General features: G+C 36.6%; 5 protein-coding genes and 1 long non-coding RNA gene across 9 annotated transcripts in view; 2 read left to right on the top strand and 4 right to left on the bottom strand.

Moving 5' to 3' along the window:
* LOC113347489 (sulfate transporter 1.3-like) overlaps nt 1-3,027 on the bottom strand; it is a 6,984-nt gene extending 3,957 nt beyond the window's left edge. Inside the window, exons 1-2 of one of the 2 annotated variants that reach the window (XM_026591151.1) lie at nt 2,850-3,027; nt 1-101 (exon numbers count right to left, since the gene is read on the bottom strand). The exon at nt 1-101 is cut by the window's left edge and continues 258 nt beyond it. In XM_026591151.1, coding sequence (XP_026446936.1) covers nt 1-48 — 48 coding nt within the window. In that variant the 5' untranslated portion in view covers nt 49-101; nt 2,850-3,027. Of the gene's footprint in view, nt 102-445; nt 502-2,849 lie in introns of those variants that run through there. The other variant, XM_026591152.1, reaches the window with a different exon arrangement.
* Nucleotides 3,028-28,276: 25,249 nt separating this feature from the next.
* Nucleotides 28,277-30,246, top strand: LOC113353171. Of its 2 annotated transcripts, XR_003361119.1 has the most exons (6): nt 28,277-28,456; nt 28,589-28,615; nt 28,704-28,997; nt 29,167-29,253; nt 29,674-29,798; nt 30,002-30,246. It is a non-coding gene; the product is annotated as an uncharacterized LOC113353171 (long non-coding RNA). The 2 variants fall into 2 exon arrangements; XR_003361120.1 differs by lacking the exon at nt 28,589-28,615.
* A 3,114-nt stretch (nt 30,247-33,360) lies between these two features.
* On the top strand, nt 33,361-38,110 carry LOC113347484 (low affinity sulfate transporter 3-like). Its single transcript, XM_026591145.1, has 12 exons — nt 33,361-34,517; nt 34,608-34,656; nt 34,754-34,961; nt 35,043-35,217; nt 35,306-35,371; nt 35,468-35,698; nt 35,921-36,047; nt 36,128-36,414; nt 37,092-37,285; nt 37,374-37,480; nt 37,591-37,667; nt 37,751-38,110. Exons 1-12 carry the CDS (start codon nt 34,164-34,166, stop codon nt 37,901-37,903), a joined length of 2,028 nt encoding a protein of 675 aa, XP_026446930.1. The 5' UTR covers nt 33,361-34,163; the 3' UTR covers nt 37,904-38,110.
* Nucleotides 38,111-38,323: 213 nt separating this feature from the next.
* Nucleotides 38,324-40,001, bottom strand: LOC113347488 (protein NEN4-like). Its single transcript, XM_026591150.1, has 5 exons — nt 39,539-40,001; nt 39,312-39,358; nt 39,124-39,187; nt 38,796-38,972; nt 38,324-38,708 (listed from the first exon to the last, which is right to left on the bottom strand). Exons 1-5 carry the CDS (start codon nt 39,977-39,979, stop codon nt 38,613-38,615), a joined length of 825 nt encoding a protein of 274 aa, XP_026446935.1. The 5' UTR covers nt 39,980-40,001; the 3' UTR covers nt 38,324-38,612.
* A 527-nt stretch (nt 40,002-40,528) lies between these two features.
* LOC113347486 (bifunctional aspartate aminotransferase and glutamate/aspartate-prephenate aminotransferase-like) lies at nt 40,529-44,681 on the bottom strand. Of its 2 annotated transcripts, XM_026591147.1 has the most exons (11): nt 44,269-44,681; nt 44,009-44,172; nt 43,950-43,963; nt 43,749-43,842; nt 42,653-42,756; nt 42,128-42,376; nt 41,934-42,047; nt 41,749-41,832; nt 41,294-41,464; nt 41,100-41,213; nt 40,529-40,853 (listed from the first exon to the last, which is right to left on the bottom strand). In XM_026591147.1, exons 1-11 carry the CDS (start codon nt 44,403-44,405, stop codon nt 40,713-40,715), a joined length of 1,386 nt encoding a protein of 461 aa, XP_026446932.1. In that variant the 5' UTR covers nt 44,406-44,681; the 3' UTR covers nt 40,529-40,712. The 2 variants fall into 2 exon arrangements, with proteins under 2 accessions (XP_026446932.1, XP_026446931.1); XM_026591146.1 differs by having other exon boundaries at nt 43,950-44,172; nt 44,269-44,680.
* An 801-nt stretch (nt 44,682-45,482) lies between these two features.
* Nucleotides 45,483-48,306, bottom strand: LOC113347487 (trafficking protein particle complex subunit 12-like). The gene is made up of 2 exons (XM_026591148.1): nt 47,126-48,306; nt 45,483-45,901 (listed from the first exon to the last, which is right to left on the bottom strand). Exon 1 carries the CDS (start codon nt 48,255-48,257, stop codon nt 47,127-47,129), a length of 1,131 nt encoding a protein of 376 aa, XP_026446933.1. The 5' UTR covers nt 48,258-48,306; the 3' UTR covers nt 45,483-45,901; nt 47,126.
* Between the last annotated feature and the right edge of the window lie 23,430 nt (nt 48,307-71,736).

Below are 71,736 nucleotides of genomic sequence, written 5' to 3'. Positions count from 1 at the left end.
CTTATCCGTCTCTGCTGATTTTTCTTCTTTCTCATTTGTGAAACCCATTGGAAACAAAATCTATTTATGCTATACAGTACTGACTGATGTATATATCTTTCCTGCAATTCAGCAAAGCAAATCTTTATCAGTTCAATATATAGGTTCAGAGTTTAGTACGTATCTGACTCATTTCCTTTCTTGAAGGACAGCACTGGATACTACATATCTGAATTGAATTGTGTAGAGAGGCTAGATTATCGAGTTCAAAAGAGTAGAGGAGATCCTAAAACAGATTAGAGCAGGATTTGAATCATAAACGGAGTTCATTGTCATTGATTTTCTTGACAATGCCGAACTTAGAAAGCATTGCCACTAAAGTTTAACTGCATGAATTTAACTATGTATTTTATCTTCAACGTGAATAGCCAACAGCCTAAAGACATGCCAACATTTATGGACTCACAACTAAAAAGTATATGCTGGCAGGCACAGTAATCCTTCCCATCTTTTTTCTTTTCCCATCCACACTTCAAAGAGAATCAAATGGAAAGTTTCTTATCAGATTATTAATAATAAAAAAAAAAGTTTCCTATACTACTAGTGATGTTGCTAAAAACTATGACATGCTTCTCAAAAAAAGATAATTAAATAATAATTATTACGATGGAATTCTTAAAAGAGTGATTGGTTGCACATTAAGAAAGACTTTTATAAACAAAAGTCAAAAGTTAACACCTTGTTAAGTAAAAAAAAAATGTTATTGGAATTAACTTCAAAGCAAACGTATCCAAACATCATCTAAGAGGATTTTTTAGTAGTTGTTAAAAGTGTTATTTTCTATTATACCCAGAAATCTAGATTTTTAATTAGACAAAATTCATTTCCAATAATTAAAGCGGTGAAGGTGGACAAAGTCTAACACCATGTTTGTTTACTCATGACTCATCCGAGTCGTCTGGATCTGAGTCGTCTGAATATGAATGAAATCACCTGACCCGGGTCAGATCTGACTCAACTGATTCAAAAATATGTGAGTCAGTGATTTGGTCCCATGAATCAGGGATATTTTGTTACCTGATTCAAACGGGTCCGAGTCAGGGGTTAGGTCTGAGTCAGAGGTCGAGTCAGATCTGACTCAAAATAAAAAAAAAACAAACGGCTTGACATCTGACTCACGACGAGGCAGGGGTTGACTCCGATCCAGATTCCGGGTCAGATGGAAAGAAACACGGTGTAAGAGAAAGTTTTAACTAGATTTTGAGTTTGAAATCCATAAATATTTGCACACCATCATTTTAAAAAAAAATATTATAATTCTTAATTTTATATAAAATTGAATTGTATGATATTTTTTATATATCATTGTCTGAAAATCGTAAACTCATATAAGTAATTTGTAACTACTGGAGCTGACTTCTACACATGAGGACTTGTTTTTACCTAGTGAGGAAACCATCCTAAAGAAGTGTGCAACAATAACTTGCATAAAAGATTTTTTAGACGCACTATTTGAGATGGTATAAAGTATAAACGCATCTACTTATTATCTGGTTCTTTTTCTTCTTCTCCGTTTGTAAGTCGCTCCCTTCAACAGACTCATCCCACTCGACTTGCCTTTGATAAGTCGAGTATAAGTGCCTATTTTATCCGATAGCTCTAGTAGGGGATAAATTTTGCTAACCCAAAGGTTCAAATTAGTTATATTTTACCAGAGTCGAAATGAATTCAATATATAGCGTTTATCTACTATTAGAAAAACCACATTGTTTCAACTATCCATATCTCAGTTGATTTGATGTTTTTAGGTGTTCTTGACAAAGAAGACTTTGATTTTACTTATTTCAAGATTTTTACCACCTTGTAAATTAACTTTCAACTGGGCTGCTTAAAAAAATTAATAATCAGATAAAATATAAGAATTAATACTTGATTGGATTTCCTCCTGAACTTCTTGCAATCATATTGTAACACGAAATCATTAATCTTCACTATTGTTGTAATCGTTTCTTTACGAGTTAGATGTTTCATGATATAATTGGCATCCTCAAGTCCCTCTTTGTAATGTTTTATTATTGTGTACTTTAGTTTCACTTGAAAAATCTTAACTTAAAATGAAAATTCTTCAACACATATCGATAATACAATAAGTACTATGCTAAATGATAAAAAAGAAAAAATTGACTTTTGACTTTGATATTATTCGAGGTTCTACCGCGTTAAGTATTTTTATTTTGAGCATAAATGAGTCACTTTGCTCAATTATATCAGAGGTATAGGCTTTTATTCGATTTTAACACATCTGAAATCTTTATTTAAAAACATACATGCAATTTTACTCACTTATAAGTTATCTTATCAGCTTACCGATGTGGTAATATTAAAATATATTTGGTATTTTATTTTGATAATGTGAGTGTTAATGGACTCCAATCTTATCAATAAAAAAAGTGTTGTGATTCCATGTGACACTCTCGTCAATGCATGTTTCACTCTTTCCCACTCACACTTACATAAGAGTGTGTGTGTGTGAGTAATTTTTGCCTTCGAAAATGCTAAGATCTTGTTTTCTTGGTAAAGATATCGGACGTTCATATTTATGACATGAATTCAAAAAAATTATGATAACTACCAGACCTCTATGGAATTTAAAAGAGCTTGATTACTTTTACATAATCACAGTCAACAAACTAATAAAATGAAAACATAAACACACCCCTAATCCATTCCATTTTGATCATATGATTGACAAAGAAAATATTACCATCTCATGTAAATTTAGAAAAGAAAAAATAGGGCATTCTTTCATCATGCAGGAAAACGATTAGCTTGCATGAAATCAAAAAATAATAAACTAAATTATCACTCACCTTTTTCTAAGCAACCTTTTTTTATCTCTTCATAAAATGACTTTGTACAAGAACATCAACACAATCTTTCGTTGAATGTTTATTGAATTCTATAGAAGATAATTTTCTATCGATTTTGGTTTCTGAAGCACAGGGTATTTGTTTTAAGAAAGAAAAAAAATTGACTTGCTGGAAAATATATAAGAACACCGAAAAGAGAAAAAGTGTATTCTCCACACTTATTGCTTTATTTTTTCCAAGAATAACAATTAATACATAATTAATTAAAACCATTTCTAGTCTAGGTTCATTCAATCCAAATTTGTTTTCAACGAAAGACTTAGCTAAGAAATTTGTGGGAAAAAGATGTTTAGTTTCAAACCCAACTAATAATAGAGTTTCAATTTTCTAAAATTTTGATAATCAGTTTTTTTCTTCTTCAGTTGAATAGATAATACTTATACCTGGCTATATTTAGTTATTTTTTGCTCGATAAAGATAAGTTATTTGAAAAGAAAGGTATGTCAAAGCAACAACCGACCATCAAAGTAAAAAACACAGGGAAAAAAAGCAAAAGGCAAAAGGCAAACAGCAAAAAACCCAAAACAAAAGCAAAAAAACCCATCAAGCAGAGTTAAAAAAACAACTCCATCTAGATAACAATTACATTACTAATTATTATCCCAGCCATACCAAGAAAATAAGTTTGTTACGCTTTAGCCAAATAACTCAAATAATAGCAACATAAAATTGTTTCTAAGTTTCTTTACCACGAGGAAGTACGATATATTGTCTAGTTCACAATAAAGTCCTTAGTGGAACTAGTAAGATTGAAAACTCTGTAAGCAATACTACCTAAATAGCACCAAATTTCCTACAGAAAAGTACGATTAAGAAAAATATGATTATTAAACTTAGGTCCAAAGATGGAAAGACAATAATGTACTTCCACTAGCAATGACAAGGATAACGCTTTTTTTTTCTTTTTTTACAAATTATTCAATGTAAGCAGTTTGTTTAAAGTACATTTCCACAAGAAAAATCATATTTGGCAGGCCAATCCTTAAGAAGAAGAAGTATTTTCAGTAATAGAGTTGTTGTAGGCTGATTTGACAAAGAACTTCCAGTTTTATCAACAATCCAAACTAGATAACTGTCTTCTTCATAAATTAAAGACAATAGAATATTGCAACATGGAAAAGACAGTAGACAACTACCTTATTTTAGAATCGTTAATTTTCTACGAGTGATTAGTAGATTACGAGAGGAACCTAAAAAACTAGCACAATAAGCATCAATAATCTAAATGTTTTTTTTAATGGAAATACAATAAAGGGTAGGTCATAAATAATTGTGAATACCAACATTATTCCATTTATCTTCCCAAAGACGGATTTTGCTACCTTCACCAATTTTATATTGGATAGTAACATATAAATATTCTTCAATATCACTGTTAGAGCATTGCTCGGTCGAACTCACAAGTGTTGTTATATCAAGCTTGTTGTCAAATTTAGTTGATCAATACTATATCTTGATTTATAGACTACAATTAGTTAAGTCTCGGATTATGATATAAGTATGTAGTTGAGAATCGTACATCACTGCATTCTACCGTTTGAAGTCGAAAATCAATTGAAGCTTTTGGAGAACTTCTTCAACAAATGGTAAGTGAAGACTGAACCACCTATTTCTCAAGTTATACTCATCCTTTTATCTATGGGACGATGTCGTATAACTAATTAGACTGTTGCAAGCATATCAAGAATTTCGAGTCAAGTTTATCTTGGTAATTAGTTCTCGAAATATATATGACTAATCTTAATGAACATTTGTGCATACTTGATGAATTTAGGTTAAGAACAATTTATTGTTCATAATCTAAACCGTGATTCAAGATTATCAATGATATATGTCATTAATGTTATTTGGGAATTTTTCGAATTGATTTAGGGAGAAATATAGAATAACTGTAATTCTGGATACAACATAGTATGCACACCAGTTTCACAAACTAGGAAAATTGTTATAGGTCAGGAGCCGTAGTACATGTACCCAGTACACGTACTGGTGTAGCTATATGTCGATAGTGACTTAGTGGACGCAAACCCGGTATCCATACCACAAAAAGTCTGTGAACTCATGAACCTGGATTGGTACGCATACGCCGGATTCTGCGCACTTGATTCCCTTAATTGATCTCACCCACAACTAAGAGTTGCTACGACCTAAAGTCGAAGATTTATAAAAAAAATTGTCTCCCACGGATATGTCTATCCTTTATTCTGTTTGTTCCATCTTTTGATACAAATATCAAGGTGAACAAGAACCAACTAATAATCCGGTCTTATACTCCTGAAGAGCAGCCTAGAAATACTAGTCACCTCACAATAACCTAATTGATTAACATAAGAAGTTATTGTGGAATCACAAGAGTCTGAGACGAATAACTGTTGTGATTACTTTTTATATCTTACCTATCAGGGATAATCTCGAGTAAATCTTAAAGAAGATAAAACTCAATACGATAGAACAAGTAAGATCAAAATAACTAACTACAAAGAAAATAGTTGGATCTGGCTTCATGAATCCCAAATGAATTATTCAAGTCATTAACCTAATAATGGTTTTGAAAAACCTAGCTTGCAACTAGGACACATGAACGTGACGGGATTAGGTTTTCCAGTTACTAGAGGTCTCTCTTATATAGTCTTTCAAATCAAGGTTGCTTACAATCAAAGCTAAGATAGCTTAGTAACCAAGCATTCAATATTCACCATTAGATGAACTCCTGATTTAAGATTCAAGCTAAGTCTGCTTAGAAATTAAGCAATCAATCTCCACCGTTAGATGGTATTAGCTTGTTACACACAAATGAAATATACTTATATTTTGTTAGAGAACTTCTCGGTCAAACTCACAAGTGTTTCTATCTCAAGCTTGTTTGTCAAGTTTAGTTGCAAAAACTATAAGTCTTGATTTCTAGTCTACTTATATCCAAGTCTCGGATTAGGATAGAAAGTGTAGTTGAGCATTATACTTTACGGCATTGAAGACGAAGAACTACTAAGGGGAGCTTGTGGAACTTCATCAAAAAAAATGTATGTGGAGACTTTAACTCATCTATCACTCAAAAGTCTATCTACTCTATCTTCTATTTGAGACAAAAGTCGTATATCTGTATAAACTTCAATTATGCACATTTGATATTTCGAGCTGAGTTTAACTCGCTTACATATTTCTCGAAATATGTGTTAGTAAGCTTTTGCTTTAACCAAGTTCGTCTTATATACTTGACGAAAGTCAAAAGATGATCATGTGAAAATCGCTTGGTAATATATTATATGATTTGTGTGAGACAGTCATTTGATGTAGACTCGGAATGTTTCGTATTGATCATTCGATCACTCGAAAATTGCTTTGAAGCTAATAGTTTGTGCGAGACAGCTATAGACGTCTTCCGAGAATGTTTCAATGGTTGAAATGAGAGTTTATAACAATTGGATATAAGCACAGTATGCGTGCTTGCATATGTGTGATCTAAGTCCGAGAACCATGGTATGCATACCCATATGCGTACTGATTAGTTTAGTTGAGATCCGGGAACCAAGTACGCATATCGGTACGCGTACTGGCGTGAGGTTCAAGTTCCGAAACTTTACTGAGTTTGGTGGTATGCGTACCCGTTCGCATAATGGCGAACCCAAACTTAGTCCGGCCACTAAGGTATGCGTACCCGTTTGCATTCTTGAGTGGAGTATGTTCTAAAATCGGTTTGTTCATGAACTAATACATTTATATAATAAGGAATGCAATATTTTGTAAACCGTGGCTATAATGTTCATGACTTGATTCGAGTGAATCAAAATCGATTTTGCTTCAATTGTGTCTTGTATACTTCTATGAGAATATAAACAATTGAAAAACTCTATAACTAGTTTCATTTGAGTCATTTGAACTAGTTATGGTTAAGATGAATGAGGTTGATATGAAAGTGTTCAGATGGCTAAATTCAGTTAACTATTGTTGAGCCAACAAAGGGGTACACGTTTAGGTACGGTTACACATATCTAAATGAAGTCACTTTTCATTTGTGTGTGACAATCTAAGTTCGATCGAACGGTTGAAAGATATTAGCTTGAGTCTAATCAGGTTTTCATCTAACGGTAAATATTGAATGCTTTGTTACCAAGGTAACATTGATTGCAAACCCTGATTTGAAGACTATATAAAGGAGAACTCTAGAAAATGGGAAACCTGATCCCACACCTCCTGTGTGATAGTAGTTGCAAATAGAGTCGATTCTCTTTTAACCTTAGGTTTTTCCAAAACCCTGTAGGTTAACGACTTGAAGACTTCATTGGGATTGTGAAGCCAGACCCAACTATTTTCTTTATAGTTGGGCATTCTGATCTTATTGTTTTCTATCGTGATTGAGTATTATATTCTATAAGATTTGTTCGAGATTTAATATCTGATAGGTAAGATAAAAAGTAGTCACAAACATCTTCGTCTCATCGTTTGTGATTCCACAATATCTTGTTTTGTTACCATACGATTAAGATTATTGTGAGGTGATTGATATTTCTAGGCTGTTCTTCAGGAATATAAGTCTGGTATATCAATTGGTTCATATTCACCTCGATTTATCAAAAGACAGAACAAAACTCATAGGTTTATCGGTGAGAGACAAATTTATCTATTCAATAGACTTTTCTGTGTGAGACAGATTGGTTTATCACGTCTTCGACTTTGGGTCGTAGCAACTCTTGGTTGTGGGTGAGATCATCTAAGGGAATAAAGTGTGTAGAGTCCTGTTGGGATTCAGAGATGTAAGGAGCGCAATTGTACCTTGATCAGTGTGAGATTGGTTAAGGATCAACTACATTCCAGTCTGAAGTTAACTTGGAGTAGGCTAGTGTCTGTAGCGCCTTAATACAGTGTGGTTTTCAAATCTGGACTAGGTCCCGGGGTTTTTCTGCATTTGCGGTTTCTTCGTTAACAAAACTTCTAGTAGCTGTGTTATTTTTTTTCCGCAGTATATTTGTTTATATGATTGAAATATCACTGGTTTATGTTGATTAAATTGATTGACATTTAGATATTGGTTTTTGACACTGTCCAACTTATTTCTTATATTCAATCAGGCTCGCAAATTCCTATTTGTTTAATTGTAGATTGAATTGAGAAATTGAGATATAACTCTTTGATATACTTTTCTTAAGATTGAGTCTGACTGTCTAGTTGATTCTCTTGAAAGTATATTGGAGTTAGCCCATACATATTGCTAAGAGAAATATTGGGTGTGGTTGTTAGACTTCCGGTTTTTCATATTTAGATATGGGTTACCATACCTAAACATGTATATTGAGTTGGATCAATAACAGTTGACCGAAGTTAGCCATATGAACACTTTTGTCTTAGCCGTATTCATTTAACACTTCTAGATTGAAAATGAAGATCAATCAATCATGATAGATAATCAAATTAATTTAATTGTGTTTCAAATAGAGTTGTTCAATTGTTCACTACCTCATAGAAATATATATGAACAAATTGAATCAAACATAGTACTTATAGAAGAATCAATTCATGAACATTAATCCACGGTTTGCAAACTTAATTTGCATTCCTTAAATCATAAATGTTTTAGTTCATGAGTATGATAATCATACATAACTGATTTTAGAACTTCACCACTGTGTTTGCAAACAAGGTACGCGAACAGCAGCTCCGAACCTTGGCCTAGTTAAGCCGTTCGCAAACCCGGTTCGCGAACAACTGTTCCGGACCCAACTCAGGTAAACCCGTTCGCATACTAGGTACGCAAACAAAGGTTCCAGACCTTCTCAGGTAAATCCGTTCACATACTAGGTACGCAAACAATAATTCCGGACATGAATCATCAAAATACAGTTCGCGTACTATGTATGCATACCGTGTTGTATCCAGACATGGGTAATTGTTCTAAACTCTCATTTCAATCATTGAAACATCCTTGGAAGACGACAATGGTAATCTCATACATACCATTAGCTTCAAGTATTTTTCAAGTGATCGAATGATCAATACGAAACTTCTTGAGCAAACATCAAATGACTGTCTCACACAAATCATGTAATATGTTCAAGGTAATTTCCATATGATTATCTTTTGACTTAATATTTAGTTTACAACAAATAGATTTGTTAGAGCACTACTCGGTCGAACTCGCAAGCGTTGCTATCTCAAGCTTGTTTGTCAAGTTTAGTTGTCGAAATTATAAGTCTTGATTTCTAGTCTACTTATAGTTATGTCTCGGATTAGGATACAAAGTGTAGTTGAGCTGTAGACTTCACGGTGTTCATCAATTGAGGACGAAGAACTACCAAGGAGATCTTGTGGAACTTCATCAAAAAAAGGTATGTGGAGACTTGAACTCATTTATCACTCAACAGTCTATCTATTTTATCTCCTGTTTGAGACAAAAGTCGTATAGCTATATAGACTTCAATTATACACATTTGATATTTCGAGCCGAGTTCAATTCGCTTACATATTTATCGAAATATGTGTTGGTAAGCTTTCGATTTAACCAAGTTCATCTTATATTCTTGACGAAAGTCAAAAGATGATCATGTGAAAATCGCCTTGTAACATCTTACATGATTTGTGTGCGACAGTCATTTGATGTAGACTCGGAATGTTTCGTATTGATCATTCGATCACATGAAAATTGCTTTGAAGCTAATAGTTTGTGTGAGACAGCTATTGTCGTCTTCTAAGAATGTTTCAATGATTGAAATGAGAGTTTAGAACAATTCACCATGATTGGATATAGCATAGTATTCGTACTTGTATGCTAGATGAAAAAGCGGGGGTCTAACAACCACACCCAATATTTCGATTAGCAATCTGTATGGACTAACTCCAATATACTTTTAAGAGAATCAGCTATACAGTGACACTCAATATTAATGAAAGTATATCAAAGAGTTATATCTCTCTTTCTCGATTCAATACTTACTCAAGCAAATATAAATCTGCGAGTCTAATTGAATACAAGAGAATCCCACATTCCCTTTGTGGGTCGTCGTTCATAAACGGGTCCAAGCCCATTACTGGGGTCTTATAAAAAGGAAGTACGCGCACCTTCTTTTTCATCCCATCAGTCCGCGTACGTGAACACCTTAAGGTTCTTGTGTTTCCACCATTGAAACTTCTTAGGAGGAAGATTAAAAGGAAGGGTGTTCAAGGTTCATTCCAAGTAAGTAATTTCCTCTTGGTTACTTCCAATTTCTAGATCTCGTGATGAATCTTAAGGTTTCAAAAAGAATTTCAAAAGGCTTGAGTTCTTCTAGCATGAATCTTCTCTTGGACCAAAATTCTCTTAGGATTAGGTTTGTCAAAGATTCTTGTGCTAATGTTTTTGAAAGGATTTCATCTATGGGTTTTATTGTAGAAAAGAAATTGGATTTTTCTAGTGGACATAAAGAGGATTTATTTTGCTTTGAAAAATTCAATCTTGGAAACATCTTTGATGGTCTTGGTCAAGGATTTGATACTCTCACAAGAATTTTCTATGCCAACATTCATGATGTTGACCTCGGAAAAATGGAATTCAAAACCATGATAAATAGATAAAGGTTTCTTGTTAATAGAGAGTTGATCTCGAAAATTACCAAAATTCCGTTGGGTAATGTTTGTATACCTAGGCCAAGTGACGAACGACCATCACATGAAGACATATCTCTTGGTCTTTATGGTAAGAAAGTTACGTGGAATCAAGGAAAGTTTCACACTAATGTTCTTAGTGTGGCCTTGATGGCTTTCGGGAAACTCGGCATCTCTAATCTTTGTCCCTCCACAATTGAGAATTCTTGGTGGAGTCGCGAGTTTGCGGAATTGGTCTATTTCCTTGAATTGGGTGTTCCAAGTCTCGATATTTGTGGCTTCATCATTTATCCAATGACATCGATGACTTCCCCCAACAAGAAGTTAAGTTACCCTTACTTTATTAGTCAAATTTGCCTTGAACGTGGTTTTGATTCAATTGGAAATTCTCTTGGGGTTCCCAAACCTGTTCGTACCTGTACTTTCAAACGTATAAGGGAGAATGTGTGCAAAAGACAAAGAGATGATTCCCTTAACGATTCTTGTGATCTTACCACCTTGAGTCTACTTCAGAAATTTCACAAGGGAGTGTGTAAGGTCAATGCAAGGGTGAAATGCGTGTAAGAATAATTGTCGTCAGTTGCAACTAAGTTTCCCGAGCGCAAGGAAGAATTGAACATGATTCAAGCATCTTGGAGTGTTTCCGTTGATGAATATGATAAGTAAATTGTGTTTTTATTTTGTCTAGTAAATCTTCTTATGAGAATTTTATTCTTGTGTTTTTATGAAGAATAACTAGAGTTTGGAATATCTATGTCCATCGTTTTCATCTTCATTGTTTTTAGATTTATTTGCTTAAATTCTAAAAATTTGTTTGGAAGACGATTTTTGCAGTATTAATCTTTATGGTTTTATATATTGCAAACTTGTTAGGGGATATGTGTGTTTGCATCCGTGAACTATGATTGTCCCATACTTTGTCAAAAGATAAGTCTTTCGTTTGTCGATATGCATGTGTTGATAAAATAATAATGAACTTTTGAAATTACAAAAGTTTTAAGCCTATTATGTCATTATGCAAGTATTGATGAAGATAGGATGAACTTTTGTTTTACGAGGATTATGTCTATTGTATGTCATTGTGCAAATAGTGATGGAAAATAGAATGAATCCTTGTCTATTCCGCAGTATTGATCTTCCCTGATCCATATTTTTTGTATATACCGTGCGGCTCCGTAAGTTCTCTTATGTCGAGCATGACCAATTTAATTGATCACACTCTTGTGGTAATTTAGTTGTGTATTCCGATTGAATTAATCATGGGTTTTCTTGTGGTTAATTTAATTGAGTATTTTTGGATTCAAATTCATATTCGTATGTGAATTGTTATGTCCAAAGAAATCCTTCTTTTCTCATGAAAGTAAGGTTGCTCTTGTTGTTCTTTCGGGAATGACATCTTATGGGGGAGAGTTCTTAATTGAACTTGTGCTTAATTGCCAAATCTTTGTGGGGAGTGCGACTCTGGAATATTATAGGGGTTATCTTATATCTTTATAAACTCCTTGATGAATGCATTTAGCTTCGGCTATATGATGGCATCTAAAAAGTTGATATGTTCTTTCTTTTGGTCATGAAATGTCTCTATGGAAATTTCATTAGGATCCCACTAGTTTTCGTACCTTTGCCAATTTTATTGACAAAAAGGGGGATAATTAATGTGTAATTCACATTACAAATACATATGGTTTTCAGATCATTATGTAAGGGGGAGTGGTTTCCACGTGAGATGGAGTATTGACTAAGGGGGAGTGATACATATCACCATAGTATTGTTGTCGAAGTTGTGGTACAATTGAACTTTGAAGCTGTGTAATAAAACTATGACACTGTATAATGATGAGTGCTAAAAAGTGCATATTTCTATATACTTTTCTTGGCATTTAACTCATCTTTTGTGCATTAATTCTACATTTTATCCCATATTCTGTGTTTTCGTTGTTTTCAAGAATAAATACTTTTCTTAATTAATTTTGCATTTTTAGGTACTAAATAAAGCCTGGTTATCTCACAGAGCGAAAAGAGCAAAGGAACGACAAAGACTCCCGCTAGGAGGAAGCGAAGAATGATGTTTGCAAGAGCCGGATCAACTAGAAGTGGGCTTGAAGAGGAAGAATTGTTCTTAAAGAAGATATGGGCTTGGCATACCCAAGGCCCAAAACCCTTACCCAAATCCATTTCCATTATCCATACCCATTTCCATGAGAGCCGTCAGATTGGATCCATCTCATCATCCAACGGTCGCCTCATCATTGTGCATCAAACTCCGAAGCTCCCGTCAAACACTATAGTACCTAACTCCATCTGAAGCCGTCAGTTTTGTTGTATCTCATCATCCAACGGTCGCTTCTATCGCGTCGTTGGATCATTCCACCACCTTTTCATCCTACACTTTCACTTTGCTGAGCATCAATCTTTGATACACCCGCCTCACACCCTAGCATCAGAACCCTATACCCCTAACCAAACGGACCCTTCTTCTCCATCGAGTTCTTATTCACATCTTCCCCAAACTGCAGATAGCTGCTCCACAGTTCTGCAACTCCATCACCTCCACCAGCTACACCTTCTTCTCGAACCACACAACCACTGACAACACCACGACATCTCTCCCTAGCCTAGACTTCTTTCCAAATTCACATCTCTGAACCCTAGGTGTGGGTTTGACAAGAAAGCTCGAGCTAGGGTTTCACCAACAGCGAGGAGAAGACAAAATTGAGGGCAGGAAAAGCTTCAGAAGAGCAGAGGGGACATACCCAAAGCATGGGTCGAGCTCAATTCAGGAAATTGGTGAGAGAATTTGATTTTCCCCAAAAAATTAGGGTTTCGAATTAGGGTTTTGTATTTTTGAAAAACTATAAAAGGGAAGCTGTAGAGAATGCAAAAGGGGTTCTTGGGTCATCCGAGATACCCCCTAATTGGGTTAATTTCATGTTTAATTTCAATTTCAATTCCATAATACTATCAGTACATGTTCTTCACTGTTAAATTTTGTTCTTGTGTTCTAAACTTTGTTCTGATGTTATGTTCATGTTCTTGTGTACGTTAATGTTCATGTAATTCCCCTGTTTGACTCACATGTTCTTGTTTTGAGTCTTAATGCTTGACAAACATGAAAACTCCTAACTTCAGCATGTTCTAAATCCACCACTAGGGTGAGAAGACCCTTAAGCCTTGTTGGTTAGCCTTTAGGTTGGTTCTTGTAGAACTAAAAATAGTCTAGGCTAGCTAAATTCCTAAAAGCCTCACTGACTTGTGATTAGTGGTGCTGTAAAAAGACCACTAATGCTAGGGGTTAGTGGTAGTTTTAAGGGATTAACCAGCCATATTAGTTAGAGACCTAGAAACCTAAATGACCTGTGATTGTTTATGCTTTAATCAGATAGGCAATGCTAGGGGTTAATCTAAGGATTTTAGGTTAGATAACTTGCCACATGAATTGCCCTGGCCAAGAGACTAGCTTGAACTAGACCCTCTTGTCCATTAGGGACAAGGATTTATCCCAGGCTAACTAGCTAGGTGAAAGAGAATTCTCATCCATCTCCATACACTTCCATTCCCACTGTTTTCATTTTCTTCACTACTTTTCCACTTTGTTTCCCTGTCACTGCCTTTGGCCCTTGGCCATTGTCTTTGTTTTGTCACATTGTTACTATATCACTACCTCACTGTAAATATATCACCTTCACTGTCATTGTAGATATGCATCCTGGATTTCTTGTTGCCTTGTACATACCTTTGCTACCTTTGTATATACCATTGCCACTGTCGTTGTACATATGCATTGTAGCCTTGTTTCCCTTCCTTGGCATATCCCTCATTGTCACTGCCTTGCATATAGAATTAGCTTAGCTAGGAAAACTTCATAACACCCCAAGTCCCTGTGGATTCGACCCGTACTTGTGCACTCACTGCAACAACACCGTGCACTTGCGGTATCACTGTAGGCATCCATTTATTCATCTTATTTACACATCTATATTCGCCTACCAAGTTTTTGGCGCCGTTGCCGGGGACTTGGCATTGTGTGGTTGCTGTTTTTCCTTGCTTTCTTTTGCTGCTATTCACTTGCATATCTTGCATTTAGTATAATCATTTAGTGTAAGCATTTATCTCATCATAACTTGCATTTTCATCTTTGCATAATTTTTCATCTTTGCATCCTTTTCCCTTGCTGTTCTTGCTGTTCTTGACAGTGTCTGTTGAGCTTTCCAGGTGCTCATGTTGTTGTGCTGTTGTGACTCTGTTTTGCTTGGCTGAGCCCTTGCTGTTGCTGCTGATTGAGTTGCAGCTGGGCCTGCCACTTGCTGCTACTTTCTTCCTCTTCCCTGTGCTGGCCTGTGCAGCTTGCTTCTGTGCTGAACCTGTAGAGCTGCTGCTGCCAAGCCTGCAACATTGCCCCTGTTCAGCTACTGCTTGTGGTGCTGCTGAACTTGTGGGTTGCTGAGCTGCTTCTCCTGCTGCTACCTCCTGCTGGAGCTGCTGTTGCTGTGATCCAAAGCCCAACTGGGCTTTTGCAACCAAACTGAGCAGCTGGGCTGTGCTTAAGCAAGTAAGCCTAAACCCATTAAGAGAACCCAACCTGTGGGCTTCCATTTTTAATTTCTTGTAATAATTTTTTCCATTTTTTTTTTGGGCTTTAATTTAAGTTAACTTTTGGGTTTTATTTGAGCTTAACTGTGGGATTGTCCCTATCAAAATTTTGGGTTTCAAAAACCCAACAAACAACCTAAACAAGTTTAACTGAACCTACCAACTCAGCTGGGCTTCGTTAGTTTCTGGGCTTGCTGAAGTCGTTAGTGGGCCGTGTACCCAAACTCTAGGCCGAAAGTTGGGCTCTGTTTCACAACAATTTTTCCAAAACCCAACAGTGGGCTTGGCCTTTTATCCCATAAAACCAAAGTTTTCAAAACCCAATAAACCAAAGTGTTTTCTTTTCCCATTAGTCCAAATTTTCTAAAACCCATTAAAAACCAAATTTCTTTTTCAAACCCGACAAAACCAAATGTTACCCATAAAAACCAAATTTTTCCCAAAAATCCAAACCCATTAAAAACCAAATTTTGGGCTTTGTAACATAGTTACTTAGCTTTTGAGCCAATCATGTCTAGATCTTGGTCTACAGTTGGGGAATACAACAAATCCCTTAGAGAACTTGCGTATGGACATACTCCACGTTATGAACCTCCCATAGACCATGATGTCAATAGTTATAGGAATTATTATGGACATTTTCAAAGTCCCGAGCCTCAATACATGAACCCTAATACTATTCACACATGCATCATTCATCACAACGTGAAAATGAACATTTTGCTAGTGCCTCACTCACACAATCATCACTGATCGATCAATTAGAAGCTCGAATCGCAGCTTTAGAAATGCAATCACATGAGGAATCTGTCACATCTAATTTTCTTAGGCAACCTGAAATCTATGCATGTCCCGCATGTGGTAGTTTAGACCACCCTGTTGAGAATTGTCATATTTTGCATAATTTTAGGCAATCTAGAGAAAATCCAAGGTATGAAATGCCCATAAATTGTGAGAATGGTAGTCATTGGGACCATAATCAATCCTTTGAGGGTTGCGATCAATATTTTGTAAACCCTAATGACCATGCACACATGTACCATTCACCACAATTTGAACATGAAGAATTTTGTACTCCCATGAATTTAGACTCCACCACAGAAGCTTTAAGACTCAGTAAGCAAAACTTTGATAGATCTACATCACGAATTCATGCATATTTAGATCAGATTTTGCTTCACCTACAAAAGGAGGAAATTCATGAGGAAATGTATGTTGTCCCTAATGAAGTGTCTAGTCCCATTCATGTAAATGATGTTGAATATGAACCTAATTTAGAGGAACATGAATCGACTAATGACACCACCACTGTTAATGAGGACCAATATGCATGCTACCATGATGATGATTATGATGATATGTTAGAAGAACATGAAAATATTGTGGAACCTGTTGGTTCAATAACATATGGCTTCTCGCCCTCGACCTTCATGAATGTTGTTTTTTCTAATACTCATTGTAATTCATATGATTTTGATATTGACATGGGATTCGTACAATTATTCTGCGAAGATGAGCATGACATAGGAATAGTTGAATCTTCTGTAGACACTAATGCTAATATGCATGAAAATATATTTGATGTGTCTGATTCTCTACCTAGGTCACATTGTGATATTTCTCCTGATTTGCCGATGCATGAGAATAATTTGTTGATGATGTTGATGACTCTGATTGTGACTTGATAATTTGTTTGATGATTGTGAGCATGTTGTGACACGTGTAGAAGACTTAGGAGATGTTGATGTGATTAGTAATGATGTGCCTATCGTCCTACATAAGTCACAATCTGATGGCCTTCCACCCAACCTAGATTTGGTTTGTACCCATATTGTCAAACCGACTTTTCTGAGAGTCCCTAATCTAGGTTTGGAACTGTGTGCTTCCCAAGTCCTCTTGGACTATTTTGCTTCTAAGTATAATACATTTGAGGAACAGTTGGAATTAGCATGTTTGCCCGTCCCTAGCACAGTTCACTTTGAGTTAGACCTTGTACATGATGAACCCCCAAAACTGCGAGATTTTGTTTCCAAAATTTTATCCGTTGAAAAATCCAGGTTTGGGGGTAGCTCATTTTGTTTCACAGTTTCACTTGCGTTTCTTTCCTGTTATATTTGTGTGAAGCTGTTGAAACCTCTACACTTTGTCTTTTGGGTTGATCCTCAACTCTTTAGATTGTTAGTGTATGGTGAATTTTTGTATATAATCCAGTAGATAAAATTTCTTAAAAACCTTTTGTTCCTTTTGATATATTTTGCTAATCCATATGATCTCGGCTGACATATGTTGGATTCTTGCCTTGAATACGGAGTTCTAATATTGCTTTCGGCGAAATCGGGTAGCTTCCTTCCTTTCTCTACTCAACATGATCCTCTTTATATGTTGTATTATAATTTTGTCATATTTTGAAACATTGAGGACAATGTTTAGTTTAGGTTTGGGGTGAAAAGTAGATACTTTGATAATATGCCATAATTGAAAACAAGAACTCAATTCTTTTTAAAAAAAAAGAAAAAAAAAACGAAAAACTAAAATAAAAAATAAAAATTGAAAAAACATAAAAAATGGAGCTCATTTACCTGAAATGTTGGCTCTTGTGTGCAAATATGTAATTATTAGGAGTCTTAGTCTAGATATTTAGGCACCTGATTCTAGCACAATTCACATAGTGATAAGAAATTTGCACGCGCACGATCTACCAATACATGTATAGCCTCATCCTTGAGGTGTTCTATCGGAAGTTTTAGTTGCCAATCACTTTAGAATACTGAACGAAACTTGACTAGCTTGTTCTTTGGTTGGTTGGGATAGAAGGTGGAGGTTACATTAAGAAAAACAACCATCGAATTTAACTGGTGCATCAAAAAGGGCTACCTCTTGCAAAGTGTCATGTAATTTTGTTTCCTTTTGTATGTATCAAAAGTGTTTCCTTATCCAAAAAAAAAAAAAAAAAAAAATCAAGTATTTTTCAATTCCATCCTCTCTTGTTCCAAAAATAAAAGAGAGTAGTCAATGTAAATAAGAGTCATGTAAAGAGTCATTTTGTTGTTTCATTGTAATAAGCAAGGAGGGTGTATGCCATTGATGTACAACGCGAGTAATTGTGAAATACCTCCAACTCATTCACAATTCTCGTAAAGTCCGGACAGCTAGCTAGATTTCGACCTTGGTTCTTAGCCTGAGAAACTATCTCTTGGTGATTAGTAGTCATAACATCCGATCTTTCTTTACACATGTGTACATACACTCTACACTCTTATCACATGTCTTTATTTGTTATCAGTGCTAGGATTGTGCCTTTGATAGCTAGATTGACATCTCCATTTTGCTGTGAGCTTAAACTGTCTTGCACATGTCACATTTCATGGAATCTGAGCTTATATTTTGTCCTAGAACTTTGTAGGTACGTTCTAAGCAAACCTTCACGAGATTTCACTCGTCCACTAGGGACACTTAGTGGTTTAAAAGGCTTATTGCATTCGCTAAATGCAATCGAGAGACCAGCGACAGTGGTATAGGTAGGATTTCCTTAGTTTTGTTTTACTTGAGGACAAGTAAAATCAGGTGTGGGGGTATTTGATGAGTGCTAAAAAGTGCGTATTTCTATATACTTTTCTTGGCATTTAACTCATCTTTTGTGCATTAATTCTACATTTTATCCCATATTCTGTGTTTTCGTTGTTTTCAAGAATAAATACTTTTCTTAATTAATTTTGCATTTTTAGGTACTAAATAAAGCCTGGTTATCTCACGGAGCGAAAAGAGCAAAGGAACGGCAAAGACTCCCGCTAGGAGGAAGCGAAGAATGATGTTTGCAAGAGCCGGATCAACTAGAAGTGGGCTTGAAGAGGAAGAATTGTTCTTAAAGAAGATATGGGCTTGGCATACCCAAGGCCCAAAACCCTTACCCAAATCCATTTCCATTATCCATACCCATTTCCATGAGAGCCGTCAGATTGGATCCATCTCATCATCCAACGGTCGCCTCATCATTGTGCATCAAACTCCGAAACTCCCGTCAAACACTATAGTACCTAACTCCATCTGAAGCCGTCAGTTTTGTTGTATCTCATCATCCAACGGTCGCTTCTATCGCGTCGTTGGATCATTCCATCACCTTTTCATCCTACACTTTCACTTTGCTGAGCATCAATCTTTGATACACCCGCCTCACACCCTAGCATCAGAACCCTATACCCCTAACCAGACGGACCCTTCTTCTCCATCGAGTTCTTATTCACATCTTCCCCAAACTGCAGAGAGCTTCTCCACAGTTCTGCAACTCCATCACCTCCACCAGCTACACCTTCTTCTCGAACCACACAACCACTGACAACACCACGACATCTCTCCCTAGCCTAGACTTCTTTCCAAATTCACATCTCTGAACCCTAGGTGTGGGTTTGACAAGAAAGCTCGAGCTAGGGTTTCACCAACAGCGAGGAGAAGACAAAATTGAGGGAAGGAAAAGCTTCAGAAGAGCAGAGGGGACATACCCAAAGCATGGGTCGAGCTCAATTCAGGAAATTGGTGAGAGAATTTGATTTTCCCCAAAAAATTAGGGTTTCGAATTAGGGTTTTGTATTTTTGAAAAACTATAAAAGGGAAGCTGTAGAGAATGCAAAAGGGGTTCTTGGGTCATCCGAGATACCCCCTAATTGGGTTAATTTCATGTTTAATTTCAATTTCAATTTCATAATACTATCAGTACATGTTCTTCACTGTTAAATTTTGTTCTTGTGTTCTAAACTTTGTTCTGATGTTATGTTCATGTTCTTGTGTACGTTAATGTTCATGTAATTCCCCTGTTTGACTCACATGTTCTTGTTTTGAGTCTTAATGCTTGACAAACATGAAAACTCCTAACTTCAGCATGTTCTAAATCCACCACTAGGGTGAGAAGACCCTTAAGCCTTGTTGGTTAGCCTTTAGGTTGATTCTTGTAGAACTCAAAATAGTCTAGGCTAGCTAAATTCCTAAAAGCCTCACTGACTTGTGATTAGTGGTGCTGTAAAAAGACCACTAATGCTAGGGGTTAGTGGTAGTTCTAAGGGATTAACCAGCCATATTAGTTAGAGACCTAGAAACCTAAATGACCTGTGATTGTTTATGCTTTAATCAGATAGGCAATGCTAGGGGTTAATCTAAGGATTTTAGGTTAGATAACTTGCCACATGAATTGCCCTGGCCAAGAGACTAGCTTGAACTAGACCCTCTTGTCCATTAGGGACAAGGATTTATCCCAGTCTAACTAGCTAGGTGAAAGAGAATTCTCATCCATCTCCATACACTTCCATTCCCATTGTTTTCATTTTCTTCACTACTTTTCCACCTTGTGTTCCCTGCCTTGGCCTATCCCTCATTGTCACTGCCTTGCATATAGAATTAGCTTAGCTAGGAAAACTTCATAACACCCCAAGTCCCTGTGGATTCGACCCGTACTTGTGCACTCACTGCAACAACACCGTGCACTTGCGGTATCACTGTAGGCATCCATTTATTCATCTTATTTACACATCTATATTCGCCTACCAAGTTTTTGGCGCCGTTGCCGGGGACTTGGCATTGTGTGGTTGCTGTTTTTCCTTGCTTTCTTTTGCTGCTATTCACTTGCATATCTTGCATTTAGTATAATCATTTAGTGTAAGCATTTATCTCATCATAACTTGCATTTTCATCTTTGCATAATTTTTCATCTTTGCATCCTTTTCCCTTGCTGTTCTTGCTGTTCTTGACAGTGTCTGTTGAGCTTTCCAGGTGCTCATGTTGTTGTGCTGTTGTGACTCTGTTTTGCTTGGCTGAGCCCTTGCTGTTGCTGCTGATTGAGTTGCAGCTGGGCCTGCCACTTGCTGCTACTTTCTTCCTCTTCCCTGTGCTGCTGGCCTGTGCAGCTTGCTTCTGTGCTGAACCTGTAGAGCTGCTGCTGCCAAGCCTGCAACATTGCCCCTGTTCAGCTACTGCTTGTGGTGCTGCTGAACTTGTGGTGTTGCTGAGCTGCTTCTCCTGCTGCTACCTCCTGCTGGAGCTGCTGTTGCTGTGATCCAAAGCCCAACTGGGCTTTTGCAACCAAACTGAGCAGCTGGGCTGTGCTTAAGCAAGTAAGCCTAAACCCATTAAGAGAACCCAACCTGTGGGCTTCCATTTTTAATTTGTGGGCTTGTAATAATTTTTTCCATTTTTTTTGTTGGGCTTGTAATTTAAGTTAACTTTTGGGTTTGTATTTGAGCTTAATTGTGGGATTGTCCCTATCAAAATTTTGGGTTTCAAAAACCCAACAAACAACCTAAACAAGTTTAACTGAACCTACCAACTCAGCTGGGCTTCGTTAGTTTCTGGGCTTGCTGAAGTCGTTAGTGGGCCGTGTACCCAAACTCTAGGCCGAAAGTTGGGCTCTGTTTCACAACAATTTTTCCAAAACCCAACAGTGGGCTTGGCCTTTTATCCCATAAAACCAAAGTTTTCAAAACCCAATAAACCAAAGTGTTTTCTTTTCCCATTAAGTCCAAATTTTCTAAAACCCATTAAAAACCAAATTTCTTTTTAATCCCAACAAAACCAAATGTCTCCCATTAAAACCAAATTTTTCCCAAAAATCCAAACCCATTAAAAACCAAATTTTGGGCTTTGTAACATAGTTACTTAGCTTTTGAGCCCAATCATGTCTAGATCTTGGTCTAAAGTTGGGGAATACAACAAATCCCTTAGAGAACTTGCGTATGGACATACTCCACGTTATGAACCTCCCATAGACCATGATGTCAATAGTTATAGGAATTATTATGGACATTTTCAAAGTCCCGAGCCTCAATACATGAACCCTAATAACTATTCACACATGCATCATTCATCACAACGTGAAAATGAACATTTTGCTAGTGCCTCACTCACACAATCATCACTGATCGATCAATTAGAAGCTCGAATCGCAGCTTTAGAAATGCAATCACATGAGGAATCTGTCACATCTAATTTTCTTAGGCAACCTGAAATCTATGCATGTCCCGCATGTGGTAGTTTAGACCACCCTGTTGAGAATTGTCATATTTTGCATAATTTTAGGCAATCTAGAGAAAATCCAAGGTATGAAATACCCATAAATTGTGAGAATGGTAGTCATTGGGACCATAATCAATCCTTTGAGGGTTGCGATCAATATTTTGTAAACCCTAATGACCATGCACGCATGTACCATTCACCACAATTTGAACATGAAGAATTTTGTACTCCCATGAATTTAGACTCCACCACAGAAGCTTTAAGACTCAGTAAGCAAAACTTTGATAGATCTACATCACGAATTCATGCATATTTAGATCATATTTTGCTTCACCTACAAAAGGAGGAAATTCATGAGGAAATGTATGTTGTCCCTAATGAAGTGTCTAGTCCCATTCATGTAAATGATGTTGAATATGAACCTAATTTAGAGGAACATGAATCGACTAATGACACCACCACTGTTAATGAGGACCAATATGCATGCTACCATGATGATGATTATGATGATTATGATGATGTGTTAGAAGAACATGAAAATATTGTGGAACCTGTTGGTTCAATAACATATGGCTTCTCGCCCTCGACCTTCATGAATGTTGTTTTTTCTAATACTCATTGTAATTCATATGATTTTGATATTGACATGGGATTCGTACAATTATTCTGCGAAGATGAGCATGACATAGGAATAGTTGAATCTTCTGTAGACACTAATGCTAATATGCATGAAAATATATTTGATGTGTCTGATTCTCTACCTAGGTCACATTGTGATATTTCTCCTGATTTGCCGACGCATGAGAATAAATTTGTTGATGATGTTGATGACTCTGATTGTGGACTTGATAATTTGTTTGATGATCGTGAGCATGTTGTGACACGTGTATAAGACTTAGGAGATGTTGATGTGATTAATAATGATGTGCCTATCTTCCTACATAAGTCACAATCTGATGGCCTTCCACCCAACCTAGATTTGGTTTGTACCCATATTGTCAAACCGACTTTTCTGAGAGTCCCTAATCTAGGTTTGGAACTGTGTGCTTCCCAAATCCTCTTGGACTATTTTGCTTCTAAGTATAATACATTTGAGGAACCACAGTTGGAATTAGCATGTTTGCCCGTCCCTAGCACAGTTCACTTTGAGTTAGACCTTGTACATGATGAACCCCCAAAACTGCGAGATTTTGTTTCCAAAATTTTGTCCGTTGAAAAATCCAGGTTTGGGGGTAGCTCATTTTGTTTCACAGTTTCACTTGCGTTTCTTTCCTGTTATATTTGTGTGAAGCTGTTGAAACCTCTACACTTTGTCTTTTGGGTTGATCCTCAACTCTTTAGATTGTTAGTGTATGGTGAATTTTTGTATATAATCCAGTAGATAAAATTTCTTAAAAACCTTTTTGTTCCTTTTGTATATATTTTGCTAATCCAATATGATCTCGGCTGACATATGTTGGATTCTTGCCTTGAATAACGGAGTTCTAATATTGCTTTCGCCGAAATCGGGTATTTTCTTTCCTTTTTCTCTACTCAACATGATCCTCTTCATATGTTGTATTATAATTTTTTTCATATTTTGAAACATTGAGGACAATGTTTAGTTTAGGTTTGGGGGTGAAAAGTAGATACTTTGATAATATGCCATAATTAAAAACAAGAACTCTTTCTTTTAGAAAAAAATGAAAAAAAAAAACGAAAAATCAAAATAAAAAATGAAACGATTATTCGTGAACTTAAACTTATATAGACTAAGGAATGCAAGTTTGCAAACCGTGGCTATAAAGTTCATGAATCGATTCAAGTGAATCAAATCGTTTTTGTTTCAATTGTGTCTATTATAAAGATCTAAGCAATTGAACAACTCTCTAACTAGTTCATTTGAGTCATTTGAACTAGTTGTGGTAAAGAAGAATATGGTTGATATGAAAGTGCTCATATGGATAACCATTTGGTTAACTACTGTTGAAACAACTAGATGTACATGTTTGGGTACGGTTACACAAACCTAGATAAACGTGCATTTCATTTGTGTGTAACAAGCTAATTTTCGATCTAATGGTTGAAAGATATTAGCTTGAATCTAATCAGGTTTTTATCTAATGGTGAATATTGAATGCTTTGTTACTAAGCTAACATTGATTGCAAACCTGATTTGAAAGACTATATAAGGGAGAACTCTAATAACTGGGAAACCTAATCCCCACACCTCCTGTGTGATACTAGTTGTATTAGATAGAGTCGATTCTCCTTTAACCTTAGGTTTCATCCGAGACCCTGTAGGTTAACGACTTGAAGACTTCATTGGGATTGTGAATCCAGTCCGATACTATTTTTCTTGTAGTTGTGTGATCTGATATTGTTGTTTCTATCGTACTAAGTACAATCGTAAGGATTGGCTTGGGATTTATTTCTCCGATAGGCAAGATATAAAATAAGTCACAAACATCTTCGTCTCATCGTTGTGATTCCGCAATATCTTCTTTCGCCAGTCGATTAAGATTATTGTGAGGTGATTGATAATACTGAGCTGTTCTTCGGGAATATAAGTCCGGGTTATCAATTGGTTCCTGTTCACCTTGATTTATCAAAAGACGGAACAAAAACTTGTAGGTATTTTTTTGGGAGACAGTTTTATCTATTATCATAGAAATTTCTGTGTGATACATATTTGTTTATTAAAGTCTTCGACTTTGGGTCGTAGCAACTCTTAGTTGTGGGTGAGATCAGCCAAGGGAATCAAGTGCATAGTATCCTGATGGGATCAGAGACGTAAGGAGTGCAACTGTACCTTGGATCAGTGTGAGATTGATTGGGGTTCAACTACAGTCCATACCCAAGTTAGTTTGTAGTAGGATAGTGTTTGTAGCGGCTTAATACAGTGGGTGTTCAATTTAGACTAGATCCCGGGGTTTTCTTCATTTGCGGTTTCCTCGTTAACAAAATTCTGGTGTCTGTGTTATTTTTTTCCGCATTATATTTTGTTATATAATTGAGATATCACAGGTTATGTGTTCGAATCAGTCAATTGGGAAATTTAACCTTTGGTTGTTGATTGAAATTGATTGATACTTGAACACTGGTCTTTGGTACCGTTCAAGTGATTTCTCTTGTATTCAATTAGACTCGCAGATTTCTATTTTCTTGAGTAAGTATTGAATCGAGAAAGAGAGATATAACTCTTTGATATACTTTTATTAAGATTCAGTCTGACTTTCTAGTTGATTCTCTTAAAAGTATATTGGAGTTAGTCCATACATATTGCTAATCGAAATATTGGGTTTGGTTGTTAGACCCCCGGTTTTTCAGATTCTGACTGTCTAGTTGATTCTCTTGGAATTATATTGGAGTTTGTCCATACATATTGGTGAAAGGAAATATTGGGTGTGGTTGTTAGACCTCCACATTTTCAAGATTGTTTCCAACTAAACTCGTCAACAATATGATGAACATAGCTAAAGCAAAAAGCTTCGAACACATATTTCGAGAAATAGATAAGCGAGATAATCTCGGCTCAAAATATCAAATGTGTATAATGTAAAAGTGTATATAGCTATACGACTTAGTATCATTAGAAGATAGAATAGAATAGACTTCTTAGTGATTGATAAGTTTTAGTCTCTACATACCTTTTGTTTATGAATTTCCTCCAAGCTCCTCAGTAGATCTTCTTCTTCAATTGGTGAACGTTGTGAAGTCTAAAGCTCAACAACACAATCAATCCTAATCCGAGACATAGCTATAAGTAGACTAGAAATCAAGTATATAGTTTTTATCAACTAAACTTGACAAACAAGCTTGAGATAGAAACGCTTGCGAGTTCGACCGAGCAGTGCTCTAACAACAATTAATTGTAGTGGATTAAAGAGTTCAGAGTTTGAGAGATTGGATTTCTCATATATGTCTCTATTTATTTTCAGATTGGCTTTCTCATATATGTCTCTTTCTCATATATGTCTCTATTTATGCTTGAGAAAGATTTCATGGGAATATGTATATAGTGAAGATGGAGAGACAAGAAACGAAATGGATCAAAAATTACAGATTATTCAACTTTAGGAAATTGAATAAACCCAAAACCGATGTAAATTTGGGACGGTTTATATCACCAAAGAGAAAAAGGTAAACTCTAAAGTTGACAGATTTAATAAGATTAATCAGAATGATTTTGAAGTCATCTTAGATACCTTTAGTTTTGTTATAAATTTGGTGAATGACTTTGGATGATTTTTATTTATTTTATTTTGAAGCAGGGATACTACTTAGCGTTTTGAAGTCGTTTTCTACTTCCCATAAGATTCGCTCTAACAACTAACAATGTTTGTCTCCAAGGTTGTAAGACTACCGGATAAAATACTAAAACATTTGAGGATAAGGACATGTTTGCTGACTAACTCCTTATAGCTTCCTACTGTTAGCACACATCAGACTGATTTTCCGCAAACAACTACAATATATAAGAATCGAGGGATACATTTAAATAAATATCTTTTCCCATGCTGTTACGACCGAGATTTGTCTAGGGAGCAGATAAATCAATGACTACGGTTATTTACATCATTATTTTATTATTAATTTATTATAAAAAATATTTTATTAATCTCTCATTATAAATGTCATATAATTATATTAGTAAATATACTTTCGTTAAATTTGTTAATAATCATATCAGCAAACACCGGGGATAGTTGGGATGGTTTCCGTGAGTTGTCGCGCATGGAACCAGTGATGATCATGATGGTGGTGGAAATGGTAATGCTAATGGGTGATGTTGGTGGTGGAATAGTGTAGGTGGCTAATGTGGTAACGAGGAAATGCTTATTCTATATCGTTAGGGCACAAACAACATTATCATGGATGTTGTGCTTAATTTTTTTAATATGAAAATAAGTTGGTTATAATACGAAAGAAACAATTGTACAGGATGACCGCAATTTGTTCCGAAAAAACAACCCGAGAAAAATCCAACGATTGTAGGGTAATGGATCTACTATTGAGATAGTAAAGGTTTTCAGTTGGTCCCACTACATGTCTTACTCGGTGATTTCTTCGAGGAAAGTATTTCGGTCAACCTAATACTTCTCCGAAAGAAAACATAACAATTAAAAACAAGGAGAACAATTGTCATTTTACATTGAGCCAAATAAAATGACAAGGATTAAAATTAACATAACTTTTTTTTACTTATTATAGAGATCGTGTCATTACGGTACGGGTGAAGTTCTAGTGTAAGAATATGTTAAACACTATTGATATCTTCAGTAAAGCTTCTGGCCAACTCATAAACTTTAAAAAATCTGGAATGTTTTTCAGCAAGAAAGTTCACCCAAAACATCAAAGAATGATGCCTAAATTGCTCAAAGTTATGAAGATGGATTTAAAAGACTCATACTTAGCGGTACTTCTTTTTATAGACAAATCTAAGATTAAAATTAAACTCTTGAGATAATAATGAAGAAAATAGAACGTAAATCACAAGGTTGGAAAGGAAAAATGCTGCCTCAAACTAGCAAAATGGTTTTAAAAAAAATCAGTTCTGGCTAGTATGGCCACTTTCCAAATGGGTAGCTTTGTACTACAAAAAAATATAACTAGTAAAATTGATGTTATTCAAAGGGACTTTTTTTGGGGTGGGGAGGGGATCTAATTCCATAGGATATCACCCAAAAGCATATTCTTGCCTATGTAAATCAATACACAAGGGTGGTCTGGGGTTCAGAAATGCTCATAAAACTAACTTAGTTATGATTGCTAAATTATCTTGGAGACTCCTAAGTGGACCTGACTCTCTATGGGCCACTCTGACTCTCTATGGGCCACTCTCAATTAAAACTGGCCTAAATATTTTAGGAAGAAAGCTGCATTTAGGGTTAAAACTTCTCCAACAAGTTCTTAGATATGGAAATGCATCAGCAAAGTTATAGAATTAATGGAACAAAATAACATATGGGAGATAAGAGATGCAAATCTAACAAGATGATAATTGAAACTCAATACTTAATTTTCATTCATTCTGACCTCACAAAAAACCGATGTGGACACCTCTAATGCAAGTATTAAAGAATAAAGCTTTCTCATGAATTCTGGCCCACGTCAATTCAGAAAAAAAAAGGAATATGTACGCCTTCCCTAACTGATGTGGTCTTTGGTTATACTCGCACCACTGTGAATGCAAATGAACAAAACTCACTCCATTACTCCCAGAGGCATAGTCCACTTCTATTTTTCATCGACTAACTGCCCCCACTTCTATCTTCATCCAAAACTGCTCAAATATTTCTGAATGTTTCTTCCAAAATATTTGTTCTCAGTACAAAATAAATGACCAAAACGGTTTAGGGATTTCAAACTCATGGAAGATCGCCTCGATATATCTCAAGTCTCCCCAGGTGATTCTCCGTCTTTTTTTATTTATGTTAGAAACTAAATCCAATCTTTGATTTTATGATTTTTATTTTCGTTTATCAAAAGTTAATCAGTTAGTCCTTTCTAATTAAAAGCTTGGATTTTTTATTTTTAAGGTTACTGTTGAGTCAAGGGAATGGAAGGTATTTGAAGAACTTCTAATATAATTTTTCTCTACTTTCTCTCACTTTATATCTGTATCTATTTGTTGTTTCTGATGATATCTGTTAGGTCACATATGAGACAAAAAGATAGAAAGAGAGCTTTAGTTCACCACTGGGAATCTTCACGGTAATTCTGCATCTGCAACAGCTAATTCAAGACAAGTTCTCTCTGTATCTTTTTAAGCTTTTATTTAATTTTGTTATTTTGGATTGTGATAATGTCTTACTAAAATCTCATAGAAAATAATTCATTTTATTCTTTTTCCCTTTTTGTTATGGTGAATACCGGAGACTTCTCGCCCCAAAACTGAGAATAGAAAAGGGATCATCTGATGCAATCAAAGAAATTAAAAATACCAAAGTAAGTTCACTTGTATTACCAGATAATATTGTTCCGATAGTCTGATCAAAAGTGTGTTATAGACAAGCTTTGGTTGTTGTTAAATTTATGAAATGTAGTTGCACATTCTTTTTCTGAAATTGGATACAAATACTACAACTGGAATGATGGATGAGTGTAAATTTTTTAGCATGCTACATCATTGCAAGATGTGACTGAATATGCAAATGATGGATGGCGGTGCAGGGCGTTTGCGCTTTGCTGCATATGGACGAGTGTGGGTTCTTTAACTTCAACTATTTGTATATAGATGAAGATTTGATTTAGTCATCTGAAATGGGTGCATGTAGGATATTTTTGATTTGGATACTTAACTGAGTACTTTGAACAAAAAAAAACTAAACTAAACAAACAAATACTTGATTGGAGTATGTAGATGAAGATTTCATATTTCGCTAATAACCGTGTTCGACCCTTTCAACTACCTATGTATCTTTTGTTCTTCTTTCTTTTTTGTTACATAATAACAAACCTTGGCTATAATATACTTCTGAAGTAGATGCCTCATATGACTTTCCATTGTCAGAGGACATGCTAAAAGATTTGATTTTTTTTATTGGAGTGTGAATATCTACATTTTTTAGTTAGTATGTCTTATATATACTTACCTGTAACACTTATGAAAGGTGTTCAACAGTTTCCCAGGTGAGAACTGGAGCCATTAGAGATAATTGTTGTTGGGGGAATTCTCTGATGGGCTTACTGCTGTATCCACTACTCCTTTTGATATGTTGGAGACAGGCACGATGACTGCTCCTCAAGGTATTCCAGTTTGAATGTCAATTATAATGTTTGAAATTTAAACTTCTGTTTACTGATCTATGAAACTCAGTCCCTTGCATTAGTAGACGTAGAAATATTTTTTATACTCCATGAGAATATAATCAATAATTTTACTATATTGTTTTATCATAATCGAAATCATGATCTATTTTTGGGTTTGGGCTGAATATATTTTGCTACAGCTGCGTCAAGTACCGTCACTCGACTATTGCAATATGATTTCCCATCATGTAGGGGAGGAGGGTGATGAACTTCATGTCTCAATTCACTAAGCGTGCTAAACTGAAGTGAAGTCCTATAATAAACACAAGCATTTGTTCATTTAAACGATTAGGGAATTTTTATTTGTTCTTATATCGTTAAAAGTTTACAGCAATATATATATCTATGACTGTGGGTGCCGTTCATGTAAAAATTTGTTCATTTACTATTTATTCGCATAGTTGTTGTATTTTGATAATTAAGGAAAATATTTATGTATTTTAGGGGGTATCAAGAGCAAAAGCATATTGCTAAAGTTGTTGCTTTTAAATCTTCATCCTGTTCATATATAAAAACTTCAGACTCAGAATTGATTTGTTGCCGAGGTAAGGAAAGGTTTTTGCTCAAGTCTGTTTTTATATCAAAATTAAAGTTCGTTTCTTATGAATTGGAAAGGATAAGGAAAGGGAAAAGAAAGATGTACATTTGTTGCACAATCAAAGTATCAGATCTTTTACCTGTAAAATTATAGTTGCTGAGACACAGGAGTCTGCAACAATGAAGACGGGAAGAAGAAATCATAGTACAATATCCTTGAAATGTTTGTATGCGAGAATATTTCAAGTCGTAGTCCAAACAAAGCATTTTCGAGTTATAATTCTTTTGCAATTACTACTTGCAATCTCTTTTGATTTACCTGCGCATCTTCTCATAAAATTTATATAGAGATTGTGATGGGCGGCGGTCCTCGGGGACTCAGGAAATTAACTAATTTTGAGCCAACCTGAGTTCAGCTACATTTTTTCCGGTGCGAAGTACGGGTTACTATCTAGTAACATAAATATCTGGTAAGACAATTGAATACCAAGTTTAGGAGGCACTCTGCTTCAACACAAAAACAACTTAAATAATCATTTAACACTTGTGATTGATCTTATTGATTCAATCACTAAGAAGTGGAACATACCTTTGATAACCTTAATGTTTAATACCAATATAGTTGGAAGAATTTGTAATGTTAGGATCTTTCCAAGTAGGATAACTAATCCTAGACCAGACAAGTTAAGGTGGCTTTTGAAAAACTCAGGAGAGTTTACAGTCACATCTATGTATGAAAAATTAAATGAAAACATAATTCACTCTAATAATCTAGATATGCTCGAGTTTATGGAAATTAGATGTTTCTTAAAGGATTAAGATTCTTATTTGGAAATACTTACAAAATGCAGTTTCTATAAACTTCAAATTATCCAAAATCCTTAAGGATGTTGCTCTGATATGTACCTTTGGTTATGATGCTGATGAAACTATTAGACATCTCATTTTTTTCATTGTATTTTTGCTAAATCTGTTTGGGTTCTAGCATCCAGTCCAATAAACTTCAATTTTGATAATTCGACTACTTTTCTAGACATATGTAAAGCCTGGTTAAGTGATCCCAATAGCATCATAGACTTAGAAGTCATCTTGATAAAAATATGGTTCACATGAAAGGAAATATGCAACAGAGCTTTTCAAAGCAAACATAGATCAGCAGACCAACTAACCTTGGATATACAGAGACACGTCCAATTCCGGTATAGTAGTTCGACAACAAGATTACATCAACAAGTAAAGAAGAATCTGACACAACAACATAGAGAAGAATGGAAATTTCCCGACAAACATAATTGAGCAAGGCAGAGCACGACCTTCCAGTACAGCATCTCCGGAAGAAGCAGAAGCAGTAGGATTGCTTCAAGCAGCAAAATGGGCTAAGGAGTTTCATCTCACAAATTTCAGCATATAATGCGAATGCAAGAATATATTTGACTACCTCAATAGGAACAATCATATATCTCTTGGGCAAATCAAGCAATCATTTAAGAAGTGAAACAAGAAGTAAGTGATTGTCCAAATTTTCTAGGATTTTCCTTAATCTCAAGATCGGCTAATAATGTAGCAGACATTCTAGCTAAAGAGGCTAAACTCTTTAATAGTAACTTAAATTGGGATCTTATTCCCCCTTTTTATGTCGTTAACTCTCTAGTAGTAGATAAATATAATCCTAGGAAGTCTCTTAATCCTTCCACATTAGATGGCTCTACTCTGGATGTAATCAGGGCTGCTAACTCATCAAGTTAGTTTATTTTAATATATTACCAATTTGCAAAATTAAAAGTTCTTAGGTTGTGTTTGGTATGATTTTCAAAAACCGAAAAACTAAAAAGGGGAGAAGACATGTTTTGTGGGAACATATTCGGAAAACGTTTTCCATTTGTTTTCTATTTTTAAAAACAAAAAAAATGAAAACGATGAATAATTATTTTCTGTGTTGTTTCTTTTTTTTTTTTTTCTTTTTTTTAGAACAAAGTAAGAGATTGGGTAAGTGACTGCAAATGAGTCACCACCAGTATCAGTATCTTTTGGACAAATCTTTATATTTGATTTGATTCAATTGATTTTCTTTGGTTTTCAAAAACATTTTTTATGCTATGAAACAATTTTTAGAAAATAAAAATCAGGAAAAAAAGAAAGATATATTTTTAAAGAAGTAAAAAAGCTAACTTTGAAAACCGTATTTAAAAATTATACTAAACAAGCCCTTATTTTTTATTTTCTTGGGAAACAGGAGTAACTGATCGGTCTAGATAGAGTAGACGAGTCCACACACCCGGGTGTTCATTTGACATTTTGACTCCTGGAAAGAGTACTGTCAGTCAGTGGGTGCCTGGTTGGTAAAACTGATACTAAACGTTGCAAGCAAAATTACACTTAGTACAATAAATAGAGAAAAAGTGATCTCCACACTTAGTGGTTCTCCTTTTTCAAGATTTCTATCACCCAAATTCTGGCCAGGTTCATTGAACCTAAGGGTTTTTCTTTCACTTCTACAAGGTTGTCTTTTCACTTTGACCTTCACTTTTTTGCATATAAAGCTAAAAAAATCAGTGGGAAAAAGTAGTAGTAGCAGTTATTGTTGGCTTTGACAATTGTAATTCGAATCAAAACCAACTAATATGGAGCAATGATTTTCAGAAGTCTTGAGACACTGTTCTTTGGTCTCTGTCACCAGATTGGAAACTCCAGACGTTCTTTAAATTCAGACTCATTCGACTTAAATGTTGTAATCTACTCCTTTTTCACTGTAATCTAAACTTTCGTGTCTAATTAATGTCATTAATATAAACGCTTGCCGAGAAAAAAAAATTCTTCCACCTGTGTCTCTTTATAACTGTTCCATTTAAATTGGATTTGGACTACTGAATTTTGGTTTCATTTCTTATTTCTTCTCCTCTTTCGTCTCCAAGTCTTAGTTGGTTGCTATCAAGAATCACAAATTCCTCGCTCGCTTAAAAGAAATAATAAGCCAAATAGCTCAGCATATGCAATGGGGAAAAAGATTGGTCGTTGTTAATCGTTAGGTATGACTTGCGTTTAGGGCTGTCGATGGATAGAATGAATATCCGGTATTACCTAAAACACCATCTTAAGCAGATGATCAGAACAAATCATGGGTCTGTGTTGGCGTGATGTTTCTCTGCGTGCATGGTTTCATTCCCTGTTATCCTTGGAGTCCCTCTTTTTTGATGATCTGGTCGTCCACCCGAACCCTATTTATATTGAAGCAATATGAAAAACCTGGTTGCCCTTTAGCTAAAGCATTTGTGGTTCCGAAATGATAATCCGTATCGAGAAACTCAAATATCTTGGAAAGGTTAGTTTTTCTCTCCTTTAAAGATTTGTTTGAGAGTTTTTCCATTGAATTTGACCTGAGTCAATGTATTCGGACTTGCTTTTCTCTCCCTTAATCCATATTGAGTACTTGTCATTCGTTTCTGCAAGAACTTTCTTTTCTCTTTAGTTGCTTTCAGTCCATCTCGAATTCTGCACCATCAATTGTGCATATTTACCTCTACTCTTCTGGATCCTCTTCTCCCTCCCTCTCCTTTAACACTCTCTCTCGCTCTCGCTTTCTCGCTTAGCTAGCTAGGCTCCTCTAGCTAACTAGGCAAAGCTTCTTATATATAAACAAGATCCTCGATGTGTAAGAAATTGGAGCTCCTTTGTTTTCTAAAAACTATGATCGCCAGATTCACCACTTAAATGATATAGCTACTAGGACCAGCTCCATTTTGGTTCCTCCAAACTCTTCAAAACACTATGGCTGATAATACTTCGTTCAACGAAAGAATCATCCCCATGGATGATCATCAGCTCGACGTTGATGTTCAAAGTCGAGCCGAGAGAGCTCGATGGATACTTGATTCCCCAGAGCCACCAGGTCTGATACACGAGCTAGTTAGTTCGATCAAAGAGACCGTTTTTCATTGTGGAATGAAAACGTATCCTCCATCAAATAATGCGAAGATGAAAACAAAAAGCAACTCGAAGCACATTTTTTCGGTCTTACAGGGGATATTTCCAATTCTTCGATGGGGTCGAAAATATACTGCTTCGAAATTTAAAAGTGATTTCTTCGCTGGCTTAACTCTAGCAAGTTTGAGCATCCCGCAGGTAATCTATGCATATGATTCACAGGTAAATTACCCCATTCAACAGTAGATGATTTGTATATATATCATAACCATCTCTGTATATATGTAGAGTATCGGATACGCTAATTTGGCGAAGCTTGATCCTCAATATGGACTTTGTAAGTCGATCTTCTGAAAAAAATTTAGTCATTTTCTACATAAGATATAAGTTTACTTTTACGTATGTAATCTAAAGATTTCTATTATGATTTTTAGATACCAATGTTGTTCCACCATTGATTTACGCGGCAATGGGCAGTTCAAGAGAGATAGCGATCGGGCCAGTAGCGGTTGTTTCGCTTCTTTTGTCAGCAATGATTCAGAAAATAATTGATCCCTCCATTGATCCAATCGGTTATAGAAACCTTGTTTTCACTGTAACATTCTTTGCTGGAGTTTTTCAAGCTGCGTTTGGATTATTCAGGTGCATGTACAAACTTGAACCTTATAATAAAGTTAAAGAATAATGGGATATATATTGACTATTTTCTTTTCCAAAATGCAGGTTGGGTTTTCTTGTGAATTTTTTATCTCATGCTGCAATTGTGGGATTCATGGGTGGTGCCGCAATTGTTATCGGTTTGCAACAGCTGAAAGGACTACTAGGGCTTTCAAATTTTACAAACAAAACCGACGTTGTGTCCGTTGTCGGAGCTATTTGGAAATCAGTACACCACAGTGTAAGTACTCAAATTTATACGTTTTTTATTGTTCGAATAATTTTATTTTGAATCCGAATTTTATAATTTTAATTTATGCTTTTTACAGTGGAATCCTTACAATTTTGTCCTTGGGTGTTCATTTCTGATTTTCCTCTTGTCTACCAGATTCTTGGTGAGTATATGACATGCGTAATTTATTTAATTTATAAATTATTACTTTGTGAAATATTTTTTAAAATTAATTGACCATTTATATTTTATTTTGCAGTGTAAAAAGAAGAAGAAGCTATTCTGGTTGCCAGCAATTGCTCCTCTGGTATCAGTTATATTGTCCACTCTAATTGTTTACATAACAAGAGGGGATAAACATGGGATTAAAATTGTTAAACACATCAAAAGAGGAATAAACTCAATTTCAATTCAGCAATTAAGTTTTAATGGCTCAAATGTTGGAGATGCTGCTAAAATTGGACTAATTGCAGCAGTTGTTGCTCTAGCTGTAAGTATCCAAAACTTAAGATTATCAAGTTGTAGCTACCATTCAAGCTTAACAAAAAAACTCCCTTTCAATCACCAAAATCAAAACTTAAGACTTCTAGTTATCGTTTTTCTTGGAATTATTGGACGTTTTTATTGCTGATAATGAAATTTATAAATTGGTTAAGAAAAATATACAAGCAAATGACCCGACACCTGATTTGACCTTAATATGGCATTACAGGAAGCAGTTGCAGTAGGTAGATCGTTCGCATCAGTAAAAGGATATCACCTTGATGGAAATAAAGAAATGGTAGCCATGGGCTTCATGAACATTGCAGGGTCCTGTACTTCATGCTATCTAGCAACGGGTAGGATTTATAAACAGTTTTTTTTTCTTTTTCTTTTTCTATTCTGCTCTGGCGAGTGGATAATCATTGTCGTTCTATAGGTTCGTTCTCGAGGACGGCTGTGAACTTTAGTGCGGGATGCGAAACGGTTGTATCAAATATCGTCATGGCTTTAACTGTTATTGTGGCATTGGAGTGTCTCACTAGGTTGTTATATTTCACTCCAATTGCGATATTGGCATCCGTAATATTATCAGCTTTGCCGGGACTTATCGATGTTCATGAAGCTTACAACATTTGGAAGATTGACAAGTTCGACTTTCTTGCTTGCATTGGAGCATTTTTTGGAGTCATTTTCTGTTCTGTGGAAATCGGTCTTCTTGCTGCGGTACGTACTCAAGTCAAGTGCACTTATTGTAGTCATATCTTCTTGTGATTTCTTTTTAAGGATTTCACGAGAATCCATCAATAAAATGAAAAAAGAAAGATTTTGTTGCAAGAGGTATCTAACAAAAAAAAGGAGGAGGTAACCAGGCCAATCATTATAACTGAGCAAAGAAAAGGGTCGTAATTAGACCCTATGTGCAGGCATATCTATGCCATAACTAGAATAACCCTTTAAAAACATTTGTAGCTTGTACCACCTCTCCTCCTTTTGGGATGCTAAAGGCATCAGTTTCAAGGGTTTATATCGTTTCACATAGAAAAATAGTGGGAAAAATGTAGCATCATTCAATCATATGCAGAAGACATAACTGAGAGAAATGTTTTCTAATTTTCTTAAAAATAATTATTAGGCAAGAAACTGGTTGGCCCTAAAATAAGACCTCTCAGTGCTAGTGGCTTGACCACTACCATGCTAAAAATGTTTCTGGTCCTACACCTTCCAAAGCATGTCCTTTTTAACAAAGTCAATACATCCGTTGACCAAGTTTGTTACAGGGACTTTCACAAAGTTAAACTTGAAGTAACTGGGCTAACTTTACACCACCATGGTTGGAGTAATTTATTTAATAGTGACCATATTCACTAATTTGTCTTCAATAATGTACAATATTTTTGCAGCTGATCATATCAATCCTGAAGATCATACTAACTGCAATTCGACCTGGCATCGAAGTACTTGGAAGACTCCCTCAAAGTGATATTTTCGGCAGCATGAATCAGTATAAAATGTTTCTTCCGACTCCTGGTGTACTCGTAATACGCATAGACACTGCATTGCTTTGTTTTGCGAATGCCAATTTTGTCAAAGAAAGGTATGTCTTGTAAGGACAAAAAGAAAAGGGAAGATTATAAGTAGTAATCTTAAGATGTTTTCATAAGTAAATGTGTGTCTTGTTTTAGGATAATGAAATGGATATTAGACGAAGAAGAAGAGGAGGAAGCAGAAGAAGAAGCATCCAGAACAAAAGAAGAAAAAAAGATTCGAGCGTTGATCCTTGACATGTCGAGTACGTTATTTTTGCATCCAAATCTCATAACGTAATTAATATACTGTAATACCAGATTTCATCATGGTACATGACATGTCTTCTAATTTATGGGGTTTGATTAAATCTAGATTTGTTGAACATCGATACATCTGGAATCATTGCACTGGAAGAACTGAAAAAGAAGTTGTCTTCCTTCGGAATTAAGGTATAAGAACATGTATTCTGTTTAAAACTTTCGTAAGAAAATAAAAGCTCAGCTCTCATAAAACATTCACGCGTGTTTTGCAGGTAGCATTAGCAAACCCAAGTTGGCAAGTTATAAATAAGCTAAAGCTAGCAAAGTTTGTCGACAAAACGGAAGAAGAATCCGTCTTCCTCACAGTTGGTGAAGCTGTGAATGCTTGTCTTGAATCAAAGACTGCTACTCTCAATACTTGTTAAGCATTACTTTACTGCTAGTATTATCTGTAGTGTTAACTACTAAGGATGATATGCATAAAAATGTTGTCGTAAGTACTATGTGTCTCGCCAGTTCTGGTGAGGCGGTCGTCTTGAGTTCAATTCCTGCCCATTGATGTCGTTGTACATGCGTTATTTGGCTTTTCATATGGACCATGTTACTATGTATGTGATCGACTTGGTTATTGTGGATGCTTTATTTGGTGTACATGCTCCACTAGAAGCTCAGGTTTTTCAATCCATCCGTAGGTTTTTCAAAATGCAATATCAAAGTAGAAGAAGGAATGAACCTATCCGAGACAGTTACTAGGAGATTTTTCACTACTAGCTAGCTGGATTCGGCTTCATCAAGCACAATGTCATCAAAGAGTAGATTATAAATTGGAATAGAAAACACCTCTATAAAACTGTAAACTGTACGGAGTATTAATTATACTGAATAGATGGCATTGGATCAAAGTAACAAGTCGGGTTTATATACATGAAAACTAAACAAAATGGAACATAAATGAAAGAATGGTTAGGCCCAATTGTTAGAATATGGGCATTTGTAATCTTAGAAGAGAATTTGATTCCGAAACGCATCCCCTTGATATATGCTTCCGCTTGAATGTAGTCTTTGTTCGATGATCGTCTTTTTAGTAAAGGTTTCGTTGCTGATCGATTGAGATGTCTTTGACAACTTTTGCCTTCATTTAAGTGCTAAATGTGAGTACTTAAGGAGGTTGCTAATGATGTGTTGTTTGCCTTGCGTCTTGCACAAAACATCATTCATTCTCTCAGTAACCTGCAGCATCATAATAAAAATATATTCAAATTGCTTATTTGATTAAAAACACAACATAACTAATCAAATTGAGATGAAGAAATGAACCTTTCGGAGCCGGCCCTTGGGAACTGTTTTTTGGATTCCAAGAGGAGGAGGGGATTTTCTGCTACTAGTTTCGCCTTCATTTTTATTTGAAAACTTAAAATGGTTGCTTCGACTTCTGGTAGTAATGGTTGGAACACCTCGACTACTGCTGATCAATAGATTCGGCAGAGTAGATTCCTAATTGTAATTAGTCCGCAACATAAAAAAGGAAATATTAGTGAAGTAGAAATTTCCATGAAATTAAGCCGATTTCTTCAAGTAAAAGTTGTTCTACTTCTAAATGGACTGCCGTAATTGATACTGTATATCATATATTATATATATATACCAGGAATAAGACAGTTGCGCAATGCTTGAGGACCTCCAAGTTCATCCTAACATCAGCGAGACTCCTGTTAACCATAAGCAAATGGTTTAAATACACCATCAAGACTTTATTTTTTTTCATCTATGAATCAAGTAATAAATTAATACAACACAAAAATCAACAAAAAAAAAAATATTAATGGTATCTACCTGTGTTTTTGTTGCCCCAGACCAAAATAATCAGCCAATGATGCCATCTACATTCCAGATGGAGAAATCAGTACATGATCAGAGCTTATGTTTTGAGGCATATACCCTCTCCTCTCTCTTAGCATCGGAAATTTGAAAATGATAATATCTGCGTCTAGATTTATCATATTCTAATGTAACACTAAAATGTTATGGAATTCTAACGATGAAACAGCACGATTTCATACCTTCATATTACCAGCTCTCCTGCCGAACTTCTGTGAAAGAACTCCTAACGAATCAATCATACCAACAGGTACAGGAGGTGGCCGGCCGATATCAGCAAATGCTTCCTTAATACGAACACAATCGAATCGCTGAATATTATGTCCTGCCCAAACTCTACCATCTAGAATGTCAAAAATGCAATCCGCAACATCTTCAAACATGGGTGCATCAGCAACAGTTTCACGTGTGATTCCATCTGAACGTCCAGATTTTAACGAGACCATGGATAAGTCACCAGGTCTAATAAGTGTACAGTAGCTCTTTAATTCTACGAGCTTTTGCGGGCATACAATTATCGCTCCGAATTCCAGAACCCAAAATCTCCTCCCGGTTTGGTTAGGAACGGTTGTTTCTAAGTCGAAGAAAACGATCTCCGCAGCCGAGTTTGGTAATATCTCCATTTTCTTTCACTAGGACTAAATACCAAATATGAGTACTTGTATTTTTGAGCCGTTTTGGTAGTTTATATAAATGATTGCTGAGGGAGAATATCTCTTCTTTGTGCTTGATTGTTGTGTAGTTCAAGTTATAAGTTGGGGGGAAGTAGTCCTTAGCTTCTTTCTGTATGATGTTCTATTTAAAACAACCCAAGTTAGATTCCTCTGTCTCTATATATTGCTTTACAAACCCAAAAACATCTTGAAAGATTCTAACTTTCTTGAATAGATTTGGTTTTGTAAGAACTTCAGAAACAAGCAATCCATGCAAAAGGAGTTTCTCCTACCGTTTACAGGTACCGACTTTACATTTTTCCCCATTGCTTGTTTTAGGGGGTTCTGGTAGATATATCCACTAGGTTTAAGCATATTTTTCTTTTGACTTTCCGTCAGAAGGAAACCAGACAGTTTTTGAACTTTTCTCACTGCAGAAAACCCTCTGCACCTGGTTAGATGATTCCAATAAAAGAACATAAGCAGTTATCAATCAAAATATATAATGCTGGGCGGTTAGAAAATTAACGGTGAACAATCATTAAACAAACTAAATAAGGGAAAGCCCTATAAAGGATTTGAAGAAAAGCACATTATACATTTTAGATAAAGAAATTCAGATTACTGCAAATACAAAATAGAAACATTCAAATTCAAATTAGTACAGCAATCAAACCCCTTGGGTTATTCTATTCAATTTATTTTAAACAGGGCCTGCAGGCCTAAGTGCAAGTATGGCTTCCTTAATATTCTCCATTGCTGCTTGCAAGGTTGGTAAGGATGCTGCATAAGAGATTCGAATGCACTTGTCATCACCAAATGCATCTCCTGGGACAAGTGCCACCTGCAAATTTAAATAATTAATAATTGTTCATGTTTAAACGGCGAAATCAAGTAATTATATAACAAAAAGTCTCAAGGAGATCATGCATAAAATAAGGCCACTGAAATCTTCCAAGTAGTGTCGTAGATGTGCTAGAATTCTGATCACAACCCTATTCTATGTATAAAGGCCATAGGTTAGAAAGAGACTTCTACCACTCCTCTCAATCAAAACTAATATAGATACAATACAATCCAATATTATTACCATTCCTTTATCCAGAAGGTACCGGCAGAGTGATTCTGAGTCCTTGATGATACCAAACCCTTCAGCTTCTGATCCATAATAGGACTTGAAATCGGGGAACATATAAAATGCTCCCTGCACCAAAAGAAGTATGCTTTAGCGGATCAAGCTTGCAAGAGGGGGGCAACAAGGGAGAGGGATGTCAGAATTTGTACCTTGGGCTCTGATATTTTAACACCTGGGAGTTCTCTAAAGTTTTTAACCAAAAAATCTCTCCGCTCACGGAAAGCTTTCACCATAATTGCGACTTCTTCACCACCAGCATGACCCATTCCTAAAGCAGCGACTCCTCCTTTCTGGGAAATGCTGCTAGCTCCTGATGTAATCTGGATACCATTGCATGAATTGACTCTTGTAATATATAAAAGAATGTAAACAGAATTTTGTCCAACAATCTTACAGAAAGCTATCTACAAAAAGAGTCTAAATAACACCATCCCTTTGATCATGATGATTTTGATGATGTACAGAATTACACAGTTAACAAAGATCAGTCAGACCTGCTATCATCTTGTGTAATAACTAATGTCGATGTGAAAACATTTAGCATCGAGAATTTTCCATAACTTAAAAGCACCGGAACATGAAAACCCAGAGTTAAAATTGATACCTGACTCTGGATCTTATTACATGCTGCAATGAAGTGTCTCGGACCAGCAATATATCCAAGCCTCCAACCAGTCATTGCAAAGGCCTAAAAATGTTGCACCAAGAAATTGTCAAATCCCATATGCATTGTTATTATTATTTAGTTGCCAAAAGGCCGAACAGACTGAGGGATTGCCACTAAATCACCTTAGAAAACCCGTTAACTGTTAGAGTTCTCTCCCACATGCCTGGTAAAGAGGCAAAGCTTGTATGAGTAGCTGGTGCATAGATAATGTGCTCATAAATCTCATCTGATATTACCTAAAAAGAAAAACAAGAAAATAGTCATTAACCTTCAAAAGCCTTGGTTCTTGTTTTAGATTTCACGTGTGTAATCATACCAGAAGCCTGGGATGTTTTGCAACAATTTCAGCAATTTCCTCCAGCAACTTCCTTGGATAAACCGATCCAGTTGGGTTGGACGGGGAACATAAAATAAGTAGCCTTGATTTCTCGGTGATTTTAGCTTTCAACAGCTCTGGGTTCAATAAGAAATCATCAGAAATGAGAGTGGGAACAATCACAGGTTCTGCATCAGCTAATGTTGCCATTTCAGGGTAGCTGACCCAAAATGGAGCTGGGATTATAACCTGATTCAAAAGAGTCAGCGTGAAAAGCTTTATAAGAGATGACATGTAAAATTTGAATAACAAAGTAAGCAACAAACATGAGCTGCAGAATTAAACAAATGGAAAGTCACAATTTATAAAATCTGAATCCATAAGACAGTCTCTAATAGTTAAGGCTCTAAAGCCACAAAGAAATGTGCAAAAAAGAAAAAGAAAAAAAAACTACAAACTTAAAAAATAAATAAAAAATAGCCAAGACTAAATGAAGGACTACAAAACAGTCTATAAGGAGTGCACCTCATCGCCTGGCGAACAAACTGCAATCAAAGCTTGCGCAATACACTGCTTGGCCCCATTACTAACAAGGATTTGATCAGGTGTGTATGTGAGTCCATTCTCTTCTACACAAGGAGAAAAACAATACAACTTAAAATCGTTCTCAAAAATTAAATCCCAAAAAGGAATTACCAAATTGTACTGAGAGAGTTACGCTTTGCAAAATGAAACAAAACGTTTAGTTGTCTACTACTCCTATGAGATAACCTTCCAAAGCTTCTTTCTCGTAATACTAATCACCCTTGACACAAGTTCCCTAACGCTAGAGATCATGGTTAAAGCAATGTCTGCCAAATTAACCCGCTTAAACTTTACAAACCAGATGAAGAGGCAACTACATACAGATGACTCGCATATCTTTATGTAGTTTCTGTAGACAATGCAGACGGAGACATCAAGCATTGTTTCAATAGCAGTGGGAGGTACCATATAAATACAATGGGCGAGGTGCCATATAACTACAGTGAATTATTCAAATCGAAGAAATACATGCGGTAAACATTTACTGTAAGCAACAGCCATGTATTTTGACAATGTAATTTCACATAGATCCTTGAATCTCTGATTCTAATGTGTACTCTTAACTACATCCCTCTATATGGAAAGTTGAAGTATCACGGTTCCCCATTGCTAGAAGAATCCTGTATGGAAGTCGAAAGAAGATTTAACGGAAAACCATCAGAGATGCTCCAGAACACCGACTTAAATTTAGTAACCATGATTACGCGAATAGCAATTGCGTCACTGCATAGGGATTTAACCAATCGCCTCGTATCCACGTGGGTTGCTCGAAATAAAGGATTCAGACAACATTTATTAAATATGCATTGTTTGAACCATTCTTGAAAGCATTAGAAGTTTCATTAAAAGCAAAGATTTGATTCTGTTGGGTCATAACTTTTCCCCTTCCCTTCTCACTTCTGTATAAACTCTAGTAAGTATCCCAGGGAGTTATATTTTCTTTCTCATAAACAACCATATTCATTTCTTTCTCAAAAATTAAATCCAGAAAAAGGAACTATCAAATTGTAATGACAGAGTTACTCAGAATACTAACCCTGAAGCTTATGACAAATCGCTGTCCGTAGTTTCATAGTTCCCGCATTTGGGGAATACCTTGTGTGACCTTCCCTAATGGCTTTTATCCCAGCCTAAATATACAAAGCAAGTCAAATTGCATATTCCATAAAATGGTTTAGAACCAGCAAATGCCAAGAAAAGAATTTACACACAAAAATGCAAAAGAAAAAACAATAACCTCGGTAATAACAGCTGGGGTATCAAAATCAGGTTCGCCAGCTGCTAATCTTATAACAGGAACACCAGCTTGAACAAGAGCAGTAGCTTGATCAGTTATAGCCACTGTTTTTGAAGGCTTCACAGAATTGACCCTCGGACTAAGTGAGATATCAACCTGCATTTCTGCTCTTACAGTAGCACTTGTTCTAAGCGACTGACCCTTTCTCTCTTTTTCCAAATATCTACACAGAAAACATAATCAATTCAAATCAGTCTAAATTCAAATTGGATCCCAAACCAAAATTGAGGTTCTTAAAAGAGACACAAAAGAAACTTACTTGAGAGAGAAATCAGGGAGTTGGGAAGAGAAAGAAACGATGGATTTGGGGATTTCGGAATCTAAGATACCGATTCGGTTAGATCGGATGGGAATGTTGCAGGAGGAAGAGATGGAACCTTGGAGCGAATTTGCCATCGAGTTTTAATGAACTCGGAAGAGTATGACGTAGTTTTGACTGCCCGGGTTTTCTAGCTTCAACTTTATAAGGAAGGGGAGTTGGTAGGTTGGGGTTGGTGAGAAATTTTGGGACATAAAAGGAGGCTGCTATTTGTACTTCTTTGAATAAACAAAATGTTTACCTACTCAGCGTCCATGAGTAAGGCTTCTTTGGTGTAGTTTAGGGAAGAAATGTGTGGGAATAAACAAGAGAAAAACCTGTAATGGATGATGAATTACAGGGAAGAAGGACACGGAAAGGAGAGGAAGGAGGCGGTAGAAATTTAGGTTGAGACAAGTTTTATTCATTTAGTGGGGTAGTCATCCCCCACATAGAATGAAAAGGGTAACTTTTTTTTATTTTTTATTTTTTGATCAGAGAAAAGGTGACTTTTATATACCGCATTTGGGTTGTTCATTATCTCCATATCCAAATTATTCTCCGTATCAATTTTTCAATGCATATTTGTAGGGCCGTACATGGTAACGTACTAACGATTTATCTGCTAAAACAGAACCGAACCAAACCAATTAGAAGAAAACCGAACCGAACCATTTATTAATGGTTGGTGTTGGTTTAAAAAGATAAAAACCGATAGTAACGGTTTCGGTTTGATGTAAAAACCGAACCGAATATCAACGGTAAAGCCGATTAACTATGATGTAATTAATATCAACCATTAGATCTACCTTAGATTAACTATATATAATTGTATCCGTAGATTTAAATTATAAATGTCTATATTTAATTTTAATACGTAATTTTATGTGTAATTTTTTGTCAAACTATATTTTAGTCTACATGAAACTGACAAAATAATGGTAGAACCGAAACCGAATGGTAAAACCGGAACCCAACGGTAAAACTAAAAACCAAAAGCATTGGTCAACGGCACGGTTTTGGTTTGGAAAATAAAAAACCGGGAGTAATGGTTTCGGTTTGAGCAAAAACCGAAACGAAACCGAACATGTACACCCCTACATATTTGGGTGATGTTATCAACTTCTAATTTTATTTTAATACATGACACAAAGAAGTTTAATGCTATAGAGGACTCTTGGCAATTGCTATTTGTCAAATTTCTATTCTCTAACTCCATCCTTGTCAATATCAAACAAAAGATAACCCGCCGGAATGCACATTTAATTGGTGAAAGGCATGCCAGTCTGAGAGTTGTGAGCTCTTAAATTCTTGCAACACTAATTGAAACATGGTATTTGTATCTTACAATATTAGAGTTTCGCGGGAAATTCAACCTTCACTGGATCAATACCCTAGTTCCCCATTCCCAGGCTCAAAGATGATTACAAACATCTAAAAGAAAGTCGGATAAAACACGACCTGCCATTTTATCTGCATCAGAACTTTCTAATACTGTGGCTTCCCAAAGTCTGACACAGTTTCCAGCTTTCCAATTTCGGTTCATCTGTGACTACCACTTCTTTTATAAAAGTCTAGCTTCTTCGTTGAAAACCTACGTAGGAATGAAATAAACATTCCAAAAAGGTTTATCAAACTTAAAAAAATAATAATCATAGAGATAAACATTAAAACTGAGCAGCTTAAAAAGAATTTATACAACTCAAACCACCCTCAGTGAGCAGTAATACACAGATGGACGAGATGAAAATAAGATTAGAGGATAAAAGCTTACAAATAGTAGAGGAAACTGGATATTCTTTGAAGAATCTAAACCATTAGAATGGAATCTACAATAAGCGACCACCAAAAATAGAGAGAGGGAGAGGAAATAAGTATACACTTTTCGACTCGACAATGCCCAGCTTTTTTCGTAAATTAACCATAAATAGGACAGCTACTATCTCATATTGGTCTTAATACTCAAATGCTCATTTGATGGCAGTTCAAAGGTAGATAAGAGAAAGGCAAAAAAATGACAAAAAGAATATACCTAATGCTCTATAAAAAGCCTTACAAAGGATAATCCAATATTTCCCTGCATCTGACTCCATTCTACACAAACCCTCTACTAATTTCAAAACTTTATTAAAACTAAACAGGACTTTGTCTCTTTTCAAAAAATAATAGTGGAAGAAGAAGAAGATACTTTTGGTGTCACGGACAGTTACCATTTTGTAAGCAAAGAAGAACGGAAGACACAAATCAAAACTTAGACAGAAGGAGAAAAATGCAAGAACCTTATAATCAGTTTGCTACATATTCAGTTTATTACTCAATGAATGTTAGGTTTTCCCTTCAAAATACAAATGCCTTGCAAACTGCAACCAGAACATCCTTCAACTTTCCATTCCTTGATAAGCAAGTGATCAAGCCAATTTACTGAGTTTACTACCAAACTTGTACAGATTGAATAAAGATTGAATCTAACTAACTGCTTAAACATTGCACTGCTAACAGATGGACAGTTATTCGTTTCCCATGGATTAGCATCTTAACGTCCGGAACTTTCAATCAACTAATTCAAGACACAGGACACTTTCAAGAGGTAAGCAAAACAACAGGAATTTCTCCATTTGAAGCTTGCTACCACAAAGAAATTCGACATAAAAATCTTCCGAAAATGAAATGCAGATCAAGTTAAAAAGGAACACAAGACAAACCCAATTGGATACAGTTTCGACTGTCAACAATTCAACAACAGTAATTGGTATATCTACAACACCTAATGATTCACTTAAACTTCTTTAAAGAATTAACCAGATGTATCAAAAATTACCTTAAACACGAGTACAAGACGAATCAAAATCATCAGGAGCAACTTTGGCAATCCAATTGTTGAGAGTCTTCTTCACGTCAGAGTGACCCACATACGCCAACTCATACATACTGCATAAATTCACAACAACAGTCTCGTTCAGTGCAAATGTCGGAATACTCTCCAATGCACTCTCCAAAACCTTAATCGAATCTGTAAGATCCCTCAAATACATCAAACACAAAGCCTTGTTATTAACAGCCACAACATCTGTCGGGTCTCTCTCAATACACTCATCATACTCCCTCACAGCTGATATATAATCATTTCCAACCAAATAAATCAAAGCTTTATTACGATTTACTAAATTCTTCATCTTTATTTCATCTAAAGAATAATTCCCATCCTTCAACAAATTCTCAATGAGATTAAATGAATTCTTCGATCCCTCAAGATCACCAAATTGCAACTGAATATAACTTAATTTCGATAAAGACAACGGATCCGATTCATTCTTATTAACTAAATCTTTCAATAATTTCAAACAAACACCAAATTCTTTATTACTCAAATGATGATTAGATATAGAATTAATAACGAATCCTTCTCTTTTCCTCCAATTCTCAACACTAACATCAAATTTCTCCAATTCTTTGATTCTTAATTTCTCCCTAACAAAATCAAGCAATAAATATAATCTATCTAAAGTTTCACCGTGATTACCTAACCTCATCGGAAGCTCCGCATGAATCCAGCGAAGAGTAAAAGGAACCATTGAACCAAACCGATTTGGATAAACCTGTGGATAAGTTTCATACTTGTATTGACTACTTTCAAAATCTTCAAGTGTATCTAATTCTTCAGAAGCTTCAATGAATTTACGAAGTTTTGTTAAGGCTAAAACATTGTAACATAGATAGATTAAATGTTCGTGTGGTTTTTGAAGAAGTGATAGTTTTCGAGATCTCGAAATCTTGTCTAGAATTGATCTCCATGAACCTCGAAATGCTAGGTCTTGTAATGATGAGATTTCGAAACAGAGATCGTTTACTGAGCCGAGTTGATTTGATAATGGATCTGAAATTGATTGGTTTCCTAGATCGGAATTTAGGGTTCTATTTTCTTCTTCGTGTTCTTGATTTTCGAATTCCATTTTTTTCCTCTCTAGGCTCTAGCAGAGTCGTTTGTGCATAATAACATCACGACAGGAGACTTTGCAGTAATTGTGTTGGCTCTATCACTGGGCTTTAGCCTGGCAGTACTTTGAGTTGGGTTTTGGCTTGAGCATTAGACCAGGAATTCGCGGATTCGGCCCGGGGAAACCGTATATTTTTTTGGAATCTAGAGATTACGGATTTGACCACAATACAGCCATGAAAATCCATTGGACATCCGGACCCGTAAGATTTAAAGCACTTATATAATTTATCGTGATTGTCTTTGTATAAGTCGATTATTGTTTTTAGTTCAAAGATTTATGTTGGCTTTCACTAGGGATGAGCATAAAAACCGTAATCGCGGTTTTTATCCGTATCCGTCCGCAAAATTGCGGGTGAAAACCAATCCGCAAGAGTTATGGACCGGACACGGATGCATTTTCAAATCCGCAGGCAGTGCGGTTACGGTTGCGGTTGGGATCTGATAACCGCGGATTACCCGCACCGTAGGACAATTAGGGATTCAATCGATTTCTTCTTGGGCCTCTTATTAGCTAAGTATAATTAGTTGGGCCTATAGCAACCTCTTCTTGGGCCTCTTATTAGAGTGACTCTACACGTAGCGAGGCTGCGAGAGGATAAACTCTTATTTTCTCTTCTTTCTTCTTCATTTTTCCTTCTTCTTCTTTTCTTTCTTCTCTTCTCTGCTTTCTTCTGTTCTTCGCTCGAGTAGTGATTTTGAGAGTAGATTCAAGAAAATTCAATTCGTGATGTTGTTTAGATGGAGGAAGAGTTGATGTATCAGGGAATTACGAAGAAGAAGGTGCTTCCGGGAATCGTGATGAAGAATCAATGAAATTAGGGTTCCATGAGAAGAACTCTGAGATGATTTAGAAAGTGAATCTGACGCTCTAGATAGATGATTAGAAGTGGGTTTTGTTGATTGTGGAACGGGTCGAGGTTAATTGGATGATATGGAGTCATGCGTGAAGAATCTGATAGTTAGGGTTTCATGTTCTTCCCTAATTTTAGAACTAGAGTTTTGGAAACCGATTGAAGATTGATTTGGAGTTAGACAAGAAGAAACTGAAGGCCGGGTGTAGTGAATTGAGGAAGAATCTAAGAAGAAGGTGATGCTTCTGAAACTGATTAAGAATAGAAGACTAATATCAGAGAATAGTTGATGATGGTGTGTTGCTTCAAAGGCTGTTTCAAACTCAGGGGAGATGTGAATTAGATTTCAGCATTAGTGGGTGGTGGAACATCAATTCAGGGAAGATTATTGTTGGGTAAGTCTGTATGTTGTTTAATTTCAGTGTTTGAAGTTTAATTTTGGTTCCTTAGGAATTGGGGTTATTCATGTGTTCTTTCCAAAATCAGTAAATTAGGATTCGTGGATTTTAGTGGAACTATTCGTTTATTTGTATTTGATAAGATGAATTCCAGATTTGTAACAAAGATGTTAAATGTCTGCTGTGTGTGTTGGAGTTGTCTTGAAATGGAGCCACAAATTATTGTTGGGTAAGTCTCTTTGTTGCTTATTTCATTGTTTGAGGCTGAATTGTTTAGCTTGTATGTGTTGAATTGAGATGGACATGGCGGATATGAGACACAACTGTGGTTGTTTGTGAAGATAACTTCTTTTTTTTTTTGATGATTTTTGTGATTAAAAATCCGCGGTTAATCCGCAACCGGCCCGCACAATCCGCGGATCCGCGGATGTAAAATCCGCGGGTGATTGGGCCGGTCACGGTTTGATTTTCCAAATACGCAACTTTGACGGTTTGGTTGCGGGTGACCCCTAATCCGCAACCGTCCATCCGTTGCACACCCCTAGCTTTCACAGAGTGTTGTCTCAATCATTTTTATTTGATACAAATGCATAGTAAGTGGTACACGCTACCAACGACAACATGTTACCTAGCAATAACGCCAAAGAATGGTGTGATGGTTAACTATTCTTCTAACGGATTTAACTGTTTCCCTTCTCATTCCCAATCGTCCATGATCGCATAGTTGTAAATGAAGCACGATGGTTTTCAAAGTTATGAATATGCACAAGACATTGTATTTATAAATGAACATAAACTTTAAAGTGTAAAGATTAGACCAAATTTTCGTAAGTTAGTCAGTAAACCAACCAATCCCATGCGCGAGTAGTCATACTTGTATAAGCATTTTCGATATATATTATGATAATATCCCATGATCCAGCATAAGTGGTTTCGTTTGAATCGAATGGTCACTACCAAGTTCATCGAAATAATAACTGATTAGACTTAAGAAAATACATAGAAACAATTTTGTACTCAGTGAGACAATTTATCAAATAGTTCATCCAATAAAATCAAACAAAGTATAATACTGATATTGATAACTTGAGTAAGGGATTCTTAGAGTTCTCATTTCCAAGATATAAAGATGGAGAAAGAGATATTAGGCCAACAAAATTGGGGGAAACATTGAGTAATACCTTTTTACTGATATATATCTATATATTTTTATGATAGATCAAGATTGAAAAATATTAAAAAACCAAATATTCATACAAATTATAATCAAACTTTTAGATATTCAATGAATCAAAAAACTGAAACTTGAAAAGCCATACTTTTTTTTTTAGTTTTTTTTTTTCAATTTTTTCCGACTAATCTATTAACCAAATAATGAAAGAAAACCCATCTATGAGAGGTTCTTCACTAGTCACCTAATTATCTTTTTTTTTTTCTATATATCTTGTGTGAAGCAAAAACAGTAGATAAACAAAAGGTGTTTCACATGGTGTTTCTCTTACATGTCCCCGCCAAACGCCCAAAGAAGATATATCATGGGATCAACCTCAACCGTTGATTTATCTATTGAAATAAAAAATCTAGACCGCCACTTAAGTAGGGATAACTTAGCAAAGATTTTTTTTCGTATTCTAGGTTAGTTTAGTTTTCTCTAGGACTAGCAAAAGCTAAGTGTGAGAGAATTTGACTGGTGCATAATTTACATGTTTCGAGTGTCAAATACATACTTTTTTTATGCATAATTCTTATATTTTATTCGTTATTACATTTGTTAATTATTTTATGTGTCATATTAGGTGAATCATCTGAAAAGAAGCTATAAAGTACTAAAATGGGCAAGGAGGTGAAGTACTATTGATGAAGAAGGGCCAAAGACCAAATTCAACTCATTCAAATCTAGGGGTTCTTATTATCATCTTGTAGATAATTGATATACGAAGTGAACGCAAAAGTAGTGAGGTTATTCCGAGTTCGGACGAAGAAATTATGGGCATAACAACCGAAATAAAAAGCGTAATACACAACAAAAAAATCGGTAGATAATGGGGAACCAGAAACTACCAATTATAGGTATTTTCCGCATCAGAAAAAGTTCATTTTCTTTTTGTCAGATATTAAAAAGGGAAAGATTTTGAGTTTACGATTTTACTTTTGTTGGATGTTCTCTCTTCTGCAGAATAACTCCAGATCGATGGATTTGAATTCTGGACCGTTGTCTTCTACTAATGCCATCGGTATTCCAAACATGCAGATTATATGTTCCCAGATAAATCTTCGAACATCCTTTTTTGGGATTGTGACTACAACTTTTTCCTCAACCAAAGTAATCAGTAGCGATTATCAAAAATCTTCTGCCACCTAAAGCCTATATCATTCAGGTGAGTTAGTTTCCATGTGCTTTTAGTATTATGCCATGAGCATCTCTGAGCAGTAAGTCGATCTGTTTACTCATTTAGGTGTAAGCTGTGGGTGTATAAACTTTATCACTGTGAATGTCCCATGACGTATAGTGCCTATGGACGAAAATCCATGAACTCAGTATGTTGTGTTGTATCTTAGCTGGTGCATGGATTTTGCTAGCATATCTGCATGCGTTTCCATGTAATGTTACTTACAGACTTCACAAGTCTTGTAACAAGTTATGTATAGTTCAATTGATAAGAATTATCATGTATGGACTATAAAATTAGACTTAATTCAGAGGTTTGTTCATAATCTTAATTAATAGCTTCACATAGACTTAGAATAAGTTGTTTAGTAGCATCATGAAAAGTTTAAGATGTATGCTTCTAACTAGATATGAGTGTTCTAAGTTTCATTTTGTAGATGAACTATGAACTCAAAATGTATGCTTTGCATAATGATTTAGAGTTTGGGTTTACCTCTTCCATTTGTCATATGTCATTTTTATCAGGTTGGCTGCGTCTTCCATGCTTGGACAGAAGTAGCCTTGAGATCGAGGTTTATATGCTAAGGATATTTTCTCTGCATGATTTCTGTAGAGTATATATCCCCCATTATGAGCTTTACTTGCTTTTCAGCTACACATATCAGGAGCGTCCACATGTATGTTCTTATGTACAGGTCGTTGCCTATCAGTTGATACCTTACAGCTTTGACCACAACTTTCCTCACCTTCCGTGAGTCAGCGGGGAGCTTTCCATTCATGAGGTAGTTGTAAAATTTCTTTCATCCAAGACTCATATACTTTTTCTTATGTCATATTTGAAGTCCGTACTTGCATTTCAACTTGCTCACTTTCGGTATGGTCGATGACATGAACTTCTAGCACTATTAAATTTATAGTTCTTGTGCACTCCCCATGTATTGCAGTTCTTAAGAGAGCTAGTGCATCTGCATGCACAACCTTGTTTCTTTTCACATGTCTTATGAGCACCTTCTCGAAGCTCGAGATTAGCTTGCTCACAAAGTCTTTGTACTGATCAATCTTGGTGCTCTTTGCTACGAACTGTCCTCATGCTTGCTTTGATGTCAGCTGGGAATCAGTGTAGAGAATTAACTATCTGAGTTGGAGACTTTTGGCAACTAAAAAACCCCCTGAATTAGTGCTTCATATTCAACTTCATTGTTAGTCGGGCTGAAGGCTAAGATGTAGGATTCAATAAAGTTGTTTTCTGGAGTGATGATAACTACTTCATCTCCTCCACCTTTTTCATTTGAAGTTCCATCTACATAGATTTTCCAAATTCCTAGTGTCTTTAGTGATGATTCATCGTTCACAGATAATATTTCTGGTTAGGGTATATCTGGTGTTGCTGGATGTTACTCACAGAATTTGAGGTCGAAGGTAGGATCTTCAACTGGGAAGTCGTCCATAAAATCTGCTATTAATTACATGTCCCTTAATCATCTTTCTGGACATGTAGTTCAGCCCGAATTGATTTAGGTGGATTCCCCATTTGGCTAACCTTCATGTTTTGTTTTCCTTATGTACCATACTCTCAATTGGGTACCATGTGATGATATTTATTCTCCAGCTCGAGAAGTATGGCTTCCACTTGATTGAGGAATAGTAAATAGAAAATATTACCTTCTCGAGCTGTGGGTACCTGGTTTCTGGGTTTGTGAAGGTCTTGCTAATGAAATAGATCGGCCTTTATTTATCTTCCTCGACTCTGACCAGTACTGCGCTTATTACAGTTGGAGTATTAGATATCTAGAGGTGTAGATCCTCACCTGGTACTGGGAAAGAAAGAATTGGAACAAATGATAGGTAGGTTTTGATTTGGTCAAAGGCTTCCCGACACTCAGAATCCAATTAGACTCTTTTAAAGAAATGCTCGAATCTGTCAGAAAGTCTGGAGATAAACCTATTTAAGGATGCCAGCTTTCCAGTCAATATTTGTTACAACATAGCTCGGCTGAACTCACCAAGCGTTGGTATGTCAAGTTTGATTGTCATATTTTAGTATCAAAACTCATCTAAAGTCGCTTGATTAAATACTAGAGTCAACTTCGTTTAGGTTAGACTAGAAAGTATAGGAATGTTGAGACATACAAGTATTACTCCGAAGACGTGAAGAATGAACTACAACGATGACATCATCCTTCCACATGAGGTTACCGTATCTTTCAAGTCGTGCTTTATTGAAAATAAAACTACGAAGTTGTATATACTGTACGTATTATATATAATACTCTAGTGATGTGACATGATCATAATATTAAGGAATTAGACTACGAAGTATAACGCTTATCTTTTGAACTCCGTAGATATGACATCGACATAATCTTGTATATAGTGTTATGATTATGTGAATGGGTTATGGTGAAAACTATGTTTTATATTTGTTTAAAGGAAGTACATTCATGAACTTGCTTCGTGAATCGAAAGGGAAATCAATAGGTTTATTAGTCTGGCTATTCATTGCATATTTTTGATGACCAATATGTATGAGTTGGTAGACTTAACTCTGTTATGTATCTTGGTATAACCGATCACTAGACTTATGATTTGGTATGACCGGTCCTGGTAATTGGTGTAACCGATCCTAAGTAATCATCATGAGATGGTATGATCGATCCTTGTAATTGGTGTGACCGATCCTAGTAATTGGTGTGACCGATCAAAAGTGTTATGTGACTGATCCTTGTAATTGGTGTAACCGATCCTAGTGACTGGTGTGACCAATCAAAATTAGATACCATGTGTAGATGGAACCGATCCTTGTAATTGGTGTAACCGATCCTAGTGACTGGTGTGACCGATCTCAAGTAGGTACCATATTTAGGTATAACCGATCCTAGTGATTGGCATAACCTATCCGAACCCATGTATGTGACTTGGTAGGACCGAGCACAACTAAGATTTGGTATGAACAATCACATAGTAGTCTTGGAATACTGGTAAACCAATTCTAAACTTGTTTGGAAGTGTGGTATAACCGATTCTAGGAAGCAAATCCATGTAAATATAAAATAAGGATTTGCAGTGAAAATATGTCAACATACTTTGAACACGAGCAGTAACTCTTATCATTTATTGTTCAAAGATATTCCATGGTACTCAAGGTGATCCTCTGCCGAAATAAATTAAGGTTCTCGGTTTTATATGTTTTAATTACTACCAGCAATTAATGCATAGCTCTAGAGAATAAAAATTAGTAATGCGCATTTACTAATTAGAGATTTTCTATTGAGAGATTTCGGAAATATTAGACAAGCATTTATTGGAATTAGGAAAACCAAATTTTCCATACATTGCATATCCTGAGAATATTTTGGTTTTGTAAATTCTTTGGTGTCCAAACTGTTAGAGCATAGCTCGGTTGAACCCACCAAGCGTTGGTATGTCAAGTTTGGTTGTCATATTTTAGTGAACCAAAACTCATTTAAAGAGTCGCTTGATTATTTACTAGAGTCAACTTCGTATAGGTTAACCAGAAAGTTATTAGGATACTCGAAGACTTGAAGAATGTGAAGACGTAAAGAACTACAACGACGACATCATCCTTCCTATTGAGGTTAGTATATAAGACTTGAACTATTTCATTCCTAACGTATCTTTCAAATCATGCTATATCGAAAACATAACTGCGAAGCTGTGAATGATTATCCTCTAGTTAGACGTAGTATTAAGGAATTATAATATGAAGTATAACGCCTATCTTTTGAACTTCGTATATAAGACACCGAGATAATCGTATGAATGCTATTGTGATTATGTATGGGTATGGGTGAAGATTTCGTCCTAGGAAACAATTTTTTACATTCGTTTAAAGGAAGTACAATTCATAAACTTGTTTTATGAATCGAAAGGGAAATTGCTAGGCTTATTGGTATTGTTATTCATTATAAATCTTTGGATTACCAATATGTGTGTTTAGTATTACCGCTCATAACTTGTTTATGTATCTTGGTAAAACTATTCACAATGCCTGACTTATGTATCGGTATGAGTTTTATTAGTGAAACAAATCTTAAGTAATCATCTGAGATGGTATGATCGATATTTGTAATTGGTGTGACCATTCCTAGTCATTGGGTAACCGATCCTAGAACTTGGTGAGACTAATCACAAGATGTGTAATCAATCCTTGTAGTAGGTTACCAAGTTTTAGAAATTGGTGTAACCGATCCTATAACTTGTACAACCAATCACAAGTAAGTACCACAAATAGTGGTAACCGATCCTGGTACTTAGTTAGCCATTTTATGGAAACTAGTGTGACCGATCCTAGTAGCCACTTGGAGGTAGAACCGAACTTTGTTTGGTAGAACCGTAAAACGCATTAATGGTGATTGAATGTTTTTGATCAATCACATAGTTCTTGAAAATCATATGAACCAATTCTAAACTCGTTTAGAAGTGAGGCAAATCGGTTCCAAGATTGTAAATATGAAAAAGGATTTACAAAGAAAAGATGTCGACATACTTTGAACATGTGCAGTAGTTCTTATATATTATTGTTCAAAGATATTCCTTAATAACTAAAGGAGAATCCCGGATCGAAATAAATTGAGAATCTTTTAATTAAGGTTTTTAGTTTATATGCTTTTAATTTCCAGCAATTAAATGCATATCTTTAGAAAATAAAAATTGGTAATGTGCATTTACTAATTGGAGATTTTCTTCTGAGATTTCGGTCAATATTTGGACAGAGCATTTCCAGCAATTACGAAAAACGATTTTGGCTTTATTGCATATCTTTGAGAATATTCGGTTTTAGAAATTCCTTGTTGTCAAAACTTCCTTGGTCTATAAATACTGTTTGCATTTTGAGAAAAATAATCCTCAGAGCAAGCAAAACTTCCTAGTTGTGCTGTTACTGGTGGATCCGTCTATTCGGAGAGGAAAGTACCATAATTAGGCGAAATCTTTTACGACCGCTTGTTTTAAAGACTTCTTTGGGATTGAGAAGCTCTACGAGTACCTTTGGTGGGAAACTAGATAATTGCACTTTATTATTAGTTTTGGATTGATTTGATTGACTAACGGTTGTTGAACTTTGATTGCACCTAGTTTGTTTATGCTTGAGAATCTTGTCTTCTGATATAAGATTCACTCAAACTAGATCGAAGTTTAGACGGGGATCTTTAGACTTTTTGTAGATCTAAAGACATCTTGTGATAATCCATTGTTAACAGACTCCGTTCTGTGTGTGATTGATCACAAGAGATTCAAGTTGTTTGTGTGCAAGTGTTTATTGAAGATCTAAAAATATTTGAAGACAAAGAAGATTTCTTATTTGAGTTCATAATCTTTGGTATGCACAAAACTTGATCAGCCGGGAATCCAACTATAATCAGTTTATCTTTTGGTATATTGGATTGATTAGTTGAGTAGATCAGCATCAATACATTTCTTTGTGATTCATAGTATTGATTGCATAGTCTAAACAATTACTTTGGTAGTTGTTGAATAGATTGATCTAAGAACCTGGCAAAGGAGTTTATTGGGATAAACGGAAGAGCCTTTTTTCAAACCCATATCACGTTGTTTGAAAAGAGTTGTTACCGAAAAAAAATTGTTGTTCCTTTACTGTTTGGAATACTAACCAAAGGAATTGTTCCAAGTGTGTAACTTATTGCAAGTTGGAGCGCATGAATACTGAGGGAACTAGGTGAACTATAGGTTTAGTTGCTTGGTATCAACTATACAAAGTTGGTTTAGATTTTTTATAGCAGCTTAATTCTGAGAGTATTTAATTCTGAACAAGGTCCGGGGTTTTCTTCATTTGCGGTTTCCTCGTTAACAAAATCTTGCTGTGTCTTTTACTTTTCTATTTCCACAATTATAATTGTTTTATTATAATTAGAAGTAAAATACACAAACGTTAATTCCTAATTACTTGATAACAATCCTATAGTGTTTGGTTAAGTCTGAACCTATTATCAAGTAATCATACTTCATTGTATCCATACTTCATTGTCGTATTGTCTTGATCTCGTATCCATAGTCAATCACACAAGGTGTGAACCGATTAGTTGTATTGTATCGACTCAGTTCATAGACAATCACTTTCGGAGAAAGGACTTATAGGTGGAAAAGTTTTAGATTGAGGTATATTTGGGTATCCTCGTCTTTTCACAAACATCATTGGTCTATAAATACTTAAGTTTTCATTTCTATCAAACTATCCTAAGAGCCAGGCAAACTTCATTTCTTGTTGTTTCTGGTGGAGCCGTATATTCAGAGAGGAAAGTATCTTAATTAGGTGAAATCTCTTACGACCGCTCGTTTAAAGACTTCTTCGTGCTATGTCAACACAGAAAAGCTAAAGACACCGATGTTGAAATCCTGAAGATTTCACCGAGTCTCACTTTAAGGGCCCCTGTTAATCCCTCCTTTGAAATCCCAATGCAACGTTCTGTGCATTGGGATAGTGAAAGACAGGAGCGGGCCGCACCCACCTCACTTCGGTCCATTTTTACGGTGGATAAATCGTTATCGTAAGGAGACGCAATATATGCACAGTAGTTGATTTGATTAATTAAGCAATACGATGAGTAAATTATTGATAACAAAGAAACATATTTCGTGTTATGTCAACACATAAAATCTAAAAAAACCGATGGTGAAATCCTGAACAATAAAGAATGGACAAACCCGGAACAAAAACATCATTATAAACCAATTTAACCATCTATATTAATTAATCTCCTTCCATATTCAACGGAGTAGTTGAAACTTTTCTTATAATACTAAGTGTTGCTATCCTATATTTGTTCACCAAATTTTCATTTTAGGAATTCTGAAGACAATGGCAGGATGTTCTCAAAACTCTTGTATCACCTTAGTTAAATCATGTCCTCGAAATCCAAATGGAAATCAGGATCAAAACCCCACTTAAACTACTATATATGGAGGGCGTTATAAAAAATTCAATCCTGAGCTAGTTACTCACATGAGGGTGGTCACTAATTATTATAGAGCAGAAAACGGTAGTCAATATTGCGATGAATGGTTTGTGATAGTAGAAGAAGATCACCTCTTGGTTGAAGAGTGCAACAGATTAGGGGTCTATTACGTTCCATCACCGATCATTCCCTTTCATGGCAACGACATTCCTTATGCGGAGGTGAATTTTGGGAAGTTCTTACTCTAAGAACTCATCTTGGTCGAGTTATCAAATGTTATAATGAGGTGGGACATCGAAAAGCATAAACACAAGCAACGCGGAGGACGTTAAGTAAGAACCAACATAGTTAGGCTTGTCTTTCTGTAAGCTATTGAAATAATAGGTCTCCAACTGGTTTGTTGTATCTTCATCATAGCTTCAGATATACCGATTTGTGGCTTTTTCTTTTTATGAATATTAAAACTGCTTAGGCTGGTATTTCACTCCTTAGTTCGATCTCATCATGAGAGATTCTCTTATCTTGAACTCATTAACATTCCTATTTATTTGTAGGGTTCACTGGTTTTGATTTTTTCTATATAATTTGAATTTGTGAAGTTTATTTGGACTTTAACTAAACGGTGCTTCTTAACTTCTCCGACTACTTTTGTTCTACCAATCACAAACAACATAAAGATCGATCAAGATCGGATTGATGGTACAATATAACCTCTACCACCACCAGCATTCTCATTGAACTCTCGTTTCATGAAGAGGTCCTTACTTATGAAATATAAAAACTAGATGGATTGTTTACATTAATCCCCTGTCATTTATACACTTATCATCAGTGGGTGATATTAATCCAAGGGATCTTAATCCGCTTTCTTATACAACACGCCTCTCCGATAAAAGGCTAGGACAAGTATAAATGAGTCTAACCAAGGGAACCTTCCGCAAACTGTTTGCAATCCATTCATTCTGCAAACGGTTTGCAATCCAGGTTTCCACCACGAACGAGGGGAACGCTTCTAGCATTTGGATATGGAAAGGATGAGGTGGGTCCCAGGCAATGTGAGGGACTGGATTTATCACATGATTAATTCTCGGTAAACCTAGCATGATTAGTTAAAATAGCGGTAGGTTTTTAGCATTTTCGAGTCTATAGACTCTATACACAAAAAAACCCCTTCTTCTCGTTGCGCTATCTTCAACCTTATCGTTAACAGTAAAGCACCCTTCCTTCTCTCTGCCTTATCTTCAACCTTATCATCGTCAACAGTAAAATAAAAAATAGGTTTAATGGAGCGAAATAGGGTTACACACCGATGAGCTGTAAAGACATCTAATTAGTCTGTTGCAGAAAAATAAATGAGGGTGCAAAATTATCAGAATTTTTGTCCCTACTTTGAAATCAGTGCAAACACCGGAATACGGGATGCGCCACTCTGACGCTAGTAACAGGACCTTGAAATTTATCTTCGCTGCCCCTGTAAACCAAGCATGATAAAGCATCTACACCGTCCAAAGTTACCTTCGACCTTCTCTGCGGTTACTTCGAAAATATTTGATTTCAGTCACGCCACGGTTTTAAACAAATTTTAGTAGAAGTCGGTCGATATTTTCCAAATTGATTTGAGTTCATCATCCCAGAGGTATATCCTTAGACTATTGTTGTTCTTGTTTTAACAACTCCTACACTGCAAGACGAATCATAATACTATGCATTACCATCTTTTTGACTGATTTTTAGGTTTCCTTGCTTTATTTAATCTTCCAATACAAGCAAAAATATGCGCTCGACCTATGAGTATCGCCTCATAATCCTCATTGAGGTTTTAAATTGAGTAATGATGTTGTCGTAATTAATATTTAATGTCGAATTCTTTATCATGTTTTGAAATACCGTCACGCCGTAGTTTTTCACTAATTTAAGTGAAAATCGATCGATATTTTCCATTATTCATTTCATTGCGGAGGTATTCTCAAAACTTGGTTTCCTCTTTGGATGTGTTTGTTTTTGGTTTACAGAAGAATGATAGAAATCGATTGTTTTTGTTTAAAATACAGTTCCAGCATTTGTGAAGATAATGGAAAGATGAGAAACGATGAAGGCGAAACTAAATTAGTGAATTGTACAGAGTATTTTATATAAGATCAGAGATAAAATAATACTCAGAGTTTTAGTAGAAATATATAGAACACTAGTGGGCACTCCTATAAATGGTAGAGTGGAACTCCTTAGACAAGTCGCTCTTCTTCAGACTCGGAAAACCGTCAAAAAATCCCATAAATATTTCCTCATTCCGCTGTAACAGATTCTGAAGACCTACAAACATATCCAAATACGCAACTTTGTTTTGAACTTCGATTCTTAAGTCGAGGCTTTGAGACTTAAGATGTTCAACAGACTTTGGGCCAGCAGCACGCCCCCCTCCATTGTATCTCTTTGTTTTCATCCTTAGATACTGATCGTGATGAATAAAACTAAAAATCTAGGTTATTGTACAATATTCAGAAATTTATCACAATTATAGTCGATAAAGGGTTTTGATTGGTTAATTCTGTCTCCAGCTGAAAAGGAGAATTGGATTGGAGGCTATTCTTCTACTGGCGGTTATATCTTAGAAGAGAGAGCGGTTATATCTTAAAAGAGAGAACTGGTAATAATATCACCGAGTTACAAATGTACTAGGACTAATTTAAAATGTTCGAAATGGGAGCTCCCAGTGACCCCTGGTTGAATCAAGATGGGACAACTGGAACAATTTTGTGACAAGACGTGGTGGCACAATCTCAATGCTAAAGCGCTGGATGTCTTTGCTTGCTCTTCCTTATAAGCGTCATATCAGAATCGAATCCTCACCGAAGTTTTAACTACAGGAGTTTATCGTTAGACGTGTCGATATCTGAGTGGTGGAGAGGGGAATGACTCTAGCATTGAGATTGGTAATGGATGAAGATGTGAATGATCAAAGGCCTGGATTTGTTGTCCCAACTCTAGCATTTCCTTTTTTAACTTGGATATGATTTTTCGTAAACAGTATGTTTAAATAGTTTGGGAGGCAATTTCCCAAAATCCGTATGCTTTGTGATACTATATTATTTTTATGCGTTGGATTAGAATCTCTTGGTTTTTATTGGCCAATTGAACAACTCAAGGATCAGTGGGTTAGATGAAAATTGCTTATCAATGGAAATTATTGGATTATTATCGTGTCGAAGACCGGTGATCTTTTATTTCATTTTTATTTTTAGCGATTCAATCGAGTTATTCGAATTCATTTTTTTCATATATATTCGATCAAATTCATATATCGAATTTAATGTAATCCACAAAAAAAAGTGATTGCATATGTTAATCTAATCATACAGATTAATTGAATTCTTATAATTATTTCGATATCATGGATTATACTATAAGATTGACTCAATATACAATGTATTCATGTAATTATTTCGATATCATGGGTTATGTTATAAGACTGATTGCCTAATTCGACATCTGATCCATCGTATTATTTCGATATTATGGGATATACCCTATGAAATTGACCTAAGTATATATGTATTCTTATAATCCTATCGATATCATGGATTATGATATAAGATTCACTTGATTCGAAACATGATCCATCGCATTCTTTCGATATCATGGGATATACCTTATAAGGTTGACCTAAGTCATTGATAAATGATGTATTCCTAAAATCCTATCGAAATCATGGATTATGATATAAGATTTACCTAATTCGACATATGATCAATCGTATTCTTTTGGCATCGTGGGATATACTATAAGACTGACCTAATTCGACATATGATTCATCGTATTTTTTCGATAGCATGGGATATACATATGAGATTGACCTAAGTCATCAACAATCGATTCCTAGAATCCTTTCGATATCATGGGTTGTCCTATAAGACTGACCTAATTTGACATACGATCCATCGTGTTCTTTTGATATCATGGGATATACTTATGAGATTGACTTAACTCATTAATATATAAGGTATCCTATAATTCATTTGGTTTGGTGGGTTATACTATAAGATTGACCTAAGTCGACATACGGATTCCTGGGTGAATTTAACCATCCAGTATACGAACCCAGGTTACCAGGTTGCAAGAGATAAACCTTAGGTTGGCATTCCGGACAGATAAACTCAGCTTACCATGTAGATATAGATCCAGTATACAAACTCAGCTTACCAGGTTACTAGAGATAAACCTCCAGTTCTCATTCCGAAGAACTTTGAGATGTAAAATATCATAAGACTGTGAATATAACCATGTTACCCTTACCGGTACATCAGATATTCAGGAGACTCTGAAAATGACCGGATTACCCTTACCAAAAATAACTGCAGTTGGTTCCTCGGTGGATTTAGCTGTCCCGGACACAAACTCAGGCGACAAGACTGCTAAAGATATACCTTTGGTTCTCATTCTGATGAGCTTGGCTTGTAAAATATCGGATTATTTGGTTCCTTAATGGATTTAGATGTCCAGGACACAAACTCATGATACAAGATTGCTAGATATATACCTCAGGTTCTCACTCCGACGAACTAAGCAAGTAAAATATCATATTACCCTTGTCGAAAAATATCAGGTTTAGTTGTCCAGCACATAAACTCAGGCTACAATTTTTGCGGTGGCTGCGAAAATGACCAGATCACCCTTGTCGGAATATGTTTAACAATTTTTACGGTGACTGTGAAAAATGACCAAGTTAACCATGCAAAAAAAGTGCAACGATTTTTCCTGTTACTATAGAAATGACCAGATTACCCTTGTCGGGAAACTGCAAATTTGTTTTACGGTGACCACAAAAATGACCAAATTATCCTTACCCAAAAAATATGACAAATTTTACGGTGATCCTTAAAATGACCAGACTACCCTTACCAGGCCAAGTGCACCATCCAAAACCGGTCATTTCATACAAATTGTTATCGGCACCCTACTATCGGTTAGGGGGGCGACCAGGCAAAGTGCACCATACGAAACTGGGAACCAATATTCTTGGCTCGAAACAATTTGAAATACTAAGGAATTCAATTGAGGTGCTTTTAATAAAAACCTCTGGACAGTGCCAGATAAAGAGAGAATTTTAGTTTTAGAAGAGACGAGTCTCTGACTTGTATTTTAAGAGTTGTGGGAAGGTAAAGATTTGTTATATGGAATGCTCCATCAATAGTCTCTGACTTGTATTTTAAGAGTTATGGGAAGGCGAAGATTTGTTATATAGAATGCTGCATCAAGATGCAGTGCGAAAACAAGATTCGTAAGTTCTAAGGGTCCCGCTATATTTGAACCAGTGTGAAGCATGACGTGTTCTATGGTGGTATACCGAGAAGCACTGTAACACAACACTTTCCACCAAAAGAGAAATATGGGACCCGTAGAACATGGGTATGTACTAGGGCTGAACATGGTGTCGGTTAACCGTTGGAAACCGACCGAACCAGACCAATAAGCAAGAAACCGAACCAAACCATTTAGATTTGGATTGGTTTGGTAAAAAATGTTGAAAAACCGACATTACTGGTTTGGTTTTGGTTTGACCTGAAAACCGAACCAAAAACCATTGGGGAACCGATTAATTTTTAAACTTAATTTCTACCGTCGATTTAAAAGTATTAGATTCTACCCATTAATTTAGAGGATAAATAGAAACCCTAAATCTAATATTTCATTATGATACTCTCCCTCTTTCTCCTTCTCTCAGCCGCCTCCCTTCTCCACCCCCAACTACAGCTGCTGCTACTCGACTTTTTTCTTCCCGTCTTCCTTCTTTTTTATTTGTCAATATCTAAATTAAGATATATTATATATCTTCATTTGATCTCTAGAATTAGAGTAAGCTTTAACTATTCTTGATTGTATATTTGTGTAAACCAATACTATCGGCAACTACGATTTTTTTATCTGTAAATTTGTGTATTTGTTTTTGGTTTGACATAATTATTGGTTAACCAAAAACCACTGGGACAAACCGAAACCAACTGGAACCATTTGGAAACCGAACCAATGGTTAATGGATTGGTTTGGTTTAGATTTTTAGAAACCAATAATATTGGTTTCGGTTTTGGTTTGGCTAGAAACCGAACCAAAACCGACCATGAACAGCCCTAGTATGTACAGACGAAAATATATTTATAAGATTGTTAATATTACGAACATAGTACCCTTATCAGAATAAGTGCAAAAAAAATCAATTCATATGCACCAAACTATGAAATAAGAAAAGCAGATATTATTGAGATCATGAAAATGACAAGATTACCCATGTCGGAATATGCCAGTAAGTGCAATATATTCTAGAAACTACACAAATGATCAAATTACCCTCACGGAAAATGTGCGACAATTTTGGAGCTTACCCTGAAAAAAAGAAGAAACCCGTTAAAACGGAAGATTGGATAAGGAGCGACCAGAATAGTTGATTCTGAAGGTGGTGGTTGTTTATGAATTGTATCAGAAAGTAGAACTGGCTCGCAGAATGGAAAGCTACCAGGTGATTTCTGGATACTGTGTTGTTCTCCGACCAATACTTGTTGTTTGGTGAAAATAAGTGAAGCCTATTTATACAAGTCATATTGAAACGTACCATGGTCTCATAGGAAGTGAAACGATTGAGTGGTGGAAGAAAAGAATAACATGTAACCATTAGACGTTATGCTTCCATGATGAAGGAAGTGAATTCGTGTAACCGTCAGATATTATGCTTCCACAACGAAGGAAATGAATTCGTTTACACCGTTACTTTTTACCACCACTAATTGTCCCACTTCATGACACTTTCTTGTAACGGGCACATTGCATACCGCACGCTGTAAACCGCCAGACCAATACCCTGATGAGCATCCCCCAGTTTGTGACGTGTTTGATGTATCGAGTGTTTTCGTGGAAAGCATGTAGCACTTCGCTACGTGCGGCAAGTCAAAGTCAAGGGACTTACCGCAGGAAAATAACATATAATGCTATTAGGATCGTTTTGGCTGGTCGCCTAAAACTTGCCACAAGTTTGTCAGTTCAGTGGTGAACTTGGATGACTGAGATCGCATCTCATGAAGGAGGGTAGCCGTTTATTATGGCTACCTTGTGTTGGTGCCTGATGAAGGCGCGGTGGAATTTTGGTATACGCCAGTGGCAATGTGGCATGGATCGTGCATGCCAGTGGCACGGTGGTGCAAATGGCGCTGGCGTAGCCATGGCCACTAGATTTAGGCAGTTGGTCGCCTGAAACTTGCCACAAGTCTGTCAGTTCGGTGGCGAACTTGGATGGCCGAGATTTCATCTCATGAGGAAGGATGACCATTGATTATGTCCGCATCTTGTTGTATAGCGGAGTGGCGCCATTGGCATAGTGGCATGCTAGTAGCCGTGGCACAGCGGCGTGATAGTATTCGTGGCATAGCAGCATGACAGTGGCGTTGCGGCATGGCCACGCCTGTGGCGTTGTAGCATGAACAAGTCTAGGGTTTGGCATCGTGGTGTTGGACCCACATGTGGCAACATTGGCCATGTTTCCACATCAATCCCACTGCTCCAGGAAATGTTATTTGGCTTTGGTTGGCGTAACAACTTTTCCCAAATTAGGGTTTGGCATGTCGAAACCCTAATTAGTGCGTGCGTCATGCGGCATGGCGATACTTTGGTGAAAATGGCGCCATGGCTATGCCAAAGGAACTACGACAAGGTCATAGTGTGGAAACGGCCACATGAGTAGAGATTGTCGTGGGTGGATATGACGTGGCGCCAACCCTAGGGCTTCCTGAGTCCCACATAGATCGTGGCATGTTGCGGGGCATATTTTGCGCCACGACTGGAAGTTAGGGCTTTGGTTAATGCATAGGCGTGCTTTTGACCAGAAAACCCTAATCTTAAGCTTTTCATGGCGTTGGCCACGAACATGAGGTAAGTTAGCACATATGGCGCTATTTATGGCAGGTTGCCACGAAGTGACATGTTGGCATGTTACCGCGGCAGAGCGGCATGTTAGCATTTTACCGCGGCAGAGTGGCATGTTGGCATTCCGATCAATATGTTGTTATGGAAGGGTGCGTTTGGCTTTCAAGTTAGTATGGAGGGGCGGCAAGGTGCGTTTGGCCTTTAATGTATGGTGGTAAGTTTAGAGCGACTTGATTGGCCAAGAAAAGGGGGCCGACCAAACTTAAGGCGCGGCTAAACTTCTGGCGAGAGTGTGGCGTCTTTAGAGCGACCTTATTGGTCGATTAAAAGAGGGCCGGCCAAGCATGAGCGTGGCTACACTTCTGGCGAGAGTGTGGCAGCTTTAGAGCGACCTGATTGGTCGATAGGAAGTGGGGCTGACAAGTATGGGCCCAAAAACAACTTATGCGCGCGTGGAGAGTTTAAAGTGACCTGATTGGTCGAAGGAAATATGGCCGGTTTAGGGTGGGGCGCGGCCAATGGAAAGTGGCGCCAGCTGGCCTAAGGCATGGCTACGCCTCCCTTTGCTGCTGCGACTCCCTGTTTTTATGATTCTGGGAAGGGATTTGCACCTACTAATCCATGGAGGATCAATTTTCTAGTTTTCATAGGCTTACTTTCGTCAAGCAAGGTCTGGTATACTGCGCGAGGCGCGAAACTCTAACTTCTGCAAGTTGGTTAGGGCAATTGATTGAATTCTATGTGTTGACACAGAGTGCTTTTAAGTTCATTGCCAGAGAGAAGCATGCTTTTTTGATTATACCTTATGCAAAGACCTTATCCTTGATATTTGGAAATTCGTGCTACTCTGCTACGAGTGAACAGAAATCGTCATGCCATATCAACATTAAAGGTTCAGCCGGGGGTTTTGGGGTAAAAACTGATTCAGCTGTTTTTGGTAATTTGGGGTGTGTTGATAAGAAACGAGTTCAAACCCTAAGCAAATGCATTGCACGAGAATGCTTTTAGGTTTGAGAAATCAATCTGTAAGACTCTGGCCTAAACCAAGAAATGGCTGTTCCAGATTCAATTCGTTCATAAGGTGAAGGAGAAGGGTTGATCTTAGGGAGGGAAGCGGAGAAGGTGTCTGAGATCAGAGTGTTGAATTATGAAGGTGTGTTTGTTTATGACTTGTGTATCATAAAATGGTTTCTGGCTACTTGTGTTGATAACACTTGTGTTCTTCCTTTGAAATAAATTGAAAATCTATTTATACAAGTCATTAGAGCGCAACCCTGATCTCGTAGGAAGTGGAGGAAGGTAAGTAGTGGAGTAATGGAGTTATGTAAGAGGTGGTGATCATTGCCTGATCACACCTTCACCCACTACTCCATCATTACTAACCGTCCGTCTTTTCCTAACATGTTCTCGTAATGGGCGCGTTGCACGCCGCACGCTGTAAACCGCCAGACCAATACCCCAGTAAGCATCCCCCAGTTTGTGACATGTTTGATGTCTCGAATAAGTGGGTCAAGTCTTGGGACCCGCCGCGGAGAATAACATGGTGCTATTAGTGGGTCTTTTACTAAGTTGTTTATGCGTCCAACATTGTATGTATTCGATGCATGTGAAACATAGGATTTAAGCATCTCAAACTAATCGATGTGTATGAAGCATCGTTTTTTTAGAGCATGATTGAATAAGTCGCGGATAGGCGTCTTAAAGAGACAGCATGATCGACCACCTTTGGGTGATCGTTTGAGGACCCTACGGTCAAGTCATTACTTGGCCGATTGTTTCATGTGGAAGAGGGATGGCCGGTCTTCACAATGTTGCTTTGCTTGTTTTCGAAAAACAAATCCACACTATCCAACTAGGTTAGCAAATTTGAATGGACGAGATGATTTGCAACAGTTGCATACTGCCATTGACGCAACTTTAGGGTTTAGGGAGCCGTGTGGCCCACACCTCTTTGGGCGTGCGTTTCGAGGCATTGAGCCCTAATTTACGTAGCCCGGTCAATCACGTGTAAAGGTGGGTCCACAGTGATCACGTTGACATCTTCGGGGCCATTTAAGATTAAATCTAAGCCATTCGAATAGGCTGGCGAACATGGATGGTCATGATCGGTTTGCGGCAGTGACATGCGGACGCAAAAGCCAATTAGGGTTTCAAAGTTGCGCGTTCATCCTACTTTGGGTGAGCAATTCTATGAATTCCAAGCTTGCTATGAGCAAGTCGATCGACCAGCGATGGAGTTGGGTCGACGGTGAACGTGTTAGCATCTCGTTGGCCACCTGAAATTAGATCTATGCCGTCCAACTAGGACGGCTAGAATGGACATCCAAAGTGATTTTAGGGCTTCTTAAAACAGCAGGTTCACGCTACTTTGAGCAAACGATTTAATGCTCTATGGCCTTGTTGCGAACAACTCAATCAACCAAGAGAGATCTTGGGCCGCCAATGAACACATTGGCACCTCTTTGATCACTTGAATTGCGATCTAAGCCGTCCAACTAGGCTAGCGAAGCTGGACGGACACGATCGATTTGCGACAGTTGTGTACTGTCGCGACCTGAATTAGGTTTTTTGAATACAACGTGTTTGCTTAAGTTTGAGCAATCGGTTGTGCGCCTTATAGGCTTTCCGCAGGCAAGTCGATTGACAAATGGGAAAATTGGGCTGCCAATGAACATGTCGGCACTCCCTTAATCGTTTGTAGGATGATCCAAGCCTTCCAACTAGGCTGGCAAAGTTGGACGGATATGATGGCTTTTGAAACCGTTTTTTACGGCTTTAGCTTGTTCGAGCTTTGTTTTTAAGCAGCGCAAACGCCCATATTTAGGTTAGCATTTGAAGTGATTATGAACGAGATAAATACAACTCGATTGACTAGGGCACTAATGGGCCCGCTGGTGGTTACTATAGTGATTGCCTAGTTCTGCTAGGAATAGGCCATGCTTATTAAATCGCGCGGCTAAACTGTGTGTCCGTGATCGTTTTTGAGACTGACGTTAACAGTCTAGATTTTGTTTAAGGAGTAAATATATGTTCGATCATGCTAACTTTTTAATAAGTGTGTGAACGCATGATCTCTTTGTCCAAGAGATGTAGCTTGTATGAGTATTTTTATGCAGATCTCAATACTAGCACTTTGGGAGATTCTTGATACTTTGCTGAAAGTGAACATTGATCGTCATCTCATGTCAGTATTGAGAGTCCGTCTGGGAACATAGTATGGAAAAATATCAGGCGAGTCATGCATTAGTTAATAATGCTGGCATAAATAGAATTCACAGAATATTTGGGATTGCTACTATGCGCACCATTCTGAAGGAATTTCATATATACATATATTGAGTTGTTCAACACATGCGTAAAGAAAGAGGTTTGAGCACTCGTTATTTTCAAGCGGCCATCATTCCTTTGCAGGATCACGACGTTAAATATAGGGTTTTATGATTTTGACCCTTAACTAAAAACCACCATCAACATTAAGTCCCCTGCTTAGCACGTAACGGTGACATTGTTGCGGGGTAAGCACTAGATGGTGACAGATAAAGAAATTCTCAAGAGGAGTTAGATACACATTACCAGGATAGAGACTGGCTTGGTCCTTGCGTAGGGCACGTTTCCTTTCAGCCCAGTTATCTTTTTCAGATAGATAAGTATCTACTTGATTGCTAACCCGTATCTGAAGCCTTTATACACGGCGAGTAGAGACTACTTTTCTTCACGGGTCTTGCTGATTTGTGGAATATAAAGAAGACGCTGGAGTCTTTTCTCATCAGAGGATTGCTTCTCTTCCTCGTTCCAGGTATTGCTCATTGTTCGTTGTGTAGATTTTTGATTGATAATAACGATTTTTATTTACCAGCTGTCGGTATGATCATAACGTCCCTTTTTTACAGTGTATGATGGGAACTGCTGGTGATGATTACTCTTTTACTTCTCCAGAGAAGAGATTCGAAGTCGACAAACCTGAGGCTAGCGCGTTCGAGGAGGTGATGGCCAAAATAGATCCTCTATTTCGTGAAGCTGATCGTGCCAAACAGGGTACGTCTATTCTGCAACTATGTTTCGTTCGGGAGCGTGCTAAGGCTTTCTTGGCTTCGGTCGGCATGGAGGAAGAATAGAGGCGCCGCGAAGCGTCTCAGCTGCCGAGTGCGAGAGCTGAAAGGTTTGCAGCTCGACTAAAGCGGCGAAGGATCGAGCATCAGCGGCCTTCCAGTGAAAACAAGTATGATTACCCTGTCTGTAACAGAGTCATCATCCTCAATTCTGACATGGACGAACCAGAGTATCCTCAGAAGGCAGTTGGGGCAGTTCCTGAAGGAGAGGTCAAAGTAGATTCCGTGGAGGGTATTGAAGCAACCGCCGGAGGGAACACTGAAGTGGATGCTGAGGAGATCATGGTAGCGTCATCTGGAGAAGATATTGAAGAAGCTTCCAAGGATGAAGATGTTGAAGTGGCTTCCCATGGCGATATCGGCGCGTCTCCTAGAGGGAATATTGAAGCGGATGTTGAGGAAGGCGTCGAAATGCATCAAAAGGGGAAGTCGATGTGGCTTCCAGAGAGGATACAATGGTGGCTTGTGATGAAAGTGTTGAAGCAGCTTCCAATGATAGCACCAGTGAAGACACCGCCGATACTTCCAATGTCTAAAGTTTCCCTTTGTTGCTTTCATTTGTAGTTGAGCACTTTCTACGGTTTTGTAGACATTTTATTCTCGTACTATCAGTAGTTTTGTGGTTGAGCTTAGTTTTAATCTAATGATTTTCTCTTTGATATCCGGGAACCCTAGTTGTAGTGTTTCTCCAGAAAGGTTGCGATAGAATCTCTCCATGTGACATTTGATGACGTGTTCTCATGTGAACGCACACTTTCCCTTATTATGATCGCATATAACCCTAAGAAATAACGAAGGGGATTCGATGATGAAAATTATATATTGGTAATGAACCTTCCTGCCTTCCA

Source organism: Papaver somniferum, chromosome 2 (genome assembly GCF_003573695.1).
Source record: "Papaver somniferum cultivar HN1 chromosome 2, ASM357369v1, whole genome shotgun sequence".
Taxonomy (NCBI): Eukaryota; Viridiplantae; Streptophyta; class Magnoliopsida; order Ranunculales; family Papaveraceae; genus Papaver; species Papaver somniferum.
The sequence above is the reverse complement of the archived record's forward strand: the minus strand, read 5'-3'. Positions and strand labels throughout refer to the sequence as shown.

What these genes read in the sequence shown, in the direction of transcription:
- LOC113347486 (XM_026591146.1), bottom strand. Translation starts at nt 44,405, where the DNA reads ATGGCAAATTCGCTCCAAGGTTCCATCTCTTCCTCCTGCAACATTCCC. An exon ending in CTCCCTGATTTCTCTCTCAA is followed by an intron (nt 44,173 to 44,268) that starts GTAAGTTTCTTT and finishes TTTTCTGTGTAG; the next exon opens with ATATTTGGAAAAAGAGAGAA. An exon ending in ACCTTCTGGATAAAGGAATG is followed by an intron (nt 40,854 to 41,099) that starts GTAATAATATTG and finishes TTAAATTTGCAG; the next exon opens with GTGGCACTTGTCCCAGGAGA.
- LOC113347487 (XM_026591148.1), bottom strand. Translation starts at nt 48,257, where the DNA reads ATGGAATTCGAAAATCAAGAACACGAAGAAGAAAATAGAACCCTAAAT.
- LOC113347488 (XM_026591150.1), bottom strand. Translation starts at nt 39,979, where the DNA reads ATGGAGATATTACCAAACTCGGCTGCGGAGATCGTTTTCTTCGACTTA. An exon ending in CTGGGGCAACAAAAACACAG is followed by an intron (nt 39,188 to 39,311) that starts GTAGATACCATT and finishes TATGGTTAACAG; the next exon opens with GAGTCTCGCTGATGTTAGGA. An exon ending in CCAAGGGCCGGCTCCGAAAG is followed by an intron (nt 38,709 to 38,795) that starts GTTCATTTCTTC and finishes ATGATGCTGCAG; the next exon opens with GTTACTGAGAGAATGAATGA.
- LOC113347484 (XM_026591145.1), top strand. Translation starts at nt 34,164, where the DNA reads ATGGCTGATAATACTTCGTTCAACGAAAGAATCATCCCCATGGATGAT. An exon ending in CAAGTTTGAGCATCCCGCAG is followed by an intron (nt 34,518 to 34,607) that starts GTAATCTATGCA and finishes GTATATATGTAG; the next exon opens with AGTATCGGATACGCTAATTT. An exon ending in CAGCAGTTGTTGCTCTAGCT is followed by an intron (nt 35,699 to 35,920) that starts GTAAGTATCCAA and finishes ATGGCATTACAG; the next exon opens with GAAGCAGTTGCAGTAGGTAG.